Source organism: Schistocerca serialis, chromosome 5 (genome assembly GCF_023864345.2).
Source record: "Schistocerca serialis cubense isolate TAMUIC-IGC-003099 chromosome 5, iqSchSeri2.2, whole genome shotgun sequence".
In the NCBI taxonomy this organism is placed as follows: Eukaryota; Metazoa; Arthropoda; class Insecta; order Orthoptera; family Acrididae; genus Schistocerca; species Schistocerca serialis.
The window spans coordinates 88,861,253-88,933,341 of NC_064642.1; the positions used below are offsets into that span (position 1 = coordinate 88,861,253).

General features: G+C 42.4%; 1 protein-coding gene across 1 annotated transcript; it reads right to left on the minus strand.

Moving 5' to 3' along the window:
* Window positions 1-3,827: 3,827 nt before the first annotated feature.
* On the minus strand, window positions 3,828-38,328 carry LOC126481761 (uncharacterized). Its single transcript, XM_050105716.1, has 4 exons — window positions 38,311-38,328; window positions 20,700-20,945; window positions 6,825-6,934; window positions 3,828-4,724 (listed from the first exon to the last, which is right to left on the minus strand). Exons 1-4 carry the CDS (start codon window positions 38,326-38,328, stop codon window positions 4,016-4,018), a joined length of 1,083 nt encoding a protein of 360 aa, XP_049961673.1. The 3' UTR covers window positions 3,828-4,015.
* Window positions 38,329-72,089: the final 33,761 nt, after the last annotated feature.

Sequence of the window (72,089 nt, forward strand, 5' to 3'; positions counted from 1 at the left end):
CTAACAAGGCTGGTTCTGCTACGAAAATTGTATGTCGTATGACGATATGCTTGATCTCATAGGCGTTGGTGTTACTAACGCCTATTACTGGTGAGACGGTTTACGTTGTTCAATGTGGAACTGCCTATCTCAGTTGCGCAGTGATGGTGTTGTGGAGTGCGAAGTGACAAGATACTCCGTATTGATTTTGGCAGGTATATCCTCAGCTTTATTACGTTTTGCGATGTTCTCCTTTTACTGTCTTGTCTGCTATGTTATGTGGCCTTGGTTGACTAGTGGGTAAAGCACTGGACTCTGGACTGCAAGATCCTGGGTTCAACCCTGGATACTAGCGGCGATCTTTCCTCGTTCCAGTCCCTGCAGAACAGTTCCAGATCCACTCAGCCTGCTGTCAGATAATTACCGACGATTTTTCCCGGGGATAAAAAGGTGGCTGGGGCGATGGGATTACAACCCTATCCTCCCCCCCCCCCCCCCCCCCCCCCCAGTGACTCGGCTAAGGAAAGACTTCACTCCACCTACGATCAGGCTAATTGCCAAGTCACGGGCTGGCACCACAGATTTACAGATGGCGTTATCCCGAAAGCGTCATGAGGTGAGACGCGATCACACGGAGCCCTCAGAAGTCCAAAAGAGGGGCAGCCCAGGAACTTTAACTTCCTCGAAAACGTTGTGGCGTGTTCTGAAACGACGCCTGCACATGGAGCCTTACAAGTTGCAGTTACTGCAAGCCGGCCGAAGTGGCCGTGCGGTTAAAGGCGCTGCAGTCTGGAACCGCAAGACCGCTACGGTCGCAGGTTCGAATCCTGCCTCGGGCATGGATGTTTGTGATGTCCTTAGGTTAGTTAGGTTTAACTAGTTCTAAGTTCTAGGGGACTAATGACCTCAGCAGTTGAGTCCCATAGTGCTCAGAGCCATTTGAACCATTTTTAGTTACTGCAAGAACTGCGTCCCGGCGACCTTAACAAAAGAGTACTAATTTTGCATTTCAATTCTCCAGGATATAGCAGAGGACACTTTTTCCGAACAACTCATCTTTTCAGATGAATCGAAGTTTCATCTATCGGGTGAAGTAAACAGTCATAATGTATGAATTTGTGGGGGTCACAGAGCCTTAGCGTCATCGTCGAAAGTGAATGACACTCACCCAACCGGAATGTGTTCTGCACCTTTTGTGTTCACAAAGTTTATGGACATATCTTTTGTTTTGCAGAGGCTACAGTGACAGGAATGTCATGCCTGGACAAAATTTGTTGTTTCCTCAACTTCACGAACATTCCATTGATTTAATTTTTATGCATGACGACTTGAGGAGCGGTGTTGTGTTAACCTTATCCCGCAGAATTGGAAGGGAAAATGTGGGCAACAGATCTTGTTCATTGCTTTTGGCCTCCTAGGTCACCAGACCTCACACCTTGCGCTATTGTTTTGTGCAGGTACATAAAAGACAGAGCATTTGTCCCACCTATGGCAGCTACTCTTCAAGCCCTGAGAAATCGAATTCTTGAAGCTCTCGGTTCAATAGACAGGGAACAGTGAAACATCCCCTTAGAAAACTTAATGAATGACAGTGCTGATAAACCTCTTACGTTATTTGATTTTCAAACAGCTGTGCAGAACTGAACATGCTCAGACATTTCTCACTTTACTTATTCTGATCATCACTAAATTGACACACAATATTTTTAGCGCAACGCAATCTGACTTTCAATAATCCCTACAAAAGAATGGCCCTGACTAACAATAACCTATACCTTTCACGAATCACTTACCTCGGAAAAACTTCGTTACTCAAACTACTGCAATTCAGTGAGCGCCACTACTGCCAGCTAAATAAAAGATTCTAACTACTGAAGTCACTAACTACTGATAGGCATAGTTAGCAAACGAAAGATTGTGATAAAGAACAAACAATGTATTTACCTCAATAGTGTTCAAAAGTCATAATATATATATATATATATCAGTTCATGGCATTCAGTCTTACAAATTTACTGCCTCTGATGGACACACGTGCAGATCATCCGCTCTCAAAACTCACTCCCCACATCCACCACTGCTGGCGGCTCACCTCCAACTGCGCAACGCTACGTGCTGTTAACAGCCAACTGCCCACGACTACAATAGCGAATATTACAACAATGCTAACCAGTCACAGACTGCACACAGCACAGCCAGTGATTTTCATACAGAGCGCTACGTGGTGTTATCAATATAAAAACCTAAACAGCCTACTTACAACAGTGGATCTGTGTCTAGAATAATATGGACTACCGTTCGATGTTTCTGAAGCAACGCATTATGCTTGAGTTGAATGTATGGCAGAGCGTCTTTGTGAACATAAAACCCTATCCAGTGACATAGTTTGTTTTTCGTAGTTTCTTGTAACAAAGAATTGAAATCTATTCTTTCTTTTTGAATCACTCTGTACAGGAGCCACTGATATGATGTACACACAACTGGAACATTTGATTGATGTTATTTCTGAAGTACTAATAGACTGGAGAGAAGATTTAATATATATACTTAACTTGAACCTCTTCAAGTCAGACACAGATACAATATTGACATAACTGCATTCATGAAAATGTTGTTACAATGACTGTGTACAGCCTGTCACAACTAGCTACCGCGTTCCTGTGGTGCTCATTACGCTCAGCTGCCGACATTATACAACAGTCCTAAACATTTCTTTTCGTGAGCTAATGTTTTTCACGTTCTTGCTGATTAGTAGCTTTTGTTTCCTGCCTCAGTTTATTTTATATTGTTCTCTGCTGTCTTTTGGGCACAGTGGTTAGGTCGGATTACAGGAACCTGTACTGATCTTGATAGCACATTAAATAATTTTTTTACACGTTTATCTGACGATTCATTGCCATAAAGGGCGCTATGCCGCCTTACCTACTGGACTATAACGGCTTTGTGCATGTCTTGTAACCGAAAAGTCTGCTTAACTGTGTGATCATAAAATGGTTGTTTTGCCACTGCCTCATATGGCTGTTTAGCCCTATCAAAGCCAAATGTGAATTTAACAACAGCATGAGTCTTTCCTTCGTACACTGCACCGCGGACTTCAGGCCTTCTAGTGTGGTTGGCGGCCATTGAATCATGAAGGATGATTCTTCAGGCAGTTTCAAGTAACATAATTAGTTCGTTTTTGGATGTATGTACGCACTGTTTGTACCAGTTGAGCTTACTGCATTGTTTGTGTATTTGGCCTACGCTGGTTAGCGTAGCAAGTTACTCTTTAGAGGTTGTGAATACTTAATGTACTTCAGAGCGTTATCCACTTATATCATCGGAGACATCTGTAACGGGTTTTGATGATATCATAGTTTTTCGGCTTATCTTTCGGTGGTTAATGACTAAGAAATGTTCGAAAGCGTTGGCAGGTTCCTGGGTGTGCGATTGCGGCAGAGAATTTCTTAGTCGACGAGTGTATGGTTTATAAACTGAAGGACAAATAAATAAGTTACACTTATCAGACACTGTTGTGGACACAACCTTGTATAATTAAGTTAACCATGTTCTGCAAAATATCCGAAATCTTGTTCAGAAAATAAAGCTTCTCCTTTTGACTCCACAAAACAGTTGCTAGTGTCAGACAAAAACTCTGCTATGTTTTGGTAAATGAATACTGTGTTTAAGTACAGTATTTAGGCGGGAAGCATTCAGGTTCAAAAAGTACCAAATCAGTTTACTTTTCCATAAGGAATGTTTACTCATAGAGACTATGAATTGTACAAAAATACGAACAGTATAACAGAAAACAAAGTAACAATGACAACACAACGTTGAAGTGGCAGCTTCTGCTGCCGGGACTAGGAAGTGGCCACAGCGATTCCTTCCTCGCCTTCGTGGCCTTGGTTACGGCTGGTAGCCGTGGTTACTGGCTGATAGCCGTGGTTACTGGCTCGGAGCGGTTCCTGCGAGGACCGCAATTTGGGCGCACAGCCCGGCGCACCCTGAGAGAGAGAATGACTGCAGCGCGACGTCACTGCAGAAAACTGGGGCCTCACTTCTTGTGGTGGCCTTGGTGACCGCCTCCATAACCACCTCCGATGTCTCCTCCGTGGCTGCTGAAGCCGCCACCTCCGCCGTAACCACCGCCGCCTCCGTATCCACCTCCGATGTCGCCTCCGCCGTAACCTCCTCCGATGTCTCCACCGTGGCTGCTGAAACCGCCACCGTCTCCATATCCACCTCCGATGTCGCCTCCGTGGCTGCTGAAGCCGCCGCCACCGCCGCCTCCGTATCCACCCCCGATGTCTCCTCCGTGACTGCTGAATCCGCCGCCGCCTCCTCCGTAGCCACCTCCTATGTCGTGGCCGCCTCCGTATCCTCCGCCACCTCCGTATCCTCCGCCACCTCCGTATCCTCCGCCACCGTGGCCTCCGCCTATTCCTCCGACGATGGCGATTTTCACGCCACCACCGCCGCCTCCATATCCGCCGCCTCCGTAGCCGCCGCCTCCGCCATGACCGCCCCCTATTCCACCCACTATGGCTATTCCTCCTCCGTGGCCACCTCCGTATCCTCCGCCTCCTCCATATCCTCCACCTCCTCCGTATCCGCCTCCTCCGTATCCTCCACCTCCATGATGACCATCCTCTATAGTGTAACCAACGACGTAGTCGCCGCTGCCTTTCTTGATGTGCTTGTAGACAGTGTTGTATTTATGTATCGTCTTCACTTTGATGGGAACGTGAAGAATGTACTTCTTTCTGAAACAGTAGGAAAGACTGCAGTCAACAAAAGATAATCGTACAATACGATCATACAAAAGCCTAAATACCAAATTAATATCTAAATTTCAGAAATCTATGTCGAGTATCGACCGAAAAAAGTCGTAGATTTAGTGATCTGCGCTGACCTTATCTTTCATGAAAAAAGAAATTAGTGGAATTATAATAGTACGACAATAAATCATTCATAACTTATTATAAAGTTGACTCAGGGTAAAGAGACTATTTCCTCACGTAAAAGCTTGGAAATAACTATCAGGATTCTGGCATTCAATGCTGTGTACGCAGTGGCAATGTCTGTCGAAATTACTACCCAGATTAAAAAGTACTATACATAAAATTAGTGGACAACACGAAACAAAATTACAGCGAACGAAAAGTAAGATTGCTAATTCGTTCAGGATGTCTTCTCGAAGAGAAGTTCATCGATTACAGGAAACTAACAGATTACTATGGCTTGTTATTCAGAGAGAAAAATAGGGCTGATGTCGTTTTCCAGACAGCTGTGTTTTAACACAAAAAAACCATATCTGTGGCATTTACATCTAGGCTAAAGACATCGTCTGACGCAGCGGGACCGCAGCTCGTGGTCGTGCGGTAGCGTTCTCGCTTCCCGCGCCCGGGTTCCCGGGTTCGATTCCCGGCGGGGTCAGGGATTTTCTCTGCCTCGTGATGACTGGGTGTTGTGTGATGTCCTTAGGTTAGCTTGGTTTAAGTAGTTCCAAGTTCTAGGGGACTGATGACCATAGATGTTAAGTCCCAGAGTGCTCAGAGCCAATTTTATTTATTTATTTTTTTTTATTTTTTATTTTTTGACGCAGCGGTTTCTATGGTTGCCTTCCCATTGCTTGTAAAGGCCGTACAGCGTTCCGTTCCGTGAAATGAATCTGATTGCGTGCGCCATTAGATCGCGTTCATCCGAGAGCGGTATGTGCTTCGTAGCAAAGTATATCAGGTGTAACAATGCTACTTGGATGTGTAAATTGTGTAAGTAACGAGGAGGTACTGAATCGAATTGAAGAGAAAAGAAATTTACCGCAGAACTTTATTTAAAAAAAAAATGTATCGGTTGATGCGATACGATATGAGGCATCAACGAATTGTCAGTTGGTGTTGGAAGGACGTGAGGGGTGTGAGAATTGTAGCCATAGACCAAAGGATGAATCGAGCATGCAGATTCAAATGGATATAAGTTGCGGCAGGCATTCGGAAATGAAGGGCGTTGCGCGGGATAGAGTAGCGGTGGAAAGCTGCATCAAACCAATATTTTGACTGAAGGCCACAACAACAAACAAGGATTCTGCACCGCGCAGCAACAGTGCAGAAGAGCACAGACAAGCGGAGTCTTGGTAGTCTCTTTAGTGCATTTACAGTATCTTATAAGTGTTCTGTCAATAAAACGCAGTGTTTGGTTCGCCTTCGACACAAAATGATCTATGTGATTGTACCAGTTAAAGTGAATAGTAATCATAATCCCTCTAAATTTGTGTAATTTCACGTATTACTGCAGTTTAACAGGTGGTCTTAATACTCATCTGGAGGAGCTCATAATTTTCCGATGCTCAGGGTTAATTGCCACTTTCGGATCCTGAACGTATCTTATCTAAATTAATTTGCAATTCCTTTCGATCAGCTGATGACTTTACTAGTTGGCAAACGGCAGTATCATATGCAAACAGTCTACAAGGGAAGCTCAGATTGTCTCCTAAGTCGGTTATACATATATGGAACAGCTGAGAGCCTATAACACTCCCGTCAGGAACCCCAAATATCACTTCTATTTCTCTCAGTGACTCCACCTCAATTACTAAGAACAGTGACTTTTCTGACAAGAAACCACGAATTCAGTCGTGTAACTGCGACGATACTCCATAGGCACCCAATGTCACTAGAAGCCGCTTGTGAGGAATGAGGTGAAAAGCCTTTTGGAATCTTGGAAAGATGGAGTCAGCTTGAGATCCCCTGTGAATGATTATTAGAGGCATTCTCTGCTGTATTTAGAGGTGAACGTAGAATACTGAATTGATTTTTTGAGTTTTTTTCCCCGTATCCCTGTGTTGGTTTTTTGGTGTTACTTACCCGCCCCCTCCTCCTCCGTAGCCGCCGCCGCCATAGCCGCCTCCTCCGCCCCCGCCGAATCCTCCGGCGTCTCCCTCGTGCAGGACTACCGACGCGAGCAGGAGCACCAACTGCGGACCAACATACAGTGTTAGAGGCACGGCAGTCAGGACGACAACAGCACAGTCCGAACTGAGGCTAAGCATTGTCACAGGAATACAGTCGGCGCGGAGGTGCCAAGGGAATTTAGTACGAGGTGACTTGGAGAAAGGGGAGCTTTCTAAATGCGTCACGGTGGCCACTTATAGTTGGCAACATTGCAGAACAGGTATCTTGGCCTAGAGGCATTTTTGTGGCTTTGAAACTTAAGCAGACCCTAACTGTGGATTGCCAGTTTGCCTACTGATTTCCAAAGACGTGAATCATTACAGAACTATGTATAATCTTAATTTATCCATTTTACTGGTTGTTGAGCTCCGTGGCTGTGGATTATATTGCTTTAAGAAATACAGTAATTTTTTATTTACACCAACACGTCTTTTCGGGGTTTCAGCCGTCTTCAGTTAAAGTATTGCGTGTTTCAGTCTTCAATTAGTGTAATATTAAAAACAATGAATGCAATTTGGATGCTGCAGCAGCCTACCTATACTGTTTCTTTTTGCTCCTATTGTCGATATTTACAAGTGTGCCAGAAACAATTTTTCTTTTTGTGACGAACTTAGTAAATAACGATACATAGCAATTGTTAAAACCATCAAAAACTGTAAAATAAGCTAAATTGGCTCAGGCTATCGCATAATAAGCAATTTTAGCTTTTAATCTTTCAGAAGCTTAAATTTAAAAAAAATTAATATTCACACACTAGTGACTTCCACAGTATTTTCAGAAGCCGTAAGCAAAGTGTAATGTTTGATTGTAGACATTATTTTCGATTGTAAACAAACACTTCAGTAGGCAACATGGCGAACATTGTGCTGTTTTTCTGCATCACGCAAAGAAAAACTGTTTGTGCCTCTCTTACAAAAGCGAAAAATAGGAACAACAGCAAGCGTAATAGAAAGGCAGTTGCAGCATCCAAACTGCAGTCTATGTCTTTAACGATGTACTATTTATATATTGAAATACGTGTTTCGCCAACTCAAGAAGGGCGAAAGCACGAAACACATATCGGTATAAATAAAAACACGTAAGAAAGGGTCTGTTGTCGTATTTGTTGAAATAGCATGTACTCATTCAAGCAACATTGTAATTAATCGGTGATGCAGAACCCTAAGTGTTAGTCTTTATAAATGTGTATGTTTGATTTTTTGTTTGTGTGAAAATTAATTATTAATAACAATAGACAATCTGAGAGACTGTACGGATTTACTTTCTAATGGCAAATAAACATAGAATTGTTTTATTATGCAGTGAAACGTGTACCGTATCATCATACGGAAAGGAAGAAGACGCAGAGAGCAATAAGTATTTCGATATGATCAGTGTTGGGGACATAGGGAAGGCAGAGCCAGACAGAGGCTGCTCGCTGAGATAGAAACGAAGGCTGCGTTGGGCAGACTTTAGGGCTGCAAGTGGCCTATGAGTCGGCTGCAATGTACACCAGAGCAGAGCACGCCACTGTACGAAGTTGTTCTGAACGCTCCATACCAGTGCAGTGTTAACGATCTCGGTATGTACTTTGACTTTGTATTAGATTTACCTTTGGACGTTGCTGTAGACTGACTTTGCTGTGTCTACGGACCAGTTTGCTTGCAACTTTTCCCGGGAAGTCGCTCGCCTCCATTTACGGACAGGTACGACTCAGAACGTAACCTTTACGTTCACCAGCTAATCGATAGGCCTTTAAGTGATCGTGGACTCGAACCCGAGCACCATTTTACGGAACTCATCTTCGGCGTGCGTAATGTACAGTGCTAGTTTTTATCTTTCTGGTTACAAGAGCGCGGAACACCGTTGTCTGACCATGAAAACATGTTATAGAGGTGCAGTGCTAGTTTTCCAGTTGGTCAGAAACAGTTCTCATGCTTTTTTTCAATTAGAACGTAATGATCACAATCCCTCTCCCATCGCGATAAAAATGTTTATTACAGACATTGAGACCATTCTAGCTACTCTGGGTATGGTGAAGAGAAACATAGAGGAGTGTGTAATTGTGACTACCCGACTGCTACCGAGGCTGTGCCTGTTTCTGTGGTGTCACCGCCAGACACCACACTTGCTAGGTGGTAGCCTTTAAATCGGCCGCGGTCCGTTAGTATACGTCGGACCCGCGTGTCGCCACTGTCAGTGATTGCAGACCGAGCGCCGCCACACGGCAGGTCTAGAGAGACTTCCTAGCACTCGCCCCAGTTGTACAACCGACTTTGCTAGCGATGGTTCACTGACAAATTACGCTCTCATTTGCCGAGACGATAGTTTAACATAGCCTTTAGCTGCGTCATTTGCTACGACCTAGCAAGGCGCCATTATAAGTTACCATTGATATTGTGAATCATGTACCGGCAAGACCGACGTTCTTCATTAACGGATTAAAGTTAAGTATTCCACCAATATTTCTAAATTCTAATTTCCTTGTCCTGTTCCAGACCTCACGCCAGCCTGCGTAAGCTAAAACGCGTGCCTTTCGGCCTCCTCTAGTAACGCGGTGTTGGCTCTCCTGCCAACCAAAACAGTTTCAGTCTAACGGGACCCATGGCCGTCATATAGTGAACAAGCAGCGCTGCCTTTGTTTCCTACTGTGAGTGCTCACATGATTCAACTTGTTGGTTCAAACTTCCCAACGCAAGGGCTGCATTTCGTGCAGCAATTGATGGAGATCTCTCGTTTCAAACAGCTTGTTATCAACAAATGAAGACAACAAACAACCCTACTGCGGAAACTGATTGTAGCGCAAGCAATGGGCGACGCATGAGGTGCGTTTTCACCGCGCAGGTTGGGTCAGCAACCCTAACCGACATTATTTTACAGACAGCAGTGTTAATGCGGATTATGAACGTCGTTTACACCCCTGCAAACTAGCGATATGTTTGTAGTTTCTACACATGGGGTCATCGGAGCTTACTTTAATCGAGAATGGAGAGCAATCTCTATCTAGACAGGAGAGCTTACTGATCAGAAATGATCGGTAAGCTGATATGCGGAAGTGTTTATGTCCAGATACGTCACAAAACGTTTTATAGCGTTATGACTTCTACTTTCGAAGCAGTATTGCGAAACTGCACACATTCGGTTGCAGCTGTGCAATAATTGTTTGCCAACCATATCATCAACATTTTGTGACATTCCTCCGCCCCAACAATACCGCGATTAGTCCATTTGAAAAATTTTTCCTCTTGGATTAGCTTCAAGATCCTCATCAGAGGATACAATGACAGCATTAAAACAAACGAATGTAGCTTTTAGACCTTTTGAATATTAAGAATGGCCGTAGTCGCTCGAAACCGATTAAATTACTTCTAAGACCCGTCAAGTTATGGCTAAACTTAACGTTGTGATGGAGAAATAATACGAATGTCTCTCTAACGGCTGGACATTTATCATAAACGAATTTCTGAAAACTTCCACATGAGGCTAGAGATTTATTACAATGATGAAATGGGAGTCTCCCTAGAGCTCAAGCTCTCATTGTGTGAACTTTGGAACTTCTTCGCATTAACCCAACGGATTCGAGCAAAGTAAGAACTAACGAAAGATGGTTCGATTGGTCTTCGCCTTGTACCTGGCAGGAACGATGACTTTGATTCTCTGCTGCGAATTCTGGCTCAGAGGCAGCATCCAACTTCCGTTGGCTAAAATGCTCTTCGAAAAATCTTGAACTTGCAACTTCACGTTGGATTTAACTGGGAGTAATAACTTTCTCTTTAATTAGACTTCCAGCATCTTGGTCATTCAGCAAGATAGCTAGTGACATGGTGATGTTAGTGTCACTTATCGATCATTGTTTGACAACGTGGTAACGCATTTCTTTTGCCATTACTTTTCCACATCGCCATACAGGCGTTTGAATCTTGCAAGTGTAGAGCACATGCAGAGTAAGGGTGTTTGTAAAATCGACCTGTGTGCCGAAAGACACATCCGAACCATTGAGAATAGTGTGTGAGAAACAGTATTACGTCATGGATAGAATGTTTACCTGGTCGGATTACAGCAGAATGGACTCGGCGAGTAGCCGATACTGCAGGGGACTGCGTTTTCGTGCCACTGAGGCTACTCCACGCTTCGTCGACACGTCACGGTTTGCGAAGTCTTCTGGCGAGATGGCGATCGTCTATTTGATGGCATAAACCACAAAGCGGAGGTCGGTAGCTTTATTCTAAAGTTGCTCAGGCCTATGTAACGCTCACCAATTGCCCACTTATCGAAGAGATCGTTGTCTAATGGAGCACAAACTCGGATTAGGCAAGGATTGAGGAGGACGTCAGTCGTGTCCTTCTGAGGGAATCAACCAGACACGTGCCTCAAACGCTTAAGGGAAACAACGGAAAACTGAAATTCGGACAGTCGGATGCGTATTTGAAACTCGCTTCTTCCAAATTCGTGTCCATTGCGCCGTCACCCTTTAATATTCTGGAATGTGATTCAATTGCTCATGAAATTCATGTGGACGCTGCTCTATTCTGAATATATTTAGAGACTGAACACATTCTCCGCACATCTGTATCTTGTATCTATTATTTTGGAAATTCTTTATTTGAACAATTAGAAGACTGAGATACAATTTAGTCAGTTTGACGGAATCTGTCCTTATGGGTGACGGAATTTGCGTAACTGGTGGACTGATCTTAATAGTATCTGACATGTCCGACGTTATCTTCAGCCCTAACACCATTAAAATTATGTTTATGTCCCTGGACCAAGATGCAGGTGTACAAATTAAACTTCTGTCTTTATGACGAACTTAAGAATGCACAAAACAAGCAACACATGTTCTTCTGACTGTACAGAAATTCAGTGATGACTGAAGCAGACATTTAATAAATTTATTGTGGTCTGTATGAAAATTGCGAGTTGATGTAAATTCATGGTGGAGTACGAAAAACGAATCGAGAGTTTTTGTATTGTTATTGTGAACTATTGAAAATTTACCGGGGTCTCTGGAGATTAACAGAGAATTCTAATAGCTCTATTACAAGCTGTTGAAAATGTGTTACGAGCTGTAGAAACAATGTCACAAACTACTTAAACAGTGAGACAAAGTATTGAAAAGTTTCAAGAACTGCTGAAAATTTGTTACGTGAAAACTAAATAATAATTAATACAGACAATAAATAATATAATAAAACCATTTCATATGTACGATAAACATTTATAGGCATCTGTTTCGGTAACCATAGGAAGCAGAGTTTATGTTTCTATGAACTTTTTTATTTCACATAGTCATTATTGTCACCTCTCAGAATATTCTCCTTATCACCTGGGAAACCATGTGTAGTTGCTATATTCGCAAGACGAGTACAACCGGCAGCAGTTCAGAGGCTAAAGTTGGACGCCTTTGAAGCTGTTCCTAAGATCTTCTCTAATAACTCCGCAGTATTGCTGGAGTTCAGAAATGCTTGTAACTGGTAGCAGCCAAGGTTGGCACCTCCCACTTGAACCTGTAGTCCGTTCCCCAATTGACGGCAGGGGAAAGGCCGTTACTTTCCATGTCGAGTAATGGCAGTCACACCCATCGCTACAGAGTGAGAAAGTGTTTCATTCGCCCGGCCCGGGGGCCCACTAGATGGCCATCGCACTGAACTTTCTCTCTGTTAGTTCTCCATCCGTGGGTCCAAAGAGATTATTATCGGAGGGGAAATTTCCTGTCAGATCCGCTCTCTGCGCCTGTTCGAGATACACGCTTATTTTCTCAGTTATAATTGACTTGAATCACTAACTTTCTCAACTTCACGAATTGTTATATCGACTCCAGTTATCGATGGAGGGGAGAAGAGGATTAAAGTCTAAGCTCTTTCATACGAAATACGATAGCGGACATCCATAGGAAGAGATAAACATATGTCACTGCTGGTGATGCTTCTAAACACGTAGGAGCGAGAAAGGTATGGACTGGATGAAAATATTTACATTATGAAATTTCCTGGTGAATTAAAACTATGTTCTCTCTCGAGACTCGAACCTGAAACCCTTCCCTTTAGCGGACAAATGACCAACCGACTGTGTAATCCAAGCACGACTCTGTAGAGCGCTCTCCCTTTTTGCTTGTTTCAAATACGCACACACTCTACTGCCAAGTGGAGATTCATTCTATCTACATTCTGCTGTACATAATCTGAGAATTTAAAATAATTTTCTAGTAATGCCTCAGTAATAGCAAGTATAAAACACAGGGAACACAAGGTCATCTACAAATTGTACAAAAATCAAACTTGAGTTAGAGTCGAATGGCATGAAAAGGAAAGCAGTATAGTTGAGAAGGGAATGAGACAGCATTGTAGCCTATTCCCGGTATTTTTCACTCTTTGCATTGAGCAAGTGGTAAAGGTTGAGGATAAATTTTGAAAAGGAATTATAGTTTAGGGAGAAGGAATAAAAACTTTGGCGTTTGTCTATGTTATTGTGATTCAGTCAGAGAAGGCAAAGGACTTCGAAGAGCAGTTGAACAGAATAGATAGTGTCTTGAGCAGAGGATGTAACATTAGATATCAACAAAAGTACAAGAAATGTAATGAAATATACTCGAACTAAATCAGATGACTAGATTAGAAAATGAGACACTAAAAGAAGTACATGAGTTTTCTACCTGGTCAGAAAAATAACTAACGATGGCCGAACTAGATACAACATAGAATTCAGACTGGCAGTAGCAAGAAAAAAGTTTCTGAAAAAGGGCAATTTGTAAGCATCGCATGTAAATTTGTGTGTCACGAAATCTTTTCTGTAAGTATTTGTCTGGAGTGTACCATTGCACGGAAGCGAAACGTGGGCAATATACAGTTCAGACAAGAGGAGAATATGTTATTTTGAAATGTCGTGGTACTGAAGAATGCTGAAGACTAGATGGGCAGACCGTACATCGAAAGGTTCATGAGATTCAGTTCCCTTCGTTCGAAAACTGGCTTAGATGAACTGTCGTTTACTGACAATAGCAGCGCCTGTCCGAATCCGACTGTCACTGAAAGGCACTGACTGTTGTGCTATTTTTACGATCAATGTTCGGTACATCACATGGCTACGAGTAGTAAATCATTTCTTGTAGACACGTTGGACAATCCTCATTGACAGGCCAAAAACTCGAGGGATTAAACTGGAGATGTGGTCATGCGCACATTCTTACTGCTATTCTGTCACGTTTCCAAGTAGAGCCATCTTAATTCGCTGATTCCATACAATCGACTGGCGCTCACACATACCGTTTCAGTGCCACGACATGCATGAGCAGTGGAGGCTCACGTGACTATGTGGTGCGAGTTATAAACCATCTGCAAGCCTCCAAAGCAACCACTGTGTGATTGCATGGGACTGAATAATGTTTTGGCTGGAGAGCTACACCGTTGGTGCATACTAAGAGCGGTTACTGTTTCCACAACCAGCACATGGTTCCCGACATATACACTAAGGTAAAGACGCGAATTAGGAAGTTTTCGTTAGGAAGACCTGTTTTTGGAACCATTTTGTAAATTTACGGGCACTGAGGAGGTGTAAACGAGAGACACCTTCACAGTTTCATTCCTTCATTTTCGTACATGCCAGTCACAAATGCCTTTCGTAATCTTCCCTGTTCAAACGAGACAACTACTTAAATGACATAGAGTGTAATGTAAATTTTCTAATAGATTAGGAGAGCACAGGAAGGTCTTCGACAAATAGCTCTGTTGAAAGAGGCTCCCTTTGTGATGGGTGGTGAAGTAACTTCTTCATCTAGCGAAAAAATGAAGAAAAGATGGTTTACCACGAAAATTCTTGTTTTTAACGGTACATTATATGACCTTAGGAAATAAATTCGGCGGTATAACATATGTCAAAATTTGTATTACTATGTTTCACAAACGTAGTCACGAATTACGTAAGTTACGCCTGCCACGAATCAGTAGTTTCGCCTCCCTTGCCACCCACAGGTCCGTCTCGACTTATCCATTTTTCACCACACAGTCGAACGGTTGCATCAGAATGTGACGGAGCTCTGCCGTGTACTTTGACGTTTCTCTAAGGGAACATCCTAAAGGATTCTTGGAAGGAGACGCTACAGAAGTCGGAGGTAGTTTTGTTGGACGCAAAAGGTCAGCTGATACAATTTCCTCAGCTGTTTTTGTCTGAGGTCACGTTAAAAGTGTACTGCATTCCCGTGATACTGTTTGATGGAATGAAATAAGTGCTTCTCAGAAATTTCGTAAAGAACTAAATATACTAAAAAGAATTCAAAGTTCCCTGCGGAGATGAGTACAATATTGAAAACAGCTGCAAAGTCGAGACACTGGACATTTTTAACAGGCAGCGCTCATGAAAGTCTCGATGATTAAAAGCGACTTGACTTCTATCATAATATCCAATATCTTTTGTTAATCATTGCTAGATACGTTTCATATATATATGACGACGTTTACAAAGATGAAGTCAACATTGTCTCATAATAATAAAAACGCGGTTGTTTCGCAAATGATTTGCTTGAAGGGCCATTTTACTGCGGGGATTTTACTTCTAGTATCGCGCATTGTCAACCCCATAATTTTGCACCATAAATTATGGTTTACTATTTATACTCAAATCCGGCGGTAAATTTCCTGCAAACCCTCTTCACAAATCTTTGAGTATCTTTACATCAAAAAATAAACAGCACACTAAAGCGAGAGGACGAGGAAATGGATAGTAACTAAACAGTTACGATTAATTTATAATAAATGATTCGATTACACAGTTGGCGATAAATCACTTGGAACAGTAACAAGCATAATATATCTCAGTCCCGGAGGGGTCAGGGATTTTCTCTGCCTCGTGATGGCTGGGTGTTGTGTGCTGTCCTTAGGTTAGTTAGGTTTAAGTAGTTCTAAGTTCTAGGAGACTTATGACCACAGCAGTTGAGTCCCATAGTGCTCAGAGCCATTTGAACCATTTGAGCCAATATATCTTAGAAAAACTGTCTGGAGCGATGTAAAGTGAAAACGGCAGACAAAAGTCGTCTTAAAAAAGAAAGATGGTTGACATATTCATTGGAAGAATCCTATAGAAATGTAAGTCACACACAAAGTAATTAGCTAATAAAACACTCGTTCAACAGATTATCGAACGTTGTCTGTCATTCTGGAGCCTTATCAAGAACGACTACTAGAAGAGACTGAAATGAACCAAGTAAGAGCAGTGCAAGTCGTAACTGATTCGTTAGTATGCACGAAAGCATAGCGGAGCTGCCCAGCAAATTCCAGTGACGGGCCTAAAAGAGAGGCATTGTACATCTTGGAGAGGAATTCCGTCAAAATTCCAAGGGCTTACTTTCAAAAAAGGGTTATAGAGGAATAAATTATTCTCTCATGTACCCCTCTCGACCGCGCCACTCAAAATTACACAAATTATAAGTGAAGCAGAAGTTTACCGCCAGTCGCTTTTGCCACGCACTGTTCGCGACTGGAACAATTAAGTTCGTAAATACAAATGGTACCAAAAGTACCCTCCGCCACAAGGAGTACAGATGTTACACCACACACAAGCGCTAAGTGTATGGTGAATGTACGGACTGTGTTACTGATGTGACGCTCTGAATCTAATTTTCTTCATACTGGCTCATGATGATTGTTTTGGTGCAAAAATTTTATAAACTGGGTGAAGTTATAAATAAGGCGCGACACAGAATCTTTTAATATAATCGTTGTGTTATCATAATCTTCTACTTGGATTTTATATCCTTCAGTTACGGAACTGTATTTATGATACGACGAATTCAGCTCGGGATGAGAAGGTATTTTTGTTGGTGAATGAAAATTATTCGGGATTAAGCAGTTGAAACTACGCCTGCGGAGGAAACGACTCACATTAAACTTTAGTGTCCCGTCGACAGCGGTGTCGTTAGATGTGGAGCACAAGCTCAGCTTGACAAAGTTGGGGAAGGATTAGTGCGTGGCTAAGTCACAGGCACCATCCCAACATTTGCTTGAAGTGCTTTAGAAAGTCCACAGAAAATCTGAGTCTGTATGTCCTCAAGGCGATATGAACTAGGCTCCTGTAGGACATGAACCCATTACTTTCTCCGTAGCGCTGTCTGTTTCGGTTCAACACCCCCCCCCCTCACATCCTCACATACACACACACATACGTCACTTTCCAGTACATACTGCTATGCGAACTTTCTTGCACTTTGTGTGACGGGAGGAGCAAAAATTGTAAGCAGATATATTTACTGACAAAGCGTGAAACTCTAAACTCGCTGTTCAGCAGACTCAGCTTTCAGACTTTCAGCATTTCAGTGAGTATTGAGACAGAAAGATAGCGTGGCCTGTGCCTAGCGGAAAAGCGCGTGGTTACAGTCGACTGCTTTCGTGCCGCAGTGCTGCGAGCGTGACGGCGGTTCGCCCCACTCAGGGAATCGCGTACTGCGATTAACGGTTGCCTCGCTCCATCCATCCTGTTCTCCACTCCGCAGCGAAGCGAAAAACACCCGCTACAATTCTCGTTCCTCTCCTCTCACTCGCACCTGTCAGTTACGCGTTCCCGGTCAGCTGTGACTGCGAAAACTTATTAAAGTTACATATCCTGCCAATGAGGACAGTAGTTAACATCACGGAAAGCTTTATTCTGATTTTTTCGCGGCGGACGTTCCAAAACCCTCAGTGGTTACCTTATTGATAAAATCTGTAATCTCATGGAGAAAATGATACTTTTTTATGTACTGGACACCCTCGCACAGTGGTTAACGCGTTCGAAAGCGGATCAAAATTCTCGTCAATTTATCTGTACGCAAACTTTCATGTATTCAAGTGATGGAGCGGTTCAGAAATCGGTTTTTCTTACTCTTTGGAGAGTATGTGGTGATTGCATACTTCCGGCTGCTACTCTGGTAATGTTTGTCCCACGAAAGAGAAACATGCACATTTGAGTCCCTGTTTGGTACCTATAACCCATTTGTAATCCATGATAACTGGCTTGTTTACCTCACAAGACCGTGGTCGACTCTCATATCGTCCCTTTCCAACTGAATTAAAATTCCCGCAAAAATATTCTCGGCAACATCAACGGAAGATGAGGTTTTCATTTGAAAATAACCTTCTTCTTATTTTATGCATTAGGCTGTAAGTGTGTTTCGTTTCCACACCTTTTCTTAAGCCTTCCTTCGTCTCATCGCCCTGCCGGATTGTAAGCTTTCGCATTTCGCACACTTAAAATTCAAATAATCTTTTACAAGGATTAGTAGATTAATTACTAAAGTGCGTTGTTGCTAATTTCTATTAAGCTCTTGTAATGATTTTCTATTCTGTGTGTAAGGACGGCGGCTCTGTGTACTGTTTCGGCACTGTTCTAGAATTTGAAGTCCCATCGACTTTTAATAGCAGCTTCTTCTGCTTCTCGGTTTAGTGCAACTAAGACCGGAACTACGGGAGACGCAATGGCTGGCGCCACCAAGGTGCACTGGGGTCGCTTAAAAACTCTTACTCAAACAACTTCTGCTCTTTTATTTCTCAGTCGGAGTGCTTACTCCAAGAACGAGACGAGTTTCAGGCTCGTTGTTTTTAGCTAAGGTTAGTGAAAACAACTTTTTAGTATGTTATCCTAGGGTTAAAATAATTGGTGAGCTACTGTGATGAACAGTTCGGGAAGGACTAAGATCCTCATTACTAAAATGACAAGAAGAATGCTGTGACGTGTCACATATTTTCCGCGTAAAGAGCCCAATGAGTTTCGATCTTCAGTCAATCTTAGAATTTAAAATGCAAGCTATACATTTCTACATGTGTTTATAGTATACCATATGTTAACTTTTTTGTTAATAGTACGCACCATTCTGTTCATAATGCTGGATAAAAACCTCATAATTTTGAAAAGAAATCTATGCTTCCATTCGAAGCTACACTAAATTCCTGAAACTGCCTAAGATTAAATATCATTCGACGAAATTGGGACTAGATTTCATTATTTTATCTCATAAATAGATCTGCAATCATTCAGCGTGTTATTTAGCTTGTGTGCGCAAAATAATATATCAATGGTGATGGTATTTCTCTCCATCATCTGCTTCTGTACTTTGCAAGAAACTTCAACGTGTGAGCAGAGATATGTACCAGTAGAAATATAATCCACTCCTCTTGCATTTGCGGATAGTGTGTCTAAGTCAAGATTTTTGTTCCTCACTGTAGACACCCGAAATAATCAGATTTTATCCTCGTTGTCCTTAGGCAAGATATAAGTTCGGGTAAAATGCTTGATGTATTTGAAAGTGGTATTTAGAAATTTTGAGAGTAAGCTCCTTGGCAATGCACAACGCCTTCTTTTATTATAAATTTCCCTCTGGATTTTTCTGACCGTTTCTGTGGTACTGTCACGGTAACAAATCAAATCAGTGTAGAGACAGGCTCTTTTTTTAATCTCTTCTCTCTCTTAAGAGATCCAGAACGGCGGACACTTCTACAGAATCGACTGAATGAGGGTTCTGTAACGGTGTTCTACATGGATTGAATATTCTTCTCCTGGGAGTTTGCGTGTTCTTCCAAGGGTCAGAGTTACTGGAATCAGCGAACAGCTGTTACATGACTGTGGTAGAAGAACAGTCGAACGGTTTCTGAAGAAAGCAACTGGAAAGACCCCTCACTGCTAGAACCACGTGAAAGGTAATAAAGTTGTCCTGGAGTGGTGTCCTGCTGAAGACTCACCAAGAGACAATCTCCCACCCACAATGTACTTCCCTACACTGCTAGAAACGTCAGAATAGTAACGGTGCTCATGTAAGTCTGCAGGCTTTCGTGGCCGTTGTCACTAAAGTTAAAATCTTCTGGGTTGTTAGGCCGCGTCATATTTCCTTATAAAACAATAGACGTTTCGACCCCCTCTGCTGGGATCTTCTTCAGGATATTTCGGTGTCCACTATTGCTAGAACATCCTGAAGAAGATCCCAGCAGACGGGGCCGAAACATCGATTATTTTACAAGGAAATATGACGCGACCTAACAACCCAGAAGAGTTTAACTTTAGTAACGGTGTTTGTTTGTAACATCAGTGCTCCTGGAGTGTTGCGCTTTAGGAGACTCATCAAAGGCATCTTATGGACTCTTGCCGTGTTAACAAAGCCTGCTTGTAACAGAAGTGTCCTTGAATGGTACTCTATGGTAGACACACCAGAAGACGCCCTCTATGTGCTGGCTGATATTGGTAGAGTCGTGTGAATAGTGACGGTGACCGTTTGTAATAAAAATGGTCCTAGAGTAGTGCCCTGCGGGAAACCCATTAAAAGACCCTCTATGTTCCATGCCACAGGCAAGTGGCACCCTGTGGTAGATTCACCCAAAGAGCCTCTACGTACTTCCCACCTCTGCTAGGAGCACGCGATGGCATCTGTAACAAAAGTGGTCCCAGAGTGGCAACCCGCGGTAGACTCACCTAAACACCCTCTATGTACTTCCCGCCCCTGCTAGAAGCACGCGGTGGCGTCTGTAACAAAAGTGGTTCCAGAGTGGAGTGCTGCGGTAGACTCACCCAAAGACCCTCTATGTACTTCCCGCCCCTGCTAGAAGCACGCAATAGCGTCTGTAACAAAAGTGGTCCCAGAGTGGCACCCCGCAGTAGACTCACCCAAAGACCCTCTATGTACTTCCCGCCCCTGCTAGAAGCACGCGATAGCGTCTGTAACAAAAGTGGTCCCAGAGTGGCACCCCGCAGTAGACTCACCCAAAGACCCTCTATGTACTTCCCGCCCCTGCTAGAAGCACGCGATGGCGTCTGTTACAAAAGTGGTCCCAGAGTGGAGCCCTGCAGTAGACTCACCAGTGCTCTGAAGGCCATGGCGCAGCGTTGGGTCGCGGCTGGTGAGTGCGCTGCTGGCTGCTGCTGGAGAGGAGACGAGTGCCGTGCAGACGCCGGCCGCTGGCGGCTTATATAGGGAGGAGCAACGCCAGTCCTTCCCGGGTAAAAGTGAGCGGCGTGTGTGAGCTGCGGCGTCGCGGCTGGGGTGGGGGCTGCGCGCTCCGAGCCGCCACTGCCGCGACCCGCGACCCCGGCAGACCCCGCCAGCTACAGTGGCGATCGTCTGCTCGCTTTGCACTCTCTCCAGGCTGCGACCTCTGTACAGATCACCACAGGCTTTTCACACTTGTTCTGTTCACAGAAATCTCCGTCTGTGAGTTTGCAGTCAGTCACCGTACGTTGGAGACAAACTGGTCTTTCAGTTTCTTCTTCGAAGCTCGTGCATTTGAACTGGTTTTGCCCCATAAGAATTTACCGGAAGACGTCACCTCATTATCATTACATCACCAAAGGAATGCACTTGTGAAAACTATTGGACAATTAGTCTGACAGAACACTGTGGCGGTTTTGAGTATCATCAACATGGACAAATGCAATGAATATGGATGATATGATACTCTATGGTATTCTGCGGTTTGAATTCACTCTGTTGTTTAGCAGTTGCATTGATTTGATTTTGTGAATGATACTAACAATATTATACGCATGTATAATGCATTATTCATACTGCAACTTCTCCCGGATAATTATTTTGTTCGAATTGCACAAAAATTCCACCTGACGTAATGTAATAATGTTGACTGTAAGTTGTGTTCATATCGCTAAAATTACAGATCGCACATCAGAGCTTTTATAATTTTTGTCTTCGATGGATTTAATTATTCTTAGCAAATTGATCATGAAAAGGAACCACAGAATACCACCTGCACACAACACTGACATAAGCTACCAGAAATATTTTTCTCCGTGATTCGTGCGTAGTTTAATTTTGGCCTCATACATCAGCAATGAAATCTTGTTCAACAATAAATACCATCAGCACTGTTCTTAGAAGATGCAGTCTGATTCGATTGATTTTTCTTTTATGAATAGAGTTCAGTACCACCGGTGCACATCTATTTCTTACACATCGGAATATTGTTTGCAGTTTCAAGTAATTTAAATCTGCCGCTGAGATAAAAGTTAAGATGGCGGCCAACAAAAGATAGAGGATTTCTTTTTTAATTAAGATTTTCCTTTGCTCAATAAATAATTAATCATTTAAATTGATGCTACCAAAAAAATTATTAATACTGTTTTGCAAATTAGTTTAACATTAACCCTTGATATTTCGACCAGAAGTACAGACGAAGTTGCTATATAATCGCAACTAACAATGGCTGCGCTTGTTGCAGCTATGATAAAACAATTAATACAAAATTATAATTAAAAGAGGAAGAGATTTTTCATTAATTACTCATACACAGTTTTAACGCATTTTGCTCTATCTGTTTTTTACCAGCAAATGAACATACAATACATGTACAATAACGTTACGTTAAATATTTTTCATTCAACAGACCTCAAATCTATTCGCGTCTTGCGCCGGCGATGTACATCAGAAGAAGACGACAAAAGGGTACAAAACAAAAGAAATGAATGACATACATTAACAAAGATTGTGAGACAAATATTGTCTCTGTTTTACATAATTATCATCTTTTTAAGAAATAATTACATAATTGAATGAATATTATTGAGTTACGTAATTTTCCACACGTTCATATTCCACTCGTAATAAAAAAAAACGCTTATGGAGTGTTACAACGATATGGACGGTATTTGGAATAAAAGTGATCCTGGAACGGTGCCCTACTGTAGACTCACCAAAAGACTCCCAGACTCCAGAGAGTACTTTACCACGCTGCTACAATCGTGTGAAAGGTGACGGTGCTTTGGTGTAATACCGTAAGAACCAGCTGGACGGACAAATAAGCATTATTCCATATCAGTGTCGTTTCGCGAAAGAAAAGGATAGCAGAGAAGCAGTTTTGACATACCTTTTACAATTCGAAAGCAGACTGAAGACAAAGCAAGATATCATCCCAGCATCTGTGAACGTAGAGAAAGGCTTCGACAACTTGAAGTGAAATAAGATGTTAACGAGCCTTAAAAGATCGTGGCTAAAGTACAAAGAAAGACAAATTATCTACAACACTTGTTCAATATCCTCAAGACAGAATGCCCACTGCGTCTCACTGTAAAATCAATCAACTCACCGATCTGTCTGTTGATACACCGCCTATCTAAGAAGTGAAGGATTCTATACATCTAGTGGAATTGTTCCAGATGATAGCGATTTCTTCAACAGATATATTGGTGAGTTTAAAAAAAAAAAAGTTAAAACAAAAGAAATTCTTTACCTGCTGGAAAAGTAAGCATCTCAAAAAATGGTTCAAATGGCTCTAAGCACTATGGGACTTAACATCTGCGGTGGTCTCGCGGTTTTAGGCGCTCAGTCCGGAACTGCGCGACTGCTACGGTCGCAGGTTAGAATCCTGCCTCGGGCATGGATGTGTGTGATGTCCTTAGGTTAGTTAGGTTTAAGTAGTTCTAAGTTCTAGGGGACTGATGTCCACAGATATTAAGTCCCATAGTGCTCAGAGCCATTTGAACCATTTTGAACTTAACATCTGAGGTCATCAGTCCCATAGACTTAGAACTACTTAAACCTAACTAACCAAAGGACATCACTCACATCCATGCCCGAGACAGGATTCGAATCTGCGAACGTAGCAGCCTTGTGGTTCCGGACTGAAGCGCCTAGAACCGCTCGGCCACCAGGGCCGGCGGCATCTCAAAAAATTGCAGAGTTAAACACTACCTGTGGTTCAGCTACGCCAAATGGGGAGAAGAACTTTATTAACAGACGGATCGAATAGCTTTGAGTCCTGTCACCTTTCGCTTCAGATATCTTCACAGAGGCTTTTCAGAAAACTGCTCTCAGAGGAACGTTTACAAAACCGTCACTTTGGCTCCGTTACTTGCATGATACGTTCCTCGAGTGGTCGCATGGGGAGAGGAGGCTGCAAGGGTGTATACATGTATCTCAACAGCATCAGTGCTAAAATCAGTTTCATTGGGAAAAGGGATCGTATTTGCGATCTGCTGTACCCCGATGTCCTAGTGTACAGAAAATTCGATGGAAAATTAGGACAAGTACCACGACACATTTCTCTAGACGCTGGCAGCAAGTGCGTGTCGTATTAGTGTCGCTGCCAATTTAAAACAGGAGTGATGACAGCCATTCCTTGGTGAAAAACGTCTTCTGACTGAACCAATTGTTTCCTAATTATTCCTGACTATTGGAAGGTAGCTCTTCCACTTACTTTCATTCTTAAACGGTAGTACTGAGACTCGTTTATGTTATACAACTTTTTTATTTTGGCTATTGGTTAAGAACTTATTGGTTTTCGAAACTGTAGATTGTGATCGCGCAAACCAGATCGCCATTAGTCGTCTAATGTGGTCTTCCTAAAATGATCAAAGTAACCTTTTATTTTCTTCACAATCTTACTATGTGCAATCTGTTGCACCCTGCAGGACAATAATATATCGATGACTGATAAAATAAAGTGAAGTACGTCTGACATGACACAAGCAGTCGACGCTGTTCGGGAAAAGAAGATGGAGTAGAAGAAAGCGTCTTCTATGACGTTGTCTAACAATGAGTACGGAACACCTGAGGAAACAGAATAAACGAACTGAGGTAGGCTTGTAGTTCTGAGTAAAGATATTGAAGAAGAGATGGTTTGATAGTGTCTTACTATTGAAGCTTCTTTTTTTCTAGATTTATACGAGGCGAATCTCGGCTAATCCACACAGCTAAGAGAGGAGAAATAAATGCGGCTGTACATCCTTTCAAGGACGAAAACGCTGGGAGAAGTGGGTGGGGTAGTCTTTTCATAAAATCCCACGAAACGACGATTGCTGGAAAGAAAGCTTCCTGGAGCTTCCAACGGCAGGGCTCTTGGTTTTAGTAAATAAAACCAACAAAATATCTGTTATGTGTATCACTTAATAATTTTTCATGTACTTTTTTGTTTTTGAGTTTTTGTACTAGAGGTCCCTCTAAATGTAAAATTTAAAGAAATTACTTCAAAAATTATTTCTTTGAAACTAATACGTGTATTATATATTGCTGTGAAGGATCCATAACAAACTTAAAAAATAACTTTTAACAATATTGAACTAAAAAAGAAATTGAAAACTAAATGTGGGTTCGAGTATGAATTTTATTTATTTACAATTTTGCCGAACTAGTACAGCAGATTCAGAAGGATGTAGGCTGCAGTAGGTACTGGGAGATGAAGACGCTTGCACGGGATAGAGTAGCATGGAGAGCTGCATCAAACCAGTCTCAGGACTGCAGACCACAGCAACAACAACAGTACAGGAAACTGCTCCCAACTTCTCAGGTTTGCTCACTGACGTCGGAACCGAACCAGTTATAACGAAATAAATCTCAGGTGAACAGCCTGGTATGAGTGTGCATAGGACATACATCAGCGCACCTGATGATGGCAACGTGGTCGATTGCACACTCATACCAGGCTGTTCACCTGAGATTTATTTCGTCATAAAATACGCCTGGAGAAATTGAAGGATCGAACCAGTTATAAACTGACATCTGTATTTTGCTACGATTACTTATAACTGCCGCGTATATTAGAGAATCATTTTCTTTTGTTTCGTAGCGAATACTCAGCATTTTGATGTTGACAACTGGTTTAACGTCTGCTTTACGTCCCATGTTCGCTTCTTCGCATCACATGTACGGTATGTTTAGTAACACATTCAGTGTTTTTTTCCAGTTACGTGTTTTGTTATTGAACCATAGTACGTCTTCAATTTCTATAGTAATTTATATAAACTTTGAAACACTAATTCCTGACCTGCTTATACGCTTTTGTATTTCTCTTTAGTAGGCTACGTCTCTGACTGAGGACACTCCCGATACATGTCTAATAGAATATCTGCAACTTACGTAAAAGTAATATTTTAATATAAATAATGTATAATTCTGATAATGCTTTTACTGCTTGGGATTTTTTAAAATACCAATTTGTAACAGATTTGGTTCTGTCACCTGTTACCACCTGATGGATACATCGCGTATGTGGTTTTCGAAACACTTGTGCCTTTCTTAGACATCTATCGGTTGTTAGTGTGAATTATGAGACCACCTGACATTTCTCCGTACTACGAGCATCCGCTGATTGTGTTACTGTGCCTTCGCTAATCTCTGGTTCAAACGACGTGCTATGAGCGGAGATATCTAGGCGTAACTATCCAGAGCGACCTTAAGTGGAATGGCCATATAAAATAGATAGCGGGAAAAGCAGACACCAGACTCAGATTAATCGGAAGAATCTTAAGGAAATGTAACTCATCCACGAAAGAAGTAGCTTATAAGGCACTTGTTCGCCCGATTTTTGAGTATTGTTCATCTATCTGGGATCCCTGTCAGGTAGGACTGATAGAGGAGATAGAGAAGATCCAACGAAGAGCGGCGCGTTTCGTCGCGGGATCGTTTAGCTGGCGAGAGAGCGTTACGGAGATGCTAAACAAACTCCACTGGCAAACGTTACAAGACAGGCGTTGTACATCACGGAGAGATTTACTACTGAAATTTCGGGACAGCTCTTTTCAGGAGGAGTCGGACAACGTATTACTTCCCCCCACATACATCTCGCGTATTTACCACGAGAAGAAAATTCAAGAAATTATAGCCAATACAGAGGCTTACCGACAATCATTCTTCCCACGCACCATTCGCGAGTGGAACAGGGTTGGAGGGATCAGATAGTGGTACCGAAAGTACCCTCCGCCACACACCACTAGGTGGCTTGCAGAGTATGACGTAGATGTCGATGCAGATGTACGTGTTGGGTGGTAGGCCATAGACATATGTTTCCAGAATGAGATTTTCACTCTGCTGCAGAGTGTGCGCTGATATGACACTTCCTGGCAGATTAAAACTATGTGCCGGACCGAGAATCGAACTCGGGACCTTTGTCAGGTGACATGTTATTCGTGATTTCAGTTGTCCACGACCGTCTGGCGAATGGTTTGCTGCGCATGTGGCTCAGCTGTCCGCTGAAACACCTTTGCCGACGGCATCCCTATCTGCAACAATTTGTTGCCCATGGAAATTAAATGTGGGCGGAGGTTTTCCTCGAAATGCACTCACAGTTTACGACATATGCAGGGGTATGTGAAAAGCTGATTGCTTGCATATCTTAGTGATTCATGGTTCACCATTGACAGGGTGGCATATGAAAAGCCCATTGCTTGCACGTTACAATGGTGGGGTGCCTCATGCGTCAGCATCCACGATGCAACCACAACCAAATCTACTGGTATCGCTCGCCTTGCTCATCCTGCAGTCGACTGTCACTCCGGCACAAGTACTAGTAATAACAGTGGTTTTACTTATGCTGTGATATTGGACGTAAAAGGTATAATCAGAAATTTACCTACCTACAAGTCTGATCTGGCCAAGATGGTAAAGGCAGTCGGCCGTGGCCTTATAGTAGCAAATATTTCCCGGCATTTGACTGAAGGAATTTAGGGAAACCACGGAAAAAATGAATCAGGATGGGCAGATGGGGATACGAGCCTCCATTTTTTCGAACGAAAGACCGCGGCTTGTTTAAAATACCGCAACCACATTCAGTTTAACCCTAGCGTATAATACAGTTTGGTTTACACATTCTTGCAAGTTGTAACCTCCCCACAAAAATTTTAAAAGAAAATAACGATACTAATTAGAAATGCTGATGGACATGGCTCTATGCGTAACCTGCCCACAATGAAATGTACTGACAATGGCAACAAAAAAATGTGAAATTCGCAATCTGACTCAAATATAAATCCTTCAAAAAATTAAAGTCCATTCAGTGACAAGAAAATTCAATTAAACCGAAATATCGGTCTTTGGCCCTGTGTAAAACAATCAGAATTAAAGTCTTACCTCAGAATAAATGGATGTCACATATCTGCTCTTGTTGTTGCGCACCGCTTCGAGGAACTGCATTGCAAATAATAATATTCTCTTTTTTTTTTGTGATTTTAGTGGAGTTTTTCTTCAAAAGAAGTGGAATGAAATGGGAAGTGCAACGAAATCTTGAGTTCAATAAAAAATTAAATTTTTGAGAAAATGCTTTTGAAATAAAAAATTATTATTGGGAGACTTGTTGGAGAATAATTACAATAAATAAAATTTTTCATTATCTAATGATTATATTAATTAACAGTATACCTTATTCCTCATCTTGACCATTGTTGCCGACCGCCTACATCACACAACCGCACTGGGCTGCTACTACTGACCGACCGCTCTGCATGACGACTACAGACTGAGTACTGCTCTCAACTAGACAGAGCTATAGACTCGCAACGACTGAACTGACAGACTCGCAACGACAGACTGACTGCTACTCTGCATAGCGACAACTAACTCGCAAAGACTACTACTGACTGAGAACCGCTCGCAACACTCGCGCGGTCAAGCGCATACTCTCTGGTCACAGATGCTACAATGCCTCGCCATCGCTGCTGCGTTACATACGTGTTTCATAACCCTCCACTCGGGGGGCAAAAATTTGGCAGCGATGGTGAGTCATTTGGACTTGCCAAGCGCGGCAAAATTTTTCTTTAATTAACAAAACCCTACAACTTACAGAATATTTAAATGTTGTGCACACGCACTAAGTACAAAATATATCAGACAAGGACAAAATGTGAATACTAAACATAGTAGCAAATCAGAAAAAAGTATATACAAACTTTTTGACAGATAAAGTGCACAGGCACTGAAAAAATTCTTTAGCATATGCAGAACAAATAAACAGACTGGCAAGAATAATTAGATGTAGTACATAAAGTAAATGTTGTGCACACGCATTAAGTACAAAATATATCAGACAAAGACAAAATGTGAATACAAAACATAGTAGCAAATCAGAAAAGTATATACAAATTATTTGACAGATAACAAAGTGCACATGCACTGAAAAAATTCTTTAGCATATTCAGAACAAATAAACAGACTGGCAAGAATATTATGTTGACAAGTGTACATGCACTGAAAAATGTCTTTAGCATTGTCACAACAAATAAACATAATGGCAAAAAAAAATTCATGTCCAAAGTGCACATGCACTGAAAAATGTCTTTAGTATTTTCACAACAAATAAACATAATGGCAAACATCATGTCGACCAGTGACATAAGTGTACTCACACTGGAGTTTAGCGAATCGAAAAATGTATAACCTATGAACATAAATGATGTTACCAAAAAAAATTTTTTCTTTATGTGACAAGAATCAGGATAGGAAAGGGAAGGATTGCATCATGGTTGTAGCACTTTAGATTGCACACAGCTGCTCTGAAAGTCCATATCTTTCCACAGTAGTACAACACCAAGTGACACAACTTGAAGTTCTTTTCCCATCAGAATTTATCAGTGTAGCCAAGACACTGAACTGTCGTAGTAATGTTCCATGTTTTCATTTTGGCAGTACATTAGGTACACCAAACAGTGGGACCATAATAATGTCTTCATCGCTCATGGTGGTGGACAGCATGTCGTGTCAACACCACACTCTTACAAGGCACACCAACGTAGAATTAGTGCAAAACCAAATATAGTGCTCCATGATCACTGGGATAAACAGGACAAATGGACATTGCAGTAATTCAGGGTAGTCAGCTTATGAGGTGAAGGACATCAAGTCACATAATATTGACAATTACAGTCTTCATTGATAGTTCGTGGCATTCATAGCCCAGTTATTGAACATTTCTGTACCAAGTATGTAGTATTACAGAAAAATGTTCATTAATTGTTTTACATAGAATCAGCAGCCTTCTTTTCCTGGTTACAAAATATTATGAAATAATCGCATTCTTTTCAGTTACAGAGTATAATCAAGAATCATTAACCTTCTCCTAATTACAGTTAATTAATCATTTGTCTTTAATTAATCATTTGTCTAATTACAGTTAATTAATCATTTGTATAATTACAGTTAATTAATCATTTGTCGTTAATTAATCATTTGTCTAATTACAGTTAATTAATCATTTGTCGTTAATTAATCATTTGTCTAATTACAGTTAATTAATTAATCATTTGTCATTTCAATATACTAAGAATTATTAGCCTTAATTAATTACAAAGCATTATTAAACAGTACCATAGTTAATTAATTATGTGTCATTCCAATCTATTAAGAATCATTAGTCTTTTCCTAATTACAAAGCATTATGAAGCAGTTACATTCATTTCCAACAACAAAGTATCAACATTGGAAACAAGAGCTAATCAATGGCATAATTAATAACAATTTCGTTGATTGACATTAATTATTGGCACTCAGTGGCCATCAAGTATTGAATAGAATAAAACATAGTTCATCATTCAGTATTATTCAGATCATTACACAGTCATTATTAAAAATCAGTTAATTACAGTCAAATCATTAGTAATCACAGGCATTACAATAAACAGTGGCAGTTATTAGCTAGTGACAAAGCATTATTTTGAATATAGTCTCATTAAGAGGTCATTACTCGAGTGACATGCTATTCAGAGTTGATCAGTATTATTCAGAATTATCATAAACTAGTGACATTATGTGGGACTGGTAATACATTTTTTTGGTAGCAATGCATTGCGTTGGGATCGATAATTAATTGCTGAGGCATAATACTTTTTGCTTTTGACCTATTGCTGCAAATGAGGATAGGTAACGTCATTCGTCATGAGTCAGCTGTAGCAAGATTATGTAACAAGGCAGTACATGTGATCACATTTATAAATGATAAACACAAATGGGTAAAAAATATAAAAATGCAAGTACTAGAACAGGTATAATAAGTAACAGGTTTAGTAAGTGTCATGAAAAACTTCTCCCGGAAAAAATACAAAAACGGATTATTGACCTGAAAGAAGAAACGCACACTATGCTGAAAAGTAGTGAACTTCGAATTAACAAGTAGTGAAATGTGTACAAAATGTGTTCCATAGCTGTCCTTTCCAAAACTTTCCGTCATCCTACTATGCAATGTAACACCTGCTGTCAAAGCAAACCGCAACAAATACTTAAATAACTACGTGGCATAAAGAAAAAAAAACTTCATTATCCATATCATCATAACTTCACCATTATCATCACCTGTAAAGAAAAACTTCATTATTCATAATACCATTTCCTTCATCATTATTCATCAGTATTCACTATCATCTGCAAAAAATCACTTCATTACTCATTACCTAACTATTCCTTATCTCTAGCATATTTCATCACTAAAACTAAGATGTGTAGTTCTCTCTGACAGCCTGCATCAATCACCTTGTATTCTGAAAGAAAAAATTAGTTAAGACTGCTATTCTGTGATGAGTATAGTATAGTCTTGTTAATGCTTGTTAATCCTGATCCCTTTACTCTTCCTCATAAAGTTATTGCATCCTCTTTTCGTTTATTCCGTAGGTGAAATTCCCATTTATGTTAAATTTATTTCTTAGAATCATCATTCCTTTCTGAAATTGATGAACAAAGATTAATGTCTTGCATTTAAATCCTATACCCACTAAATAATGACTGGTTTATGGTGACACAATTAACCATACAGCATAACATGACAGAAAACGTAATATGTCCAAGACATTGACAGTGTTCGGATGCGAAAAAATGTACACAGAATAATACAATGCAGTAGCAAAAAAAATGTGAAACAGTCACGATGTTGAGATGTCATAAGGCAAAAAAAAAAATGTCAAAGTCGACTGTGAAACAGTCACGATGTTGAGATGTCATAAGGCAAAAAAAAAATGTCAAAGTCGACTGGTGTGTGTTATATCTTAACTATTTCATAGTGCATACAAACAAAACTGGAGTACAGTCATATACACAAAAAAATGGAAAATGTGCACGGTCTGATGTGTAACGACAAGAAAAGCGACCTGCTAACCTTACCTTGCCGGGCACTTGCCAAGAAAAAAAAATACGATAATCATCAATAAGTAGTCACATAAATATAATTGCAGAAATAGTCGTAAATGTGTAAATTCATCTGGAAAAATATGCATGGTCTGATGTGTAACGACAAGAAGAGCGACCTGCTAACCTTACCTTGCCGGGCACTTGCCAAGAAAAAAAAAATACGATAATCATCAATAAGTAGTCACATAAATATAATTGCAGAGATAGTCGTAAATGTGTAAATTCATCTGGAAAAATATGCATGGTCTGATGTGTAACGACAAGAAGAGCGACCTGCTGACCTTACCTTGCCGGGCACTTGCCAAGAAAAAAAAATACGATAATCATCAATAATTAGTCAGGTGAATTAATTGCATTAGTAAATGGCATCATAGTGTGTTGAATCATACAGTGGTTTCACTCAATAAACGGTTTAATGTTTGAGATATGGTGATTGCCTTTCGATTTTCTGGTTCTCAAAGTTTCGACGTGTACGACATTGGGGTGAGGGATGCTGCGAATCCGATACGGACCTGCGTATAGAAGTTCAAATTTACTGCACTTACCTTTTAATTTGCTGGATAAATAGTGTGTACGTACTAATATCTTCTGTCCAACGTGAAAGTCGCGGCGTGTACAAACCTGTTTTTGCTGTCTTCTCCGGCGCTCTGCGGCACGTTTGATGTTGTTCAGCGCAATGTCAATTATTTCGTGGTGTCGTAGGCGACGATTTTTGGGGAATTCTATTAATTCTTTAATTTTGTTCGGTGGTTCAACGTTTTTCAGTATAACAGTCGGAGATAGCATAGTGGATTCATTTGGAATGGAATTAATTACATCTTGGAATGAGAGTATGTGTGTATCCCAATCAATATGTCTTTTGTGGCAGTATATTCTGCACAGCTTACCAATTTCCTTCATTAATCTTTCACAAGGGTTCGAAGAAGCGTGGTACTTGGATATATAAATCGGAGAAATGTTTCTAGCTCGTAACATGCGTGTCCATATACTACTACGAAATTGTGATCCATTGTCGGAAATTACTTTCATTACATGCCCTACATGAGATAGAAAATGTTTTACAAATGCTTTCGAAATAGTTTTAGCAGTAGCTTTGCGTAACGGAGTGAAAGTAACAAATTTTGAAGTGAGCTCAACAGCGACAAAAATGTAGCAAAAACCTCTGTTAGTTCTCGGAATCGGACCAAAAATATCTACTGCGGCCATGTGTCTTAATTTCACAGGTATAATGGGATATAAAGGAGGAATATGTGAAGTGGTGTCTGATTTAGCTTTCTGGCAAATTTTACAAGACGCTAAAACTCGTCGTATACGTTTTTCCATGTTGGTAAAATAACAGTTCTGTCTCAGTATAAGAAAACATTTTCGTGCTCCGTAATGTGCGTAACTTAAATGAGTGTACCAAATTAGTTTGTTAACCAGTTCGTCAGGAATGCATAATAACCAAATGTTGCTGTCAGGATGAGAGCGGCGAAACAGAATGTCATTGCGTACAGTGTAGTGGTTCCTAATCGTAACATTTTTCCTATCTTGCCAAAGGTGTTTAATTTCTTTCCACACATTGTCCTTATTTTGTTCTTGTGCTATGTCCTGTAATGACGATGAAATAAAATTTTCAAATGCAACCTGCTGAATGTACATGACACTGAAATTTGCTTTGCAGAAGTTGGTTGCTACGTCTTGCTGATTGTTGCCGAGAGAACGCGATAGTGCGTCTGCTATAACATTTTGCGTACCGGGAATGTGAACTATTGTAAAATTAAATTCCTGTAAATATAGTTTCCATCTGCTTAACCTGTCGTGAGTGAATTTAGCTGAAAGTAAAAATTGTATCGCTCTATGGTCTGTGTAGACGGTGGTATGTCTGCCGTAAAGAAAGTGCCTAAATCTCGTGAAAGCCCATACAACACATAATGTTTCAAGTTCTGTGACGGAATAATTTAGTTCAGCAGGTGACAAAATGCGACTTGCAAATGCGATGTTTTTAATTACTGTAGAACCATCTTCTTCAATTTCCTGAAAAATATGTACACCTAAAGCGGTGTTAGAGCTGTCAGTGGCAATGGAAAAATTTCTGGTGAGATCTGGGTGCGATAAAAGTAGAGCATTCAATAAAGCATGTTTCAAATAACATTCTCGTGAACAAAATTCTGCGTGTCAAAAGTAATGTTTGCGTTACTGTAGTATGCAATCTGTGCTGTATCTGGTTAAATTCTATCGTTCGTCCTGTTATTTACAGGAGAATGTTGTGGCATATCCACTATACGAACTGTTCTTTTATTTCTTATTGACGTGTTACGCTATGGATGACACCTATTGTCTGTTTCATTCATGATTATTCGTTGTTGCTGATGTTGTTGCTGCTCATAAGATCGACTGTTATTAATGTACGCTGAAAATTGTGCTCATCATTTTTACGTCTGTCATGATAGTAATTTCTATACGGCGCATAGCGATGCGAGTTGAAATAGTGTGTTGTCTGTACGTAGTTATTTCTTTGCTGCCATGCGTTACTATTTGTTGGATCTGGTACTATACGTGCACGCGGCGGAACATTAAAGTTTGGTTGACCTTGTAGACTGCATTGTTGGTTACGTATGCTAAGCGGTTGACTTTCATGCTATTGTGGTGAAAAACATCTATTGTTACAAAAATATGGTTCCTATTGCTGATAATTTTACACATACTGATGATTACGATTTTATCTGTAATTAAAATTACGGCGGTAGTTGTCATTACGGGAGTGCCTACTGAAAATTGTCACATTCGGTAAAAGATTTGTCGTATCCGGTTTTCATTACATACGTTTCTTAATACTAGGTAGAGCAATAGTTAAAGAGCAGTTTGGATAGATATAAAGGATAGTAGAAGAGAAGGCAGCAGTGCAGAAAACTAAAGATGAAACAGCACTACTACAGCTCGGGGCCCTATGCTCGCTACGGCACATATTCATTAAAGCGTAATGAATCCCCTGAGGTCATTTACGCACTGCAAATAAGTTTTAGCTTTTGTGTTACAGGCAATAGCGGTAAAATTTCAAAGGCAAATTGTTGTATTCGTGCTAATTCAAATTTCTTCATTACAGGCAATGCTGTTGTAAATACAAAAATAAATTGTCGCATCTGGTTCAAAGCTAGTTTCTCCATTACCGATAATAGCGGTGAATGTACAAAGATAAATTGTCGTATACAGTGCAAATCGTGTATCTGTGTTCTGTCATTATTAAATTCTTTACATTTGCTTACAAATGCAAATTGCTCGAAATCTACGTTCTCGTCATTGAATTTGATAACACGTTCAGGTTTGTGTGTGAATCTGTTCGTCTGCGTCATTTCGGATTTCAAGTTGCGTAGCTTTTCAGATTTTAAGTCGCGTGGCTTTTCGGATTTTAAGTCGCGTAGTTGCTGTAAATTGCTCACATTATACACGCTGCGTGACTCTGACACATGTTCATAAAGTGGCGTCTGTTGTGTATTATTAACAGAAGTGTTTTTCATTTCTGTTACTTCTTGTTGTAAATTTGATAACTTCCGACGTAACGTGTTGTTAGATGAATCGATTTCATTAATTGTCTGCTGTAAATTTTGAAATTCAGGTGTTTGGATAAATGAAACCGGTGCAGTATCGTCTGATTTATTGTCATTAGTATTTTCGATAGCATCAATACGACTGGCCAATTCATCACATTTTTCAGTCAGTATTTTAACCTGATCATCGTTTTTAGAATCAGACGCATTAATCTGTTTTTGCAACTTGCGCGTAGTTTCGCTCAGTTTTTTAACATCAGCTTTGATAACATCACAATCCTGTGTTAGATCTAACTGTTCGAATCTATCTGTCACTGTTTGAATATTTACTGTGTGTGTATCCGTTTTTGCTTTAAGGTCAGAAATTTCATCCCGTAATTCCGCGTTCAATTGTTCTATGGTATTAATTTTGTCGGACACTGTAGTGATATTATTGTCTACATACGTCTTCGCTTTCGCGAATATTTTACGTTTGTCCTCTTGTCTTTGTGCAGTGATTGTTTCCATGACTTGTCGTTTTACTTTGTTTTGATCCTGAATAAATCTGCGGAAACGCGTATCACTGTTCTGTATGTGCTGATTAAAGCGCTCGTTAATCTGAGTGTTCTGCTGTTCGAATTTCGTGTCTATCTTTGCGTCCATAGTGCGCGAAAGTTCTATCGTCATTGCTCTAAACTCGTCCCGTAATTGTGCAGCTTTTTCAGAGCACTGTTTAGCGACTCCGCTAATTTCGTCTCTGAGTGTTTCTGTTGCGGCTGTCTGCATTTCCCTTAATTCTTGCGCAACAGTCTTAATTTCTTCGCTATTTTTTTGAGAACAAGCCTCAATTTCCACGCGCAACTGTTCCTTAGTGTCATGGCACTGCGCGGCAACGTCTCTAATTTGCTCACTAAGCTGTCTGTTCTGTTCCCTAAGTTGTTTAAAATCTTCACTCTGTTGTCTGAAATTGTTGTCTGTTTTCTCACTCTGTTGTTTGATATCTGCACTAAGTTGTTGTTTGAGTTTTTCATTATCTTGTTTGATATCTACACCAAGATCGTTCTTAAACTGTAGCATTATTGTCATAAATTGATCCAAACTTAAAGTAGCTGTTGCATTCTCAGTACTGTTTAATGGTGTACCTGCAGTTTTCGCGCTTTGTGTGACCATTTGGTCATTTTGCAACTTACAAAAAGGATTATCAGTCGGATGTACACTGTCAGACATTATTTCGGAATTAAATGGATCCGTCATACTCTCACTACACTGATCATTTTCATTCGAAAAATTTGTCTGTACATTACTTGGATTTTCTAAATCGGGTGTGTTAAGCTCTACAGCGCTCATTACCATAGAGCATTCTGCGTCATCAATTGTCGTCAAGTTAACAGACGAGACAATTGAGTTCGTTTGTTCATCATTAAGGTGAAAGTCATCATTAGTGGTCGGAATGCACTGATTGTTAGTGAACGCAGGATTGTCATCATTACGCTGCGTATCACAATTACTATCGGTCACGTTGTTTAAGTCGGTAATTTCATTCACAATACTTCGCGATACACTATTCACAGTCTTTCGCGGCATTTTTGCAATAGTCACAATTATTCACAAAACAAATAAGCACAATGCAAAAGCAACACACAAATACAACAAAGCAGCAAATTGCCGTTGACCTGTAGAAAGAAAGTCACAATATTATTAAAAGCGTTGCGCTAAATCCTAATTATATCTAAGCAAACAAGAGCAGATATCTGGCTGTTGTTCAAAAGACTCTCAACGAAATACGATCCTGGACTGGGTGTCGCCAAGTGTAACCTCCCCACAAAAATTTTAAAAGAAAATAACGATACTAATTAGAAATGCTGATGGACATGGCTCTATGCGTAACCTGCCCACAATGAAATGTACTGACAATGGCAACAAAAAAATGTGAAATTCGCAATCTGACTCAAATATAAATCCTTCAAAAAATTAAAGTCCATTCAGTGACAAGAAAATTCAATTAAACCGAAATATCGGTCTTTGGCCCTGTGTAAAACAATCAGAATTAAAGTCTTACCTCAGAATAAATGGATGTCACATATCTGCTCTTGTTGTTGCGCACCGCTTCGAGGAACTGCATTGCAAATAATAATATTCTCTTTTTTTTTTGTGATTTTAGTGGAGTTTTTCTTCAAAAGAAGTGGAATGAAATGGGAAGTGCAACGAAATCTTGAGTTCAATAAAAAATTAAATTTTTGAGAAAATGCTTTTGAAATAAAAAATTATTATTGGGAGACTTGTTGGAGAATAATTACAATAAATAAAATTTTTCATTATCTAATGATTATATTATTTAACAGTATACCTTATTCCTCATCTTGACCATTGTTGCCGACCGCCTACATCACACAACCGCACTGGGCTGCTACTACTGACCGACCGCTCTGCATGACGACTACAGACTGAGTACTGCTCTCAACTAGACAGAGCTATAGACTCGCAACGACTGAACTGACAGACTCGCAACGACAGACTGACTGCTACTCTGCATAGCGACAACTAACTCGCAAAGACTACTACTGACTGAGAACCGCTCGCAACACTCGCGCGGTCAAGCGCATACTCTCTGGTCACAGATGCTACAATGCCTCGCCATCGCTGCTGCGTTACATACGTGTTTCAAAGTAACTTATTTAATAATGTAAAAAAGTACTGCTACAGTGTGCGTTTATTTCTCAATACCAGTCACTTCGCCGGCCGAAGTGGCCGTGCGGTTAAAGGCGCTGCAGTCTGGAACCGCAAGACCGCTACGGTCGCAGGTTCGAATCCTGCCTCGGGCATGGATGTTTGTGCTGTCCTTAGGTTAGTTAGGTTTAACTAGTTCTAAGTTCTAGGGGACTAATGACCTCAGCAGTTGAGTCCCATAGTGCTCAGAGCCATTTGAACCATTTGAACCATTTGAACCAGTCACTTCACACCACTCCCTCCCCCCCCCCCCCCCCCACACCATGTACACCCAGTACCTGACAACATAACTATGGGAACTTCGTTTGTTTTCCATTTTGCATATCACAGCTTTCTACTTACTCACCTGAAAAAACCTCTCCATGTTGTTGAAATTCGATAGGGGGTGATATGTTAACTTTGTTGTGACAGTTTCCAGAAGAAACTATTGCGATAATGTCTTCTGAAACAACAAAAGTGTTTCCTAAGTAACTACCTGTTTTAAATTTGTTACCAAACTCCTACTATTCTGTTTGATTTAATTAATCATCAGTACATAGAATTTATTGCTTAACAGTTAGCTATAAATTTCCTTTTTAAATATTTTTGTGATGGTAATATTGTTTAATCCCTGTAGACGTTTTGTTGTATTATCGTATTCCTTGATAGAAAATACCGATTGGAGTTTTATTTTCATACTTTCTTAGTAGAGGTAAGTGTAGCCTAGATCTTATTTTATTGTCATGGGCAGAACTGTTTCTGCACTAGTTATGAAGGTTGTTTCGATGGCCGGCCGGTGTGGCCGTGCGGTTCTAGGCGCTTCAGTCTGGAACCGCGTGACCACTATGGTCGCAGGTTCGGATCCTGCCTGGGGCATGGATGTGTGTGATGTTCTTAGGTTAGTTAGGTTTAAGTAGTTCTAAGTTCTAGGGGACTGATGACCTCAGATGTTAAGTCCCATAGTGCTCAGAGCCATTTGAACCATTTTTTATTTTAGATGTGCATAACTGACTGATAAACACAGTCACGTGATGTAGATAGAATATCGAATTGGAAGGAAAATCAGCATTGGCCATATTTTGTTGTTTTATCGTCAGCAAAATCGATTTTCGGTCACTTAGTGACCATCCTCAGTGCTGTAATATACAATTAAAATTGGTAGGCACTGGTAACAAGCTATAACCACAAGCGTAGAGCGATCACACAAATCGATTTTGCTGACAATAAAACAACAAAAAATACGGCCAATGCTGATTTTCCTTCCAATTCTATCCACTATTTGGTCGTGGTGCACGCAACACTCCATGGAGTCGCCAATCAATAAGAATCTCGAATGTTTCAAACGTATTTTTATAATGAGCCTGGTTATTATTTTCAGTTATTATTATAGCCCTTTCCTTCGCCTTAAAGTCTGTTGATAAATAAGGATTTTTGCAGCGAAGACGCGTGTTGAAATATTATTTCCTCATTGACCAACTTCGACAGAGTCTAGCTGTCATCTTCGAATTTTCTGGAAATAATGTTACTGCGCGTGAATCACACAACCAGAACGAGAGGACTCCCCATTTATAAAACAAATGCGCCACATTGCGTTGACAAGTCAGTGCGATTCACGCACAATAACATTTCTTCCAGAAGATCCAAGATGACAGTTGGACTCTGTCGAAACAAGTCACTGAGAAAATAAAAATATTTCAATAGGTGATCCTGGCTGCAAAGTTCTTATTTATCACCAGATATCAGATCACGTCCAATGAAATGTGCAACTTCAAAATTTGTGTCCATAATATATGCATTTGTTTGCCAGAAAAGAATTCCATAGCTAAGAACTGAGTGTACTTGCGAATAGTATGTAGATGAAAGGTACTGGCTGTTATAAACTGATGACAGGGCGCTAAGATCGTAACATGATGATGTAATTCTATTTTCATATTTCTTTGTATGCTCACACTACTTCAGCTGACATTCAGCAATCATTTCTAGAAATTATGTGTTCGTTACAAGGACTTGCGACAGGTGTGTCCTCTTTTTGTTACAGCAGCTATCCATATATTCATGACTGTATGTCGGTACATATTATATCGACTTAAGGATCCCTCATTAGAAACCTCGCTTACGAAACACCACTCAAACTTTAGTCAGTATGATATATTACTGCAATCGATCTGGCAGTGATTTCAGATTAATATTGTTAGCAGCAGCCGATTGAAATTTAATGACGAGGTTGACAATCTAATTTTAAAAATCTTTCTTTAACCTTGTTTTCTACAGGAATTATTTATGATTCGATGACAATATTACTCTGTTTTCGTACTTTCACTGTCCGTTGCCTTGAGCGAAAATTTGTTTAGATTAATTTTTCTGCAGTAAAGTAATTGACAGAGCATTTTTTGAAAGTGGAAAACCGATACTTGCAGTGCATTCGTGCGATACTTTAGAATGAATCCACAGTAAGATTTGTTTTGTGTTGTACTTTTTATTCTCTATGCAGAGCAGTGTGCCGGAATGATGACTCATGACAGAGTCAAGGACTATTCTACCGAATGTCAGACGAGCTGCCAGTTGGGCAAGAGGAATCCCAATAATGAATATTTCGGAGGCGATATCCAGTACCGGCGTTTGACTCACAATCAAAGAAACCTCAGAATACCTTTGTCACAACCTTAGGATCCAAACGACTTTTAATTTAACTCTGTGTAGCTATGTCCCAAACAAACGTGTACTTGTTTATGCATATAAAGAGCAAAATCGTTGATTTATTCGAGATGTGCAGTGTTACTAACCATGTCATAGCTAATGATAATCAGTTGTATATTAACATTGTTGTGCGCATCTGTACAACAACGACACCACACATGTGGAATACCCTTGCCTAAGGTTCCGAGTGGAATTTGCATAGCGATACAGTAGTATTGAAGAGCTTGCACACAGATATAGCTCACTAAACTAGCCTTCTAAGAAAAAGCAATACAAATTAGAACTATCTCTCACTGCCGGTCCTCTTCTTCACCCGACGGCTGGGTTAAATAACCTGTTCCTGGGTTCGGGACTCTCATGCTTGTGGGTCGTTATCCCAAAGCTTTCACAATCAGGCATCTCGGCTACACACAGGTTATAACACCACTGCAGCACTTTCTGTACTCTCTTGAGCTGGTCATATTCATTTTTGTCCGTCAACTGCTTGAAGCAACCTTATTTCAGTAAAGTGCACTCACAAAGCTTCTCTTTTCGTAAGTGTCAGCCTTACACTACCTTATAAAAAACTTTCTCCATTGTTTTGCAGAAAGTGATCTTCGTTTACTTCCTCGTTTTGTCCATAGATATTTGCTGTTCCAGCCATATAACTATAACTATAAATCTTTGTCATGGGATTGCTACACTACGTGATCAAAAGCACCCGGACACCTGGCTGAAAATGACTTACAAGTTCGTGGCAACCTCCATCGGTAATGCTGGAATTCAATACGGTATTCGCCCACCCTTAGCCTTGATGACAGATTCCGTTCTCGCAGACATACGTTCAGTCAGGTTCTGGAAGGTTTCTTGGGGAATGGCAGCCCATTCTTCACGGAGTACTGCAGTGAGGAGAGGTATCGATGTCGGTCGTTGAGGCCTGGTACGAAGTCGCCGTTCCAAAACATCCCAGGGGTGTTCTATAGGATTCAGGTCAGGACTCTGTGCAGGCCAGTCCATTACAGGGATGTTATTGTCGTGTAACCACTCCGCCACCGGCCGTGTATTATGAACAGGTGCTCGATCGTGTTGAAAGAGGCAATCGCCATTACCGAATTGCTCCTCAACAGTGAGAAGCAAGAAGGTGCTTAAAACATCAATGTAGGCCTGTGCTGTGATAGTGTCACGCAAAACAACAAAGGGTGCAAGCCCCCTCCATGAAAAACACGACCACACCATAACACCACCGCCTCCGAATTTTACTGTTGGCACTACACACGCTGACAGATGAGGTTCGCCGGGCGTTGGCCATACCAACACTCTGTCATCGGATCGCCACATTGTGTATCGCGATTCGTCACTCCACACACCGTTTTTCCACTGTTCAATCGTCCAATGTTTACGCTCCTTACACCAAGCGAGGCGTCGTTTGGCCTTTACCGGCGTGATGTGTGGCTTATGAGCGGCCGCTCGACCATGAAATTCACGTTTTCTAACCTGCTGCCTAACTGTCATAGTACTTGCAGTGGATCCTGATGCAGCTAGGAATTCCTGTGTAATGGTCTGGACAGATGTCTGCCTATTGCACATTACGACGTTATTCAACGGTCTTTGTCAATCAACAGACGAGGTCAGCCTGTACGCTTTTGTACTAGACGTGTCCCTTCACGTTTCCATGTCACTGTCGCATCGGAAACAGTGGACCGAGGGATGTTCAGGAGTGTGGAAATCTCGCGTATAGACCTATGACACAAGTGACACCCAATCACCTGACCACGTTCGAAGTCCATGAGTTCCGCGTAGCGCCCCATTCTGCTCTCTCACGATGTCTAATGACTACTGAGATTGCTGATATGGAGTTCCTGGCAATAGGTGGCAGCACAATGCACCTAATATGAAAAACGTCTGTTTTTGAAGGTGTCCGGATACTTTTGATCACATAGTGTATCTCTGCTACGACGTATATTGCTCTTCGATATTGCCAGTCGTTGATGCCTCAGCTACGCCATAATTTGGATACTGGATGTTTCCAGTATGATAATCATTCGAGATTATGATTGTGGAACATAGTTTTCGAGCACCTGGTGATATCAGTACTCGAGTCTTATATTCAGACATTATCAGCACATAATTTTGGAAGATAAGAAGTAATTTAAGTACTGCTTTTTAAAAAACGTTAAGTTCTTTGTGTGACAGTTACGTCACTGGCGTACAAAATAGTATTTAGGACTGCGTCAGAATTTAAAAAGTCCAATTACAACGAGAGGTCTTCCAAAGAAAGAACGTTTAGAGATTATAGAAAAACCATATACTGTTCTATGTACGTTGTAAATACTTTTGTTAGGTGGTTACTCATTCATTAAACTACGGACATGTTATAGTTCAACCTCTGAGGTAATGTAATTAGGTGACAGAACTACCACCTCTTCTTCATTAGAACATTATCCAAAGCATATTGTAAGCATAAGGGGTGATCAAAAAGTTTCCTTTCAAAGACCGTACAGTAAGAATCGGTACGCCAATCAGGAAAAATCGCAGTGAGCATTGAGGCGATCAACTCCTCGCCGCTCCAGGTAAAAGATATCCTTAAAAAAGAAAACCGTATCCTGTTGCGTGAAGAAGTCCGTACCTGCCTGCTGCACAGCCTCATCCGACTGGATTCGTCGACCCTTCAAGACCTTTTCCAAGGGACCGGAGGCATGATAATCGCATGGGGAGAGCTCAGAACTATAGGGTGGATGCTCAAGTGGCCCCCTCTTGGGATGGCGTAACTTCTGTGTTACGACATTTCCGACTTGCGGACACGCGTTACGATGAAGCAGAAACACCCCTTTGCGCACCATTCGACAGTTGTGGTTTTCGACAGACATTCTGTCCTACACACGTTCTTCATTCTCCGGTGGATGTCTACCGGTCTTCGTACCGCGTCAGCCGAGAAAAGAATGACAGCACGATGGTCCTCTTTTTGCCGCATTTGTTAATACCGTATCCATAGTTCACGGTTCCGCGTTTCCCACGGGGATGTCGGAAAGACACGAATGCCACAGCAATCCCTTGTCTGCATGTCAGTGCTTGTATACCAGCATCGGAGTCGCACTACCTTACATGCAGCCTGCAGCAACTCCCTCAAGGCGAAAATTTTTGAGCACCCCTTCTATACAGAGCCCATAAGCGTCTGCTAGTCATAGTCTTTTGTTTTTCTGTTAGTAGCTTCAAAATAAGAACTTCATGTTTGCACGACTTTCGGGTCAAAATCTCAGCGGCTATTGCATCATCAGTCATTATACAGCTTTCAGTCTGGAGACAGAAGGCCGAAGTACTGAATCCGTCTACCGAAATTCTTTCGGTTGTAACACCGAAAATGCAGGATGCATGGCACCTGCTATTGATGTATAACTTTTTTTTGAATTGTATCTAAATATTTGTAATTTCAATGCTTTATTTTAATGAGTAAGGACATTGCTTCACTGTATGTGTACATTTAGGTAGAAGTCTATGGACGTTTCATTGTATTTATCTGTGTTTTCCTGTGAAACTTATAAGCTCTGGGAAAAAGCCAAGGGAATTATTATTTGCATCGACTAGCAACGATAATAACAGTGTTTTTTCGTTGTAAAACCTTTGGGTAGGGGGTTGTTGCGCAGAGAGAGGGAGACGGGTTCCAGCGCTTGTAGTGCGCCGAAGTGTTGTGTTAACGCTCCCGCAATAAAGAGTACCATTTTCGGCGGCATCATGTACGCTCGCCCGCCAGATGTCTAGAGCAGGAGTACGGACAGTGGACGGGCGGAAGAGGCTGTATTAATTACCGTTGCCCGTTCCTATAATTAGCCGTGGCTCCACAATATGCTACCGTCTTCAACAACAACAGCAGTTCGAGCAACACAGTTTCGTCGTCGGCACCGAGTTTCGTCGTATGCACAGCACTGAAGTAAAACTGTTCATTGGTAGAAAGTATTGTTACCAAGCAGGATCCTTGTTCCTTTTTCTCCGAATATGCTAACTGAGTGTTATAAGAAACAAATTGAATAGTTACAGCCAGTTTTTTAATGAATAATTTATCTTTTAACAAGTTTAGCCTCAGTCTACTTTCAATTAAATGTTGCACAACAGACGCTTCAGTGTATGACTAAGGTAAAGAAATTTCATTTTTTCAAGTTAGAGAATCAATCACTGGAAAAAATCCAAATCTAAAGAAATACACAACTTAAGAGTGCGGAAGTTTTATTTATTTTACATATAGCTTGGAGCACATGGCTGTCTGGTTTGGTATGTATTATACTATTTAATTCTGTTCAAATCAGTAAAAAAGGCTCAGTTGTTCAGACAGTAATATGAAATCCAATTTGCAAAATAAGTAAAGGCAAAGTAAAAAGTGCTTGCTTTTTTCCTAAATTTCTTTGATGACGTTATGCTGAGGTCACTGAAAGTCATTGTTCATGTAACGAATTTCAGTACTAACATACAGCTTAAATGTACATTTTCAAATCATTACTCGATTGCCTTTTTCAAAATTTAATGCCAAACATAACGTAAAAGTGACTTCTAAGTTTTCTTTATCATAACATACTCACTTAAAAATTAAATTAAAAAAAATAGTGGCAACCTATAGTTTCCACGTCAGTGTTTAATAATACATCTTTTTCTTTCCCATCATCTTGTAAAGGATTTTGGATGTAAATTGCCCTAGTGGGCTGGCGACCGTTAATTACTTCCTTTTCGTTCATTAGTGTAACTTTTGGATTCATGATCAGTGATACCCCTTTCTGTCCAATGTTGTTCGTGAGTGAATGCACAATATAACTTTCATTTTCCAAATTATAGCCGTGTTACTTTTATTTTTAGTAGACTTTCCATCAGAAGGGTCGATTGTACACTTTCCTCCTACTTATCGGTATCACTTCTTCGGGAAAGATAGCTTTATACAATTAGAAAAAATCCATTATGCATACACGCGATCCAAGGTCATATTTTATATCGCAAGCAGGATAGGCCGATTAGTAAGAGGGAGGTTACATGGTGAAGAAGGTCATAAAACGATTCTACATCTACATCTATACTCCGCGAGCCACCTTACGGTGTGTGGCGGAGGGTACTTATTGTACCACTATCTGATCCCCCCTTCCCTGTTCCATTCACGAATTGTGCGTGGAAAGAACGACTGCTTGTAAGTCTCCGTATTTGCTCTAATTTCTCGGATCTTTTCGTTGTGATCATTACGCGAGATATATGTGGGCGGTAGTAATATGTTGCCCATCTCTTCCTGGAATGTGCTCTCTCGTAATTTCGATAATAAACCTCTCCGTATTGCGTAACGCCTTTCTTGAAGTGTCCGCCACTGGAGCTTGTTCAGCATCTCCGTAACGCTCTCGCGCTGACTAAATGTCCCCATGACGAATCGCGCTGCTTTTCGCTGGATCATGTCTATCTCTTCTATTAATCCAACCTGGTAAGGGTCCCATACTGATGAGCAATACTCAAGAATCGGACGAACAAGCGTTTTGTAAGCTACTTCTTTCGTCGATGAGTCACATTTTCTTAGAATTCTTCCTATGAATCTCAACCTGGCGCCTGCTTTTCCCACTATTTGTTTTATGTGATCATTCCACTTCAGATCGCTCCGGATAGTAACTCCTAAGTATTTTACGGTCGTTACCGCTTCCAATGATTTACCACCTATGGCATAATCGTACTGGAATGGATTTCTGCCCCTATGTATGCGCATTATATTACATTTATCTACGTTTAGGGAAAGCTGCCAGCTGTCGCACCATGCATTAATCCTCTGCAGGTCCTCCTGGAGTACGTACGAGTCTTCTGATGTTGCTACTTTCTTGTAGACAACCGTGTCATCTGCAAATAGCCTCACGGAGCTAACGATGTTGTCAACTAAGTCATTTATGTATATTGTAAACAATAAAGGTCCTATCACGCTTCCCTGCGGTACTCCCGAAATTACCTCTACATCTGCAGATTTTGAACCGTTAAGAATGACATGTTGTGTTCTTTCTTCTAGGAAATCCTGAATCCAATCACAAACCTGGTCCGATATTCCGTAAGCTCGTATTTTTTTCACTAAACGTAAGTGCGGAACCGTATCAAATGCCTTCCTGAAGTCCAGGAATACGGCATCAATCTGCTCGCCAGTGTCTACGGCACTGTGAATTTCTTGGGCAAATAGGGCGAGCTGAGTTTCACATGATCTCTGTTTGCGGAATCCATGTTGGTTATGATGAAGGAGATTTGTATTATCTAAGAACGTCATAATACGAGAACACAAAACATGTTCCATTATTCTACAACAGATTGACGTAAGCGAAATAGGCCTATAATTATTTGCATCTGATTTATGACCCTTCTTGAAAATGGGAACGACCTGCGCTTTCTTCCAGTCGCTAGGTACTTTACGTTCTTCCAGCGATCTACGATAAATTGCTGATAGAAAGGGGGCAAGTTCTTTAGCATAATCACTGTAGAATCTTAAGGGTATCTCGTCTGGTCCGGATGCTTTTCCGCTACTAAGTGATAGCAGTTGTTTTTCAATTCCGATATCGTTTATTTCAATATTTTCCATTTTGGCGTCCGTGCGACGGCTGAAGTCAGGGACCGTGTTACGATTTTCCGCAGTGAAACAGTTTCGGAACACTGAATTCAGTATTTCTGCCTTTCTTCGGTCGTCCTCTGTTTCGGTTCCATCGTGGTCAACGAGTGACTGAATAGGGGATTTAGATCCGCTTACCGATTTTACATATGACCAAAACTTTTTAGGGTTCTTGTTTAGATTGTTTGCCAATGTTTTATGTTCGAATTCGTTGAATGCTTCTCTCATTGCTCTCTTTACGCTCTTTTTCGCTTCGTTCAGCTTTTCCTTATCAGCTATGATTCGACTACTCTTAAACCTATGATGAAGCTTTCTTTGTTTCCGTAGTACCTTTCGTACATGATTGTTATACCACGGTGGATCTTTCCCCTCGCTTTGGACCTTAGTCGGTACGAACTTATCTAAGGCGTACTGGACGATGTTTCTGAATTTTTTCCATTTTTGTTCCACATCCTCTTCCTCAGAAATGAACGTTTGATGGTGGTCACTCAGATATTCTGCGATTTGTACCCTATCACTCTTGTTAAGCAAATATATTTTCCTTCCTTTCTTGGCATTTCTTATTACACTTGTAGTCATTGATGCAACCACTGACTTATGATCACTGATACCCTCTTCTACATTCACGGAGTCGAAAAGTTCCGGTCTATTTGTTGCTATGAGGTCTAAAACGTTAGCTTCACGAGTTGGTTCTCTAACTATCTGCTCGAAGTAATTCTCGGACAAGGCAGTCAGGATAATGTCACAAGAGTCTCTGTCCCTGGCTCCAGTTCTGATTGTGTGACTATCCCATTCTATACCTGGTAGATTGAAGTCTCCCCCTATTACAATAGTATGATCACGAAACTTCTTCACGACGTTCTGCAGGTTCTCTCTGAGGCGCTCAACTACTACGGTTGCTGATGCAGGTGGTCTATAGAAGCATCCGACTATCATATCTGACCCACCTTTGATACTTAACTTAACCCAGATTATTTCACATTCGCATTCGCTAATAACTTCACTGGATATTATTGAATTCTTTACTGCTATAAATACTCCTCCACCATTGGCGTTTATCCTATCCTTGCGGTATATATTCCATTCTGTGTCTAGGATTTCGTTACTGTTCACTTCCGATTTTAACCAACTTTCCGTTCCTAATACTATATGCGCACTATTTCCTTCAATAAGAGATACTAATTCAGGAACCTTGCCCTGGATACTCCTGCAGTTTACCAATATTACGTTAACTTTTCCTGTTTTTGGTCTCTGAGGACGGACATTCTTTATCAACGATGATAATGTCCTCTCTGGTAAGCCGTCAGGTATTTTATCGTTTCGCCCAAGGGGGGGTCCCTCTAACCTAAAAAACCCCCGTGTGCACGCCACACGTACTCTGCTACCCTAGTAGCTGCTTCCGGTGTGTAGTGCACGCCTGACCTGTCTAGGGGGGCCCTACAGTTCTCCACCCAATAACGGAGGTCGATGAATTTGCAACCATTATAGTCGCAGAGTCGTCTGAGCCTCTGGTTTAGACCCTCCACACGGCTCCAAACCAGAGGACCGCGATCGACTCTGGGCACTATGCTGCAGATATTAAGCTCAGCTTGCACTCCGCGTGCGATGCTGGTTGTCTTCACCAAATCAGCCAGCCGCCGGAAGGAACCAAGGATGGCCTCAGAACCCAAGCGGCAGGCGTCATTCGTTCCGACATGTGCTACTATCTGCAGCCGGTCACACCCAGTGCGTTCAATAGCTGCCGGAAGGGCCTCCTCCACATTACGGACGAGACCCCCCGGCAAGCACACCGAGTGCACACTGGCATTCTTCCCCGACCTACCCGCTATTTTCCTGAGGGGCTCCATAACCCGCCTAACGTTGGAGCTCCCTTTCTTTCATTAACCGCACAAAGTGGAAATCATAGCTATTGAGATAACTGTTTGCTGGTTTAGTATCAACTGATTTTGCCTTAACGGAGGAGAGGTCTCTAGGCTTCAAGAGAGACCGGCACATGAACGATTCTATTCAGGTTCCACGAAAGAACTGTTTTTCTTTCTGTAAGCTGTTTATCGTAGGCTTTCGACCAATGAAAGTTACTAACGCGTTACAAAAAGACATAGGTCCTTTCTATTTTCAAGAATGGTTATAGAACGTGCACATATTTTTAGACCGCTGTTGTTGACGTGAGTCTGTTGTAGAGTTATGGAACACGTTTTATGCTAACGCATTGCAATGTAATCGTCGAACCAAGATGGAATGCGCAAACTGGTGCACTGTGAACCTCAACTTGCCCTGGTCGGCCATGGGACCCACAGACAAAGGCTGCTCCCCGGTTGGTTCCGAGTTCCTTAATTTCTTTCGGGAGGTATTCAACACAGTTTGTAGTACTTAAGAAGAGGCGCTAGAGACTCCAGGTGTCCAGTTCTCGTTAAAAAGACGTAACGTAAATATAGAAAGTAATAAGTTATTGGCAGTTCGAGGAATAAATGGATGGTGTATGACGATTCCGTTCAAGTGAAATAATTAGTTAAAAATAGCTTACCCTTGGAGTACTAAACGCAATAATTGTAAAATAACAAAACACTTCCCTCTGATTCAGCGGAGGAAATAAGACGCGAAACATGCCGTGCAATTATGAAGGCTCGCCCACAAAGGAGCAATATATCTGTGGCAGAGAGGGCTGCTCTACGCAAGCTTCGCCGGGATACTCAGACGGTGGTACTCCCAGCAGATAAAGGTAATGGTACTGTTTTATTGTCTCGGGACGAATACAATGATAAAATGTACTGAGTGATAGCATGTACCGGAAGATCAGCAGGGATCCCACTAATCGAGTGGCGAAGAAAAGTGTTTCGCTTCTGAATGATTCTCCCTTTCCACGAGAAGTTGTTCGGAGATTGATACCAAGTGGTCCCGCAAACTCGATCCTCCTCACCTGCTCGTCTCCCCGATCCTCTCCCACCCCCGCCCGCTGCCGCGCCTGTATTCCCACGTCCCACCCGGTCTCCATCTCTCCACCCTCCTTACCCTCTCCCAAGGTGGCTTCCGCCAGCTCCCCCTCCCTGATGATGCCCTCCTCCCCTCCATCTACCCCTCCTACCAACTTTGATCCTCCCGCCCTCCTCCTGTGTTTGCTCCTCTGGGCACCCTCCCTCCCTTCTCTCCCTTTTCCCTCCCTCCTCCTTTTCTCCCCCCTCCTCCCCCGGGCCTCCCTTCCCCTGTCCCTCTCCTCCTGCCCCCGTCTCCTCAGCCATTGGCATCCTTTTTCTCCCCTCTCCCCCACCTCACACCTGTTCCCCTCTTGGCAGGTCCCCGGACTCGCACACGCTACGTGGACATTCGCGCGCCGGAGATCGTCGCCATCAGTGTTTCGTGTGTGCCGTCGTGTTTAGTGTTCAGCGTTCACCGTCACACTCCCTCGTTCACCAGTGACATCGTCATCTTCAGTGTTCGTGCGTCGTCTCATCAGTTAGCAGTGTGGATTATCGACGAGTGTGAACGGCTCCGTGTTTGTCTCTATATGTCTCCTGTTTCATTACCCACCATTCTGTAACTTGTGTCTTCTCACTGTTTTTGCTGCTTGTGTCTTCTATGGCTGAAGAGCAGCGTAGTGTGCTGCTGCCAGCCTGCCTGTTGTACAGGCTTTAAAATAACAATAAAGTAAAAAAAAAAAAAAAAAAAAACTGGAGCGGCAGTCTTGCGGCTCACTCTGAAGATGGCTGAATGTTATACAGCCGAAAGAAGAAGGAGATTTCTTGCGGCTGCACACCCGAAACTTAATGGAATAATAACAAAACAGTTCGGCAATTCGTTGAAATGTACCCCATTTCTACTTTCGTAACGTTAAGTGCGACACCGATGTCATAGTTATTTAATTTAACAATAATGTTGCAAATAATGGCAGTAGAATTGCTTATAGAGTCTTGGTGCGGTATAAATGGCGGCAATTTTGGCCATAACGTGGAAGGATACCAGTATTCCCCATAGCCCGGCGCCAATGGTACAGAACACATTTACGTCCACTGCTTTCGCCACTATGTGGCCACGTCTTTGCCAACAGTTTGGCGTGCTTGGCCTGGTCTTAGACAAGGTAAAAGTCGGGAGTGGGTCCTTCACGTCACTCCAGCCTGAATTAGCTTCCTGGGCGAGGTGAGGGGGGGAGCCGCTCAACGGACAGATGTGGAAGGTGAAGCTATAAAGTCGCAAGTCTGTCGTGGTTTAAGCATGTTGTGCAGTCGTTCTCAGTACGTCTCTGTCGACGCCGCTACTGCAACGCGTGAGCAGTTTTTTCATGAGATGAGCCCGTTTCGTCGTTACTTCGCTTGCATACTCATTCCACTTTGGTTAGGTCCTTGATAAACTACTCCTTGGCGGGACTAGCGTAGGGGAGCAATGTGCTGTTTCAGTTTTTCTGTACAATGCGTACGTACCTGTGTGAGTGCTACAGTGCATTGTTCCATTTAATTTCAAGGCATCCTTTGCCCTAATATAGGGGCTAATGTCAATATGGTGAACACGGTTACTGAAGGAAAGATCCAACTATATTGTCATTATTAAAGGAATCAATAAACGCCTTTTATTTGTTTTCTCTCATAAACAAGCCTCGTACTGTGTTGATTAACGCCGGAAAGGAGATACTTATCCGTTGCAAGTCACGGTCATAGAAAATCAACTATCAGCAAAATTTCAGGACACACGCCTATCCTGCAAGTAGGCAAAGGGGTCGCAATTGCTTGTGAGAGGAATAAATTTTATAATCATTCTACTTAACTCCACACGCACAGCAACATGAACCTGACCTTAAGGACACCCCATCCATCGTCTCCAGTCCCTCGGCTGCCCCCATCCGTTCACCTCCTCACCCCCTCCTTACCGCAACTTCCGCTCGGTCACTGTCGCTTATTGAACAAAACACTACATTACGAATTTCTTACAGAACCAGCTTACTTTGTAGACGAAACTCAGTACTCCGTTCCTAAAGGCACGAAACCTTCAAATAAAACACAGCTTCGATAGAGTACTCAAAATCATAAGCGATGCTCCACGATACACACGCATCGCGGACCTTCACTGGGAATACCGACTTGGGACTCTCACGGAGGTAGTCCACAAACTCACCACAAGACTATACAGAAACTCCAGACATTCGCAGAACCCGTTTATTCTGAATCTGGGGAACTACGACCACAACCATAGATGGAAACATAAAAGACCAAAAGACATACTTGTAAGGACATAACATCTATGGCCAAGCATACGCAAACATAATGGCACAGGCGAGCCCCTGTTAATCAGACGCCATTACTGGATATCCAGCTGAAATACACTGCCGAATAACTGGCACCACATAGGGAAGCCGTACCGTACACTGCATGCAAACAAGCTCCACACATCCCCCACATAGTGAGATGATCTATGGCCGATCTCCCACTACTGTATAACGATCTTGATTGTTCCAGGAATGTAGCAGCTGCAGCAACTGGGACACATCGCCATCGCTTGTCACGGTAATGATGCATGATACCTATACTAACAAATCCAACCTTGCATGAGCTATCGCAGCTAGTAAGCCACTACTGCTCTTACTACCCATCCCACTGTCGCAGAGGTTTTTTTCCCACGGCACGAGCCATGGCACTTTTTTCCCTCTGCTCTTCAAATCGCTACCCTCACTCGCGTTTCGTCCACTATCTATCACCTGATGGACCGTGTTAATGCGTAGTCTTACCGAGACGCACGGACAACATCACAGCCCAGCATTCTGTGATCCACTTACTAGATAACTAACATGTTTACGGAGGTGACAGTAGAACTTTTGGCTTGGTCACCACGTTGGTGCGGGCGTGGAGGGGCCCCATCTCTTTTTTAGGGAATTTGTAGGGTCGCTACCATTTATGATGTAAGTAAAGGATCTGACGGACAACGTCACGAGCTCGCGTTTGCTGCTGTTGAACATAGCAACAATACTCCCAGACTCTTTGCTGAGGGAGAGAAGTTGATATTTGTCCCATTTAGGGTTAAAGATTGTAGAGATTCCCGATATTTCGGTTTAATGAGCCTACAATGACCAACTAGTATCGTTTTTGTTCGGGAGAGGTTGAGTTTAACCCTGTTTCCCGTGCGTATTTTGAAAGAGCACACATGTCGGTAAGTGGCAATACGAGAAAGCTGTTGAGAAATTCAGGAAGGCTTGCAGTGGATTTTGGGTCAAAAACTGACAGAAGACCCTAAATGTACGTAAACTACCTGATCAAAAGTATCCGTACACTCTTTAGTGGACATTAATATAGTGTGAATCCACACTTAGATTTTATGACAGATTGAACTCTGCTGAGAACACTGCCAATACTGTGTCTGAATGTCTGTGGAGGAATGGTAGCCCATACTTCCTCAAGGGCCGAAAACAGAGTAGGTAGTGATGTTGGAAGCTGGAACCTGGAGCGAACTTGATGTTATAATTCATTCCAAAGGTGTTCCATAGGGTTCAGATCGGGACTCCGCATAGGCCGGTCCAAATCAGGAATGTTGTTGTCACTCTTCAAGCTTTCCCGGCGGGTTTGCCGCCGGATCACGTTGTGCAAATTCCACAATATTTCCTCGGAGCAACTGTCCATAAGAACGGGGTGCCTCTCCGTCCCATTGTAAGTAACATAGGAGTACCTACTTATTTTGTTGCCAAATACCTGACATCACTATTGGGACCTCTCGTATGCAAGTGTGACCATCACACTGGAAACTCTGAAGATTTCATAGGTCGCCTGAAAACCCTTAGATTGCAATCCTCGGATCTGTTAGTAAGTTTCGATGTTGTATCTTTATTTACAAGCGTGCCCTTGTAGGACTCTTTGGAACTCATTAGCAACAAGTTTGAGGAGGACATAGTAGCATTATTCAGACACATGCTTACTTCAACATACTTCTTATTTCAAAACCAATATTTTGAACAAGCGGACGGTGTCGCCATGGGAAGCCCTCTGTCTCCTGTGGTGCCCAATTATTTTATGGAGGACTTTGAAGAAAAAGCACTACAGTCAGCCACTCTCAAACCCTCTTGTTTTCTGCGGTATGTGGATGATACATTTGTGGTGTGGCCACATGGACTTGATACTCTACCTACGTTTCTTCGGCATCTGAATTCGCTCCATCCGATTATAAATTTCACAATGGAAGTGGAAAAAGAGCAGGCTGTTTCGAAACTTCCTAAGGGTGTTGCCGAAGAGATTAGGCGTGACACATGTCGCATCTTGACTCAAGCTTCATCTAAGAGGTCCCACTTTAACATCACCTATCACTCCATCTGAAGATTTCAGGAAACCTTTCAGCGGTATCCTGGAACTGGGTAGACAGTGCCACTTGGGCACTGGTTGACTGGAGTGAACGATAAGCTAAGGTTCGTCAAATGGCTAAATACGATCGACTCGAAGCCCGACCGCAAGAAGACTTGCTAAGAAGACGTACCGTGTTGGTACGAAGGAAAGCAGATGGAACCTTGGGACACAGCGTCTACAGCAAGCCAACGCATACAGATCTATATCTGCAGACCACAAGCTGCCACCATCCTGCACAATACGGTAGTGCATTACATACGTTAGTTCATAAAGCACATGTGGTATCTGATCCTGAGAGCCTGTCTAGTGAAATACAACATTTGAAGACAGTGTTCCGACAAAACGGTTATTCTGAGAGACAGATACGTAAGGAATTCAGGCCCAGGCGATTTCAATCTATGGAGTAGAATGAAGATACGAAGACACCCACCACTTTGGCCTTTTTGCCGTATTTTGATGCCATGTCGTTAAGAATCGGGAGAGTCCTCGAAAGATTTCTTGTCAGTGTGCGGCAGCGTGTATAGGCCAGACATACCGCACATTACAAGAACTCTGCAAGGAGCATCAGCGTCACACACCCCTTCGTCAACCGGAAACATTGGCAATTGCAGAACGCTGCCTGAATACAGGACATCGTATGATTTATGAAAAAACGGAAGTTTTATCCCCGGCATTATCTTTCTGGGACTGTGTCATTAAGGAAGCAATACATGTCCGTACAGCCGATAATCTCATCAACAAGGATACGGGATTTCAACTGAGCACAGCGTGGAACCCCTGCACTGGCTGTTATTAAATCACAACACGAAAATCAAGATTCTTCGATAACATGCCTGTCGTAACACTGGCCTAGTACGGCCATTGGTGAGAAACGTCTGAGGCCGCACTGTTGACAAACCAGCGTACAGCGCACGTGCGGGAGAGTCGCTCTGCGACTTTCGGCAGAGGGAATATGAATTTGGCAAGTCACTGCGCATGCGCGATTTCCGCAGCCTCGCATATTTTCGCGTGTGTTCTAAAAACGGGTCGTCGGTGTGCGGATACTGTCAGTCGTACCTAGCCACGAGCGCGGCTGAACCACCTCAAGGTGTCGGGCAGCTGCTCCGAGGAAATATTGTGGAATTTGCACAATGTGATCCGGCGGCAAACCCGTGAAGACTATTTACAATGTTGTTATCTATAACCCGTTCTCTCAAAGATGGTGCTTTATGATAGGTGTGCATTGTCATGTTGATGCAATCATCGTCTCCGAACTGTTCCTCTACTGCTTTAAAATGTGTTCATATCCTTCTGCATTAAAGTTCCCTTAAGCGCATCAAAAGGGACCACACTCTAACGAAAAAGCCTGCACACGGTGACGTTCTCTGCACTTCACTGTTGACCCTGCAGATGACATCATAAACAGTCGACACCACGACAGTTTTAGAAGAGCTGAAATGTCCCTGATGGAGTTGTTACTGCTGGTAAGTGCAGGTTCGAGGTCGCTGATCTCTTTTCTGCTGTTAATGCTTCTCTTCCGACAACATGATACCCCCGCCTCTGCCTCTCGTGACATCTTGTGCTCAGTTCCGCTTCACATAGGCCGGATACTTTTATCAGATAGTGTATTTATGAAAGGTGTTGCATACAACTGATTCTTGGTGCAGTGAGAGGTAATGTAACCTACTACGTATAAATAGCCGGAAAGAGCAGCTATTGTTTGATTACATGCTACAACCAGTTCACAGAGCAGCTATTGTGTGATTATATTGCCGAAAACAAATGGTTCAAATGGCTCTGAGCACTATGCGACTTAACTTCTAAGGTCATCAGTCGCCTAGAACTTAGAACTAATTAAACTTAACTAACCTAAGGACATCACACACATCCATGCCCGAGGCAGGATTCGAACCTGCGACCGTAGTGGTCTCTCGGCTCCGGACTGCAAGGCCTAGAACCGCACGGCCACTCCGGCCGGCTGCCGAAAACAGACACAATCTTGAAATGTCATAGTATTTGTCCATATCGGCCTAAAGTAGAACGGCTAAATGAAATAAGTTGTAGGAAGAGAAAGTGTCTGACAGAAAGCATCGCTCGTGCGAAACGCAGCTTGCTCTTTTCTCACATGATATACTGCGAACTGTGAATGAAGGGAACAGGCAGATTCAATATTTCTAGCTTTCCGGAAAGCATTCGACACTGTACCCCGCTGGAGACTGTTAACAAAGGCATGTGCATACGAAATAGGCTCCCAGGTGTGTGACTGATTAGAAGACTTCTTAAGTAATAGAATCCAGTGTGTTGTCCTCGACGGCGAGTGCTCATCGGAGACGGGTAACACCAGCAGTGTCCCAGAGAAGTGTGACAGGACCCTGTTGTTCTCTATATACATAAATGATTCGGCGAACGGGATGGGCAGCAATCTGTGGTCGTTCGCTGATGCTGCGGTGGTGTGCAGAAAGGTGTCGAAGATAAGTGACTGTACGTTGATTCAAGATGACCTAGGCAAAATTTCCAGTTGGTTTGATGAATGGCAGCTGGCACTTAATATAGAAGAATGTAAGTTAATGAGGATGAATAGCAAAAACAAACTCGTAATGTTCGGAGACGACATTAGTAGTGCCCTGCTTCACACAGTCACTAAATATGTGGGCGTAACGTTGCGGAGCGATATGAAATGGAACGAGAATGTGAGGATTGTGGTAGGGAAGGCGAATGTTCGACTTCGACTTATTGGGAGGATTTAGGAAAGAGTGGTTTATCTGTAAAGGAGACCGTTTATAGGACGCTAGTGCGACCTATTCTTGAGTGTTGCTCGAGTGTTTGGGATCCCCACCAGGTCTGACTGAAAGAATAATTCGAAGTAATTCAGACGCGAGCTGCTGCATTTGTTACCGGTACGTTCGATTAGCATGCAAGTGTTACGGATATGCTTCGGGAACTTAAGTGAGAATCCCTGGGGGGGAAGGAGACATTCATAAAAATCCATTGAGACACTTTGACAAAGAGCAGATTATTATTACGCAGAGCCTATGAACGAGTATCTCGAAACGGCGAAGCTGGTCGAATGTTCAGGAGCTACTGTTGTGAGCACCCACGGAAACAGGACAGGGAAACTACCACTAGGAGCTAAATGGTTGGACGTCCATGACTCTTCACAGGACGCTGTGTTCGGAGGCTTGTCTGCTCTGTAAAGTAGGATAGATGGTGATCTGTGGCATCTCCGTCGAAGGAGCACATTGGTGGTGCACGCAAAAATGTTTCGGAGCACACCTTTCATCGTACAATGTTAAACATGGAGACCATCCCTACGTATTCACATGTCGACACCATCAGTTACGACTGCAGTGGGCACGAGACTATCGAGATTCGACCGTCGATCACTCGTCAGCTCTTCGGATGAATCGAATTTTTGCTACACTAGGTCGATGGTCCTCTCCACAAACACCCGTACCTAGGTGAACACCGGCTTGAAACGTGCAGCGCGCCAAGGAGTCAGGCTTGTGGGAGCAGTATTGTGCTATGGGAGGCATTCTCCTGCGGTTGCATGGGACCTGCGGTAGTAATCGAAGACACGCTGACAGCCGTGAACCACCAGCGTCTCTTCATACTTGATGTTTTCCCCGACGGCGATGTCATTATTCAGCAGTATTACTGTCTGTGCCTCGGATCCAGAACCGTGCTACAGTCGCTTGATAAGCATTACAGTGAACACCCATTGATGTCTCGGCGACCTAATTCGTCTGATGTAAATCCTATGGAACCCATCTGGGTCGGTATGGGGTGCCAACACCGCGTACGCAACTCAGCGGCCCATTATTTCCACGAGTTACATGACCCGTGATTACACGTCTAATGCCACATACCTTCACAAACCTACCAAAAAACTGTTCGATCCATGATATGCAGAATCTGTGATATATTTGTTTCCAAACACGACAAACAAGCTATTAAGCAGGTGGCCATACTGTTTTGGCTCATCAGTGTACATGAGTCTTAGGTCAAAAACTGTTGTTGTTGTTACTTTTGGGGGAGGAGACCAGACAGCGAGGTCATCGGTCTCATCGGATTAGGGAAGGACGGAGAAGGAAGTCGGCCGTGCCCTTTCAAAGGAACCATCCCGGTATTTGCCTGGAGTGATTTAGGGAAATCGCGGAAAACCTAAATCTGGATGGCCGGACGCGGGACTGAACCGTCGTCCTCCCGAATGCGAGTCCAGTGTGCTAACCACTGCGCCACCTCGCTCGGTTTAGGTCAAGAACTATTCTACGTTCTTAGTGCGTGCGCCCTGTGAAGCTTTTTGGATTTTATTTCTCTGGAACGAGTATTGACCTTTTGTAAAAACGATTGTTACGTTTAATATTATTTGATTTGAGAACTGATTGCAATTCTTGGTGCTGTTTACTTACGTATGCGCTCTGACATTGTAAATTTAAGAAGCGCACACTTACGCAACTCCCCAGCCAAATACAGTCCCACCAAAATCATGTGCTGTAAGTGTTACTATAAAAATGTTTGTATATAGTGCGCTTTTACCAGCTAAAATTCTTCAGTAGCAGAACTCATAACATCCTCTAAAAATATAAAGTGGTTGCACTTTTCTTTCTAAATATTACCGATTACTATACAGAATAAATCAACTATTTCGGAAGTCTACACAGTTTGCAGAACCAGTACTGAAAGAGAACACTGAGAATCTCGTATGCATCATTACCATAGGAATCATGAAGATTAGACTTACTACAACGTGCTCAGAGGCATTTAAGCAATTATTTATGCCATGAGCTTCATAGTGGCTTGCAGAATTTAGGTATAGGGAAATATAGATTCTATGAAAATTCCATCAGACGTCCAAATAATCAGACAACCCATCTTGAAGCACCTTCCGACCAGTGTCGCTATAATGTGTGAGCAGCCTCAAACCAGTGAATCCTCGTTTGTGCGCTCGTACCAGTCGTAGTTAATCTTTTGTCATCCCAGAATTAACTGAAAACAAACTTTAAAAAGCATGACCTGGTACTTTAAGATAAATGAATTCTTCTATGAATACTTCATTAATATTATCACATGTTTCAGGTTTTCTTTGCATCTCATTTACAGTTATTGTTCTGTACTTTCCCTCAGTCTCGGTGTAACGAATGGCATCCATTCCCGTATCGCTACCCGCGATGTCCTTGCTAATCACCACCTGTTGTCTGACAACACAATATACGTGAAAATTTTGTCAACACCATATTTATATCTATCAACCATGATGTTATTGCACGTGGGAATGAGGACGCTTATAGTGTGGTTTAATCGTGATTCTTTATGAAGACATGCTGAACCATTTGATAGTATTTGCAGAACTGTCCTGCAAGCGTTCACAGTGTAATGTGTTTTTCCTAATCACCACTGTACTTGTTTACTGTAGCGTCAAAATGGCTCTGAGCACTGTGGGACTTAACATCTGAGGTCATCAGTCCCCTAGAACTTAGAACTACTTAAACCTACCGACATCACACACACCCGTGCCCGAGGCAGGATTCGAACCTGCGACCGTAGCGATCGCGCGGTTCCAGACTGAAGCGCCTAGAACCGCTCGGCCACACCGGCCGGCTTACTGCAGCGTCACCGCATGTTTCCGATAACGGCCACACGAGGTCAAGTGCAATAATATTGTGCTTGGCTAGTAACACGTCTGACGCTGTATCCGGATGAGAAAATCAATAAAAATTTCTTGTGTAGTGTGGCCAATTCTGTCAATGTTGCCACGTTGGTCAAAGTACATTAACCCAAAATATGACTCTGAAATTCACGCGCAGTATTGGCCTAAAAGACAAAGTCATTCAGTAACAGGGTCAGAAATTATCTTGTTGCTTTCATATTCTTTCATATTCTCTTTATATTGTCACTGACGGGCCAATAGATCCACAATTTTTGTCTGCTATAGGGGAGTCTTGGACCGTGGACATGGACAACCGAATGGAATGACATTGTTTTTACTAATGAATTCCAATTCTGCCTGCACCACCATGATCGTCGGATTAGAGTCTGGAGACACCGTGCTGAGAAACTGTTGAACTATTGCCTTATGCGTCGCCATACTAGTCCTGCACTCACTATTATGGTTTGGGGTGATGTTGGAATCCACTCTCACACTGCATTGCCGGTACACTTTAACCAGCGTTACATCTCTGAAGTGTTGGAGTCTGTTGTCCTTTCATACCTTCTGAGCTTGCCAATGGTCACATTGCAGCAGGATAATGTGCTATCACACGTGGACGAAATGTTCAATACTTCTTCGCAGCCCATCGGATTGCATTGCTGCCTTTGCTCCTTGTTCTTCGATCTCTCGCCTATCGAAAACGCCTGATCAATGACTGCGAAACGACTGACCCGGGATGCACCACCCGCTGCTACACCAGACAAACTTTGGCAATATGTGGAAGCTTCATGGACTGCTATACGTCAAAAACATATCCAGAACTTCTTTCATACCATACTGAGGCGTGTAGCTGCGGTTATGTCCAGGAATGGAGGTAACATTCATTACTGATTTAATCACTTTCCTCACTTCACCTGAGGCTGTATTTTCACTCATATATGAGCTCTGTAGAAAATGTTATCTCCCAAATCAATTTGGCTGTGATATGTACGGCTTTTCTTGTTGTTACATTTTGGATGGCCAGCAGTGTATTATTAAATTCGTATGTGATTTGGAATTATACAGTGTACTAAATTTAGTACACAGGGCTGCCACCTCTGGCAGCAACAATACATTTAACATGTTGTGTACAGCGTGTTGAAAAGAGTGATGCTAGTACTCATTGGTACAAAAAAAAGTCATATAAACACAGGGCTGGAAAAGCATACTTTCTGATGTAAGTCCAATGAACGTGGGTCCGGAAATGCATACTTTCTGCTATAAACACTTGTTTACAGGAGGTGGCGTCCACTCAAGATAATGGATCCCTCTGCCCTCTGGCGTAAGAAATGACGCAGCCTTTTGAAGTACATTCGGTTGCTGTTGTACCTGCTGGGACACATTGAAGACACGACCCTGTAGTGTCCCATATCGTTGATTGACGTGGGGTTGACCAATTGCTTCAAGCATCTCCATAACCAAAAGTCTAGGGGACTTAGGTCTACGGAACGAGAAGGGCATGGGGAACTAGAAGGCGGAGGTGTATACCCCTCATCCCCCCTCACTCCCCCCTCCCCCACCAATTTATTGGTCCTGAAATGTCTGCGTCAGATGTTCGCGCACATTGTGGCGAAAGTATGCTGGGTCGCCATCATACATGAACCAAATTCGTTGTTGCAATTACACAGCCTCCAGCAAGGTAGGCAGTACATTAATGAAAAAGTCTAAGTAATGCTCTCCAGATAATATTCATGATAGCACCTATGGCCCTGTTAATCTATCGCCAAGTAAGCTTGCCCACACGTTGATTTAGAATCGGTACTGATGCCCTCTTCGCGGATTTATAACTGCCCGTACATGCTGGTTGTGGAAATTCACAATACCATCTCTTGTGAACCTTGCCCCATCGGTAAATAAAATCTTGTATGAGAACTGTGGATCTGTGGCACACTTCTGAACACACTTGTCCAGGGGTTTCTTCCGCCGAACGTAGCACACGCTCCTCCAAGACAGGCATGCTGGCTGTGTGGGGCTTCGGTATTCCGAGGCACGGGAACCTGTGTCCCTCAGAAAGGTATGCTTTTCCAGATCAGTCAGATAGCCTTTGCAAAGCTGTTCGAGTTTACGGGGAAGGCTAAGCGGGCTGAGGAGTGAATGGGAAGTTGGATTCAGGAGGGAGGCGTGCTAGGATAGTCCGCGTATTTTGCAAAACCATTGTGCCAGGGTGGTGTAGTGGTTAGCGTAACTCCCTACTGAGGAGGAGACACAGGTCCGAATCATGACCTTGGGACACATTTTCATTTGGAGCTTCAGTTGGGCATGTATACATCATAGATGTTTGAGACCTGAAAAATCTCTGGAACCTTACAGTTTCATTTGATTAATAGCTTTAACATTGTGTATTGTGTGTGTGTTTTGAACCAGGTATGTAGAAACGGCGGAGAGGCTCTATCTGAGCCACTCTGCATTGTAGCCAGATGTATCCACGATGACAGCAATGACATTGTCCAAGATGACAGTGTGTAGACTTGGCAACAGTGCATGATGTCATCAAAAATGGCTGCTATGACATCATCCAATATGGCGGATTTTGGCAGTAAGTTTGAATTTTGGTGGGAAGTAGATCAATTGGGCTACCTCCACTAACCTAACCCTCCTTCCCTACCCTCCCCCAAAAACCATGGGAAGTGGTTCATGGTGTGGGTTCCTGTTGTCATGTCCTAGTTCATGAACCACAGGCAATGTATGAGTGGCCAAGTAAGTGGTCCTGACAGTTGGGATACCAGTTACTTTGGAATAAGTCTGGGCATCTCGGACATATTCTGAGTCATGGCCATCTTTATGCTCAGACGGCAAAGACTTCCAAATCCACAGGTTAGTCCCTCAGCCGTTAGGGGTAAAACTCAATGGGACCCGGGGCAAGTAAGGCTAGCAACATGCTTCCCTGGTACTTTAAATATGATGCTGGCAACAATCAGAGCAAAATGCCTCGGACCTTTGGAGGTGATGAAGTCCCACCTCTACCTGACAAACCAGGGACTCCTACGATGTGACTCGGCAAATGAATGGTAACGAGATGGGGAGCTATTAATATCAATGGGGGCTACTCTGGGAAGAAGGTAGAGCTGGCAGACGCTGCAAGTAAGATGGGGTTGGACATTTTATCTGTTAGTGACATTCGGGTAAAGGGTGAGAAAGAAGAGGAAGTGGGAGAATACAAGGTCTACCTGTCAGGAGTCGAAGCAGGAAAAGCATAATGGGGTGTAGGGCTTTACATCAGGAAAGAAATGGAACCCAGAGTAGTTGCAATAAGTTATGTAAATGAATGACTGATGTGGATAGATTTGACAGTGTCTAGCAAGAAAATTAGGATTGTGTCAGTATATTTGCATTGTGAAGGGACAGATCAAGATAAGATGGATAGTTTTTATGACGCATTCAGTGATGTAGTTGTTGGAGTAAAGGACAAGGACAGTGTTCTGCTCATGGATGACTTTAATGCCAGGATTGGAAATCGAACAGAAGGGTATTTAAGCAACTATAGGCATGGTAACGAGATGGGGAGCTATTAATATCAATGGGGACTACTCTGGGAAGAAGGTAGAGCTGGCAGACGCTGCAAGTAAGATGGGGTTGGACGTTTTAGCTGTTAGTGACATTCGGGTAAGGGGTGAGAAAGAGGAGAAAGTGGGAGAACAACAAGGTCTACCTGTCAGGAGTCGAAGCAGGAAAAGCACAATGGGGTGTAGGGCTTTACATCTGAAAAGAAATGGAACCCATTGGAGAGTATATGGAGGCCATCAGGGACAGGAAACAACTTTTGGATTTCGATGCCAGTATGTGTTTAGTAATCACAAACTCATTTTTAAACATAAGAACGTTCAGCAGGCCGGAGTGGCCGTGCGGTTCTGGGCGCTACAGTCTGGAACCGAGCGACCGTTATGGTCGCAGGTTCGAATCCTGCCTCGGGCATGGATGTGTGTGATGTCCTTAGGTTAGTTAGGTTTAAGTAGTTCTAAGTTCTAGGCGACTGATGACCTCAGAAGTTAAGTCGCATAGTGCTCAGAGCCATTTGATCCATAAGAACGTTCACTGGTATACTTGGGAAGGCAGGGGAACCAGATCTGTCATTGACTATATAATAACAGATCAGGAATTCAGGAAGGCTGTGAGGGACACACGTGTATTCAGGGGATTCTTTGATGACACTGATCACTACTTAATCTGCAGTGAAATTGGTATTATGAGGCCGAAAGTGCAGGAGGTCAGGTCCATATGTAGGAGGATAAGAGCAGAGAAACTTCAGGGTAAGGAAATCAGGCACAAGTACATAACAGTGATCTCAGAAAGGTACCAGTTAGTTGAATGTAGTCAATTACAGTCATTGGAAAAGGAATGGACAAGGTACAGGGACACAGTACTAGAACTGCCTAACGAATGTCTTGGAACAGTAGTGTGTAAAGATAGATGAAGCAAACAGCTTGGTGGAATGACACAGTCAAGGCAGCCCGTAAAAGGAAAAAGAAGGCATATCAATAATGGCTACATACTAGAACTCAGGTAGACAGAGAAACTTATGTTGAAGAAAGAAACAAAGCCAAACAGATAATTGCAGCATCCAAGAAGAAATCTTGGGAAGACTTTGGAAACAGGTTGGAGACTTTTAGTCAAACTGCTGGAAAACCATTCTGGAGTGTAATTAGCAGTCTTCGAAAGGGAGGTAAGAAGGAAATTACAAGTATTTTGGACAGGTCAGGAAAACTGCTGGTGAATCCTATTGATGCCTTGGGCAGATGGAGGGAATATTTTGAAGAGTTGCTCAATGTAGGTGAAAATACGATCAGTAATGTTTCAGATTTCTATGTACAATGGGATAAGAATGATGATGGAAATAGGATCACATTTGAGAAAGTGGAGAAAATGGTCAATAGATTACAGTGCAATAAAGCGGCTGGGGTGGATGAGTTCCAACTTAATGAATAACACACGCCCTTTCACACGGTACGTTAGTAATTGCAAACAGAGGGAAATGACATTCGTGTGAATGGGCTTGTGTCATTCATTAAGTCGGAACTCATCAATTACAGTGGAATGTCAGGTCTTAAGTGGCTACACAGGATAATTGAAATGGCGTGGGAGTAGGGACAGGTTCCATCAGACTGGACAAAGCAGTAATCACACCAATCTTTAAACAAGGAAACAGAAAAGATTGTAACAACTACAGAGGTATCTCTTTAATCAGCGTTGTGGGTAAAATCTTCTCAGATATTGTTGAAAGGAAAGTGCGAGTATTAGTTGAGGACAAATTGGATGAAAATCAGTGTGGGTTTAGGCCTCTTGTCAGGACCAGATCTTTAGCTTACGGCAAATAATGGAGAAGTGTTACAAGTGGAATAGGGAATTGTATCTATGCTTGATAGATCTAGAAAAGGTTCCTAGGAGGAATTTACGAGATTATGGATTAGTAGGCAAATTTTTGCAAGTAATTAAAGGTCTTTACATAGATAGTCAGGCAGCAGTTAGAGTTGACAGTAAATTGAGTTCATGGTTCAGAGTAGTTTCAGGGATAAGACAAGGCTGCAAACTGTCTCCACTGTTGTTCATATTATTTATGGATGATATGTTGAAAACAATAGACTGGCAGGGTGAGATTAAGATATGTGAACACAAAATAAGCAGTCTCGCTTATGCGGATGACTTAGTTGTGATTGCAGATTCGATTGGAAGTTTGCAAAGTAATGTTTCAGAGCTAGATCAGAAATGTAAGGACTATGGTATGAAGATTAGCATATCCAAAACGAAAGTAATGTCAGTGGGAAAGAGATTTAAACGGATTGAATGCTAAATACGAGGAACAAAGTTAGAACAGGTGGACGGTTTCAAGTACTTAGAATGCATATTCTCACAGGATGACAACATAGTGAAAGAACTGGAAGCGAGGTGTAGCAAAACTAATGCAGTGAGCGCTCAGCTACTATCTACCCTATTCTGCAAGAAGGAAGTCAGTACCAAGACTAAGTTATCTGTGCACCATGCAATCTTTCGACCAGCTTTGTTGTATGGGATCGAAAGCTGGGTGGATTCAGGTTACCTTATCAATAAGGTTGAGGTTACAGATATGAAAGTAGCTAGGATGATTGCAGGTGCTAGTAGATGGGAACAATGGCAGGACGGTGTCCACAATGAGGAAATGAAATAAAAACTGGGAATGAACTCTATAGATGTAGCAGTCAGGGCGAACAGCTTAGATGGTGGGGTCATGTTACACACATGTGAGAAGCAAGGTTACCAAGAGACTCATGGGATCAGCAGTAGAGGGTAGGAGGAGTCGGAGTAGACCAAGGAGAAGGTACCTGGATTTGGTTAAGAATGATTTTGAGGTAATAGGCTTAACGTCAGAAGAGGCACCAATGTTAGCACTGAATAGGCGATCATGGAGGAATTTTATAGGGGGGACTATGCTCCAGACTGAACACTGAAAGGCATGATCAGTTTTAAATGATGATGATGATGATGATGATGATGATGATGATGATGGTACTAATTCCAACAGGATAATACATCACACCACAGTTATCTCTACTAACCTAAGAAAATAGTGGGAAGATAGGTCACTTGGGCTACCTCCACTCACCAAACTCACCCGACTGCCACCTCCTCCTATGGATTGGTGGGCATAGTACTAGACCTGTGCTGGACATATGTCTTTATTATTTTGCATGCAGCAATCTTTATTTAAACAATTATAGAGAGTACCACCATCCAGCGAGCTCGCCATGAGGTCTGGGCTCCAATTGAACTAGTACACAGTGCCACCAGCACAGGGTGCTCTCTTCCATAACGTAATCCAAGATGGCTGCCATGACGTCAGCTGATGATGCAAGTACAGTTATCCAAGACGGTGGGAAACAGCGTGTTCACCACAAGATCTGCACATAGTATACACTAACATCACCAGAGGGCACTGTCGTCCATTCCATGACATAATACAAGATCTCTGTCTGGGTGGGGGAAAATGGCGGCAGACAGTGTCTCCACCAAGAGACCTAAAGTCCAACTGGCCTAGTACACAGTACTGCTAACAGAGGGTGCTGTCACCTCTCCTGTGGCATAATCCAAGATGGTGGTCTGGAGGAGGAAAATGGCGCAGAAATGAGTCAGCCAGTGCTGGGCTGCTGGAGAGAGTAAGGAAGGAGTGTACTTTATTTTTTGGAACAATCACCATGGGGCCTGGAGTCCAACTGACCTAGTAAACAGTATTGCCACCAGAGGGTGCTGTCATCCCTCCTGTGTAGTTCTGTGACATCAGTGTAACACTGACCGTATACTCGAAAACAGAAACAACTTTGACCTGCAGCGATGTGAGATTTATGGCTCATGCTTGCTCGCAGCCAGTGGCAGCTCGCAGCAGCATGGAGGCAGGCTCGCCCCTGGTTCATCTGCACTCTGCAAATAGGTCTTTGCTCCCGTCCAGTCGCATCAGCAATGGTGCCTAGGCGAACACACATTTCGAGAGGAATTTCTCAGGTAGCAAGTATGAAAAGGATGTCGCCGCCTCATGCTTGCGGGACCTGAATGGGCACCTGTGCATCACTTCACAGGGCTGGCGCTAGCCTCCAGTGCGGTCCTGTGGACAGCAGGCGGTGCTAGCGCGTATCTGTTGCATTATTTTGCAAGCAGGTTTGTAGGCTGCGCTATGCATTATTTGGACAGTTTAGGAGTTGATTTCGTGTTTGCACATCTGTGTACTGCATTATTTAGGAGTAGTTTGCATGTCGGTAATTTAAAATTAGTTTGCATGTCTGCAGAGCGTTATTTAGGTATAGTTTACAGGTCTGCAGGCCGTATGGCGTGACCCCAAACATGTCAGAGCATGTGTTTTGTATTAGTGTGATAAATATACTATCTTTCAAAATCCATCCCTAAATAAATTATTCCAAAATAAATAAAGTACTCTCTGCCTTACTCTCTCCAGTGGCCCAGCAAAGGATGAATCATTTTCATGCCATTTGCCCCCTCCAGACCACCATCATGGATTATGCCACAGGAGAGGTGACAGCACCCTCTGGTGGCAGTACTGAGTGCTGTGTGAGTTGGGACTCTGGATCTCATGGTGGAGGCACTGCTTGCAAAATAAAGACAGCACAGGCAGAGTCCTTTTTCCACCATTTCCCCCACCTCGGACTGTCATCTTGGATTACATCACATAATGGAGGACAGGTCCCTGTGGTGGCAGTACTGTGTACTAGGTCAGTTGGACCCCGGACTGTATGGTGACTGTTCCAAAATAAATAAAGTACACTCCTTCCTTACACTCTCCAGCAGCCCACTGTAGGCTGAGTCATTCTTGTGCTATTTTACTCCTCCAGACCACCATCTTGGATTACGTCACAGGACAGGTGACACCATCCTCTGGTGGCAGTACTGTGTACTAGGCCAGTTGGACTCTAGATCTCTTGGTGGAGACACTGTCTGCCCCCATTTTTCTCCACCCCAGGCCGACATCTTGTATTATGTCACAGAACGGACGACAGTGCCCTCTGGTGGTGTTACTGTGTACTAGGTCCAGACCTCATGGTGAACATGCTGTTTCCCACCATAACTGTACTTGCATCATCAGCTGACATCATGGCAGCCAACTTGGATTACGTTACAGGTGGGAGTACCCTCTGCTGGTGGTACCATGTACTAGGTCAGTTGGAGTCATTACCTCATGGCGAATACACTGGATGGTGGTAGTGCCTATAATTGTTTAAATAAAGATTGCTGCATGCAAAATAATGAAGATTTAAGTCCAGCACAGGTCAAGTCCTATGCCCACCCATCCATAGGAGGAGGTGGCGGTCGGGTGACTTAGGTTAGTGGAGATAGCCCAACTGCACTTTCTTCCTCGCCATTTTGTTAGGATTGTCGAGATAGCCCAAGTGCCCTTTCTTTACCACTAAATTTCAAACTTGACGCCAGTTTCTAGGATGATGTGGCGGTCGGATGCCTTAGGTTATTGGGGGTAGCCCAAATGACCTAACTTCCCGCGATTTTCTTGGGTTAGTACTCATAACCATGCTTTGATGCATTATCTTGTTGGAATTTGAACTTTCCGCCATTTTTCTGGGGGAGGGGAAGGGCTTTAGGTTACTGGAGGTAGCCCAGTTGACCTTCTTGACACTAAAATTCGAACTTCCCACCATAATCCGCCATCTTGGATGACATCATGGCCACTATCTTGGATGCTATCTTGCACTGTTGCCAAGTCTACACAGCGCCATCTTGGATGACGTCATCAACGTTAGGTTGGAGACATCTGGCAGCAATGCAGAGTGGCTCAGAAGCAGCTTTGCCCCAATACTGCCATGGTGATCCAGACGTCGACCCACCGTCCATGTGGACCGCTGTCTTGCAGCAAACAAGTCCATTTCCATCTCAAGATACGAGACGTGGTTGTATGACCCTGCACGGCCAACTGGACAAATGTCTGTACACACGACGGGCTATAGTCACACTGGTCCGCTGAGATCGCGCATGGCGTTAGTCCTTTCACTCCAGTGTTATGTACCTCGAGCTTCATATTCGGAAGACGTCGCAGACGTATCTCGTAATGTAATGAAATGGCGCATTTGAGATTTATGAAGCTGGTTTTGCGACCAGCTGCAGTACATAATACGCGTATCTCCAGCTATGCCTGCACATGTAGCGTCGCTGCGTATCTCGGCTCGCTCATGCGTACTACACTGCACCACAAACCACGTGCTCTGTGGTGAATAGCTCTACTACTGCGTGTTTGTGTATTTATTGTTCAATATGCTTGCATAACTGACAAGTATGAAAGTATCCAGTGTTGCAGACTGATCAAAGTTGGTATAGAGAGAGACTAACTTCCATTACTCAGCTTGGGAAGAAGTTGTGCAAGTTTTTTGGAAGCCAAGTAAGTATGAAAATTTCTTTTAATCCAGTATTTTAGATGGAGTTAAGATTGCGATATTACGTCCATATTACGGATGAGCAACTTTCTTTTCCTTGTTGTGAAAGATTATTTGACGTTTTCGTATTGTCCTGAATTTCAGTAAATAAAACAAGCTAGGAGATAGACCTGAGTAGGTGGGCACTACTTGTTCTTCGCCGGCCACGGTGGCCGTGCGGTTCTGGCGCTGTAGTCCGGAACCGCGGGACTGCTACGGTCGCAGGTTCGAATCCTGCCTCGGGCATGCATGTGTGTGATGTCCTTAGGTTAGTTAGGTTTAAGTAGTTCTAAGTTCTAGGGGACTGATGACCTAAGATGTTAAGTCCCATAGTGCTCAGAGCCATTTGAACCATTTGAACTTGTTCTTCGCTACTAAAATAAACAATACATACTTCCAGAATGAGATTTTCACTCTGCAGCGGAGTGTGCGCTGATATGAAACTTCCTGGCAGATTAAAATTGTATGCCGGACCAAGACTTGAACTCAGAACCTTTGCATTTCGCGGGCAAGTGCTAGAGCACTTATTGTTCGCAGGAGAGCTTCTGTAAAATTTGGAAGGTAGGAGACGAGGTACTGGCAGAAGTAAAGCTGTGAGGAGGGGGCGTGAGTCGTGCTTGGGTAGCTCAGTTGGTAGAACACTTGCCCGCGAAAGGCAAACTTCCCGAGTTCAAGTCTCGGTCCGGCACACAGTTTTAATCTGCCAGGAAGTTTCAATGAATACTTTTTAAGCTACATCCATTTAATGTTATGAAAAGAATATTACTCCAAATTAATTTCAAATTAATTAAGTAACTTAAAGGTTATATCAGTGTTTAATTTAGATATTTGAAGGACCTTTTAATAATCGGTACGGTACTCTCCTGGCTAAATGAATAAAAGGAAAATGCCGAACACAGTTCAGTTAGTATAGAGATTTCTTTTTTAACTCAACACATGCGAACACTTTGTCTACTAAATCAATAGGTGTGTGGAAGCTGGCCTTGAAATTAGGTGTCCAATATTTTTTTATTGTTTCCCTCTGTTAAATACTAATGGATAGTGAAATAAAAGTAATCCTATTTCATCCGTGATGGAATTCATCAGGAATCACTGACACTTTCTGATGACAGAGACAAACTGAAATACATTTTTCTGTGTCAGTCACGTTTCATTTTCTTCCACAACGTGTTTCGAGGGATTGCACCCTCATCTTCAGTTGTATACTGTTTGTAAACAGTTTGTATTTGTCAAATAAAAATAAACTAATTATCACACATTATAATTACGTATTCTTCAGCGTTTATTTGCAGAAAGCAGTCACAACAGCCTACTGAAAAATCCTTATATAACCTTTATTGAAACTTGGTCCAGTACTGAACGAATATTATTTGTCATTAATGTATCGTTGGTAGTTATTAGCAGTGTGCCACCACGGCCAAAGTACGCTTCCTTTGGGAGAGTTAAAGAAACAGGCAAAGTGGTTTCTTACTGCAGCGTTCTACTTTAGAACAGCAGCAACAGTTCCCTGTGGAGGTTTTCAGCATTTCCTACAACCTTATACAAACAGGCCACATTTCTGTTTTGTAATTGTGGACAACGAATTCTTATCTTTGACAAGCAGCTAACCATTCTTCAGGAGGTAGCGATTCTCTGTAATTTGTGTCCTGTTTCTTAATGTCGCTGCCGATGAGGGATAAAACTTTACGGAACTGCATTTCATTAAGCCTAGAATAAGTTGTAAGCTTTTCATCGTCAAGTTGTAACTCTTGCATTAGGTAGTGGTATTCGCCATATATTGTTTTAATATTTATCGAATGAACCCAATTCGATTTATCTGCTTCTGAATATAACAACAGTTCATCATCGTTATCGCTACTTGAACTGCACTCCATCCACGATACACTATGATTGAGATCTGGCTCACATCAAGGCGATCTGAACGCCATATCTAGTACCATCTACAAACTGCACTCAAGTAAGTAAGTTGCTGATAAATTTGCTATCCTCAGTGAAATTCAAGAA

Coding starts and splice junctions, on each gene's coding strand:
- LOC126481761 (XM_050105716.1), bottom strand. Junction 6,935..20,699: donor CCATGGCCTTCAGAGCACTG/GTGAGTCTACTG, acceptor GTTGGTCCGCAG/TTGGTGCTCCTGCTCGCGTC. Junction 4,725..6,824: donor TACGGAGGAGGAGGGGGCGG/GTAAGTAACACC, acceptor CTACTGTTTCAG/AAAGAAGTACATTCTTCACG.